Raw genomic sequence first — 60,948 nt, 5'->3', positions numbered from 1 at the left:
GTGGATGCTAGTAGGAAGATGGTATAGGTTTATGCAGACAGTCAAGAGTGAGTTTAATTTAATTTTTTGTATGTTTCTCTGAATTCATAAAGTCCCCAAAAGGAAATATTGTGCGCACAAGATAATTTACTATAAATTCATGCATTTCTAACGGCTTCAGATGCACACAGTTGTCATATAATGGAGAGAACTCAGCTTTATAAGTTTTATTTTCACCTCTGAATGTCATACCATGAAATTCTTGCTGCTCTTGCCGAAATCTGAATGTCTGCCAGATTCTGTTTAGAGCATGGACACTTTGGTAAAACGGGCGAATAACAGAAAGCTATCTTTCTCAACTATCTTATCAACCAGCTCACCCACCAATAACATAGCAAATTAACTGCTTAAATAAAGCAATGAACATAGCAATGTTAAAACATAGTGGAGAAATCAGCAAACATATGACTATAAACCCATAAGATAATAACTTGTGCCCACAAAATAAGTAACTTGTGCCCATAAGATAATAACTTAGCACAAGATAAAAATGTTTTACCTTTTGGGACTTTAGGGGCTAGTCACAATGTATTTTCTACGGTCAGCGACCATATTTCTACCAGTTTGTGTCATTAATTTGACATAGACATGCAGGTTAAAAATAGAATAGTTCCCCTGTCTGACAAACAGATCCATTTAAGATTGTGAGCTATAGAGTAGTTATCAAATTAACATACTTTTCTGCAGTGAATTTGTCTTAGGTAAAAATCAATTTAGCTAATGGTAGTTGGTATTTCTACTAGCTGTGATTTAGTATTGCACTTCCAGAAAGTGCAACATAACTGTCTTTTTCACTAGCCAGCCTCCAAAATATCCACTTCTTTCAAACCCCACACCACCAGTGATTGGCTTTCTCTTAAACAGTTTTAGTTTTATGCCAAAATAAACTGATCTTTATGTGTTAGAACAGTGGAGAGGCCCATTAATAGATTAATATTTCTCAAACATATCTAGTATCAGCAATTTATGGACTATGGACTACTTAATAAATATCAGTGGTCCTTCAAGTACTGAAGGGTTCAAAGGTTTCATGCAAAGAGGTCAAATCTTTTAGGAACATCTATCTGAGACTAAACATTAAGGGTATAACTCCATTACTAGTTGCTTGTTAAACATCTTCAGTTGAATGTGTTGATAATCACATTTATCATACCGCAGTCAATAGATAATGATTATTTGAAATATGTAAGATCAACATTTGGTTTGTGTGGGCGAGTGTTCGTTGTAAATTAGTGTTTTTTTAATGTACTACTGTGCACATTAGGTGAAACATTTGAGTAAGTCTTTCCAAAAGGCAAGATAATGGAAGGAACACCTACAGCACTGAAAGAGAAACAAGAACACACTCTTCTGCAAATGCAAAGGCGTTGTGGAGAGGAATGAGTAGGATTTCTGGCTATGGGACTGCCAGTCCGAATGTTGGAGTCCACATTTTTCATTAAACTGTTTTATTAAAGCTGTAAATGCTTATCTCTCATGGGTTCAAAACACAGTGCATGAAGAACTTTTGCTTTAACACACAAAACAAAGTACATAAGTAACTGCATAGTCTAGCATGCCTGCTCCCAGAATGCATCATAGTGATGTGAAAGTATGGACGAGGAGGGCAGTAGTAGTATGAGGGTTCTAACACGGATGAAATGTTAAAGGTGTAATCACAGCAGTTTCAGTGTGGGATCAAAACAAGTATTTCATGTTGAGGCAATCAAATGACAGCATCAGACAACAAACAGTATTCCTCTGATCTCTGCCCATGGAAGTTCATTATTAACCTCTGAGGACAGTAAGGAACAGTTGGAGGTCCATCCCACTGTGCCTAGTGCCTCTAGCTGTCACATGACCTTACCCTACAGCGGCATTCACATTATCGTAGACCCTTGTCTTTGCAGTTGCTGGTGACCACTGCTTGAACTACAAGATGGCCAAAAAAACAAAAAAGCTTGTATGGTAACTGTGAATGTGTGTTTCTGAATATCCAGAATTGTGCAATAACAAATTGGCCTCATATCCAAACCAGATAAAAAAATATATTTGCTTGGCGAAATATCATTGCATGCAGGTGCAGCTACCAGGTTTGTCACCAAAACACTGTTACTAAAGGGTATGAATGTTCTGAATGGCACCTGGACTTCCTGAGTGGTAAATAGTAATGGTGTGTTCAGATTTAACTGACAGTGCAGCCAACATTTGTCAATCAACAACTGTCATCATTTTGGATTAAACTCAGCTGAATTCTGGTTGGTGCACAGATGAATCAACTTTTAACTGAGATAAACAGAAATAAAGAGATCTCCAGCTTAATAACACATCTGTGCCCATTGGTCTCAGTAAGATGCTGATTAAGAAAATATGTTTTCAGGGCCTTCAGTAAGAAAGATTATTGATAAGTGCAGCAAAGTTAAACCACTTGAGGTCAGAAAAAGTGAGATTTTTTTAGATTATACACAGTTAAACAGGATTCATTAATTTCACCAAAGTAAAGGTAGACTGAGGTCTGTGTGAAGAAGTGGTAAACAAATGCATGTAAGCTATTAAGCATCTAATGGAAGAGGACTTCGTCTGAAGTACTGAAGCATTCCGGCTAATAATAAGGTGGGACAGCTGGGTTTCCCATTGGACTGTACAAGCCCCATTAAGTCTGGAGTTATTTTTTGAATGGAGGCTTTATTATTGTTATTATTATCATTTTTATACATTTTATTATTCACCAATGTCTGTTGTTACGTTTCTTTATCTTGTTTACGCTTATCATGACCACTAAGATTATGACTTATAATACTCTCAGAAAAGAATATTTGTTTTTCTCTCTATTCAAAAATCTATAATTACGAAAACAAACATCAAACCTAACACAAAATATACAGTATGCTGTTAATTAATGTACCTGGCAAGCTGCCAAAATGTGGATATTGAATGTGTCGTTAAAATGTTTACTGACAATGTATTTCATTTGTTTTCTACCAAAACAGGCATTTACAGTGACTAAAGGGTTATTCTATTTTTTCATGGTTATTAAGGGAAAGATTGTGATGTGTTTTAACACAGAAAAAGTCAGAAGTGACTTAGGACAACTACCCTCCACCCACAAATACCACAAAGGTTGTGGCAGATGACATTGTTCCTAGAAAGACAACACAGGTCATTATCGATAATTCTACTATCTCTAGCTTTAGGTGTAGTGTCAAAATGACTTGAGCATATTGACGAACTCTGTGAGTGTGATTCATTACACTAGTAGTACAAGGTGAATTTTTTTATTTTAATATGTGTGTTTACATGAATGAATACATAAAAGGTGTATATGAGAACATAAAATATCATTTAATTTGTCAATTGAAATAGTTAAAGCACTGATTGAATGGTTGTTAATACATAATGAATAATGCATAATACGTATATTAATGTTAGCCAGTTCAACCTTAACCCAGATGCTCACTAGCTCAGCAGGAACTGAATAATAGGTACAACTCTTGGGAAATGCTTAATTAATTAATCCCAGTAGCAAATGAATTAACATAATCATCAAGTGTCTTTCTTTAGAAAAATCTTAATTGTTTCTACAGTATGTACAGATAGCTATGGAAAGCTTGGTCCTCTTTGAGCCAAACTGGTTCCATAATACAGAGTTTGCTCCACGCAACCTACATTAATGTACCTGCCCCAGCACATAATGGGCTATCTGCTAAAGTTGATTTCATAATGCATTACTTATCACAACAATACATTTCAGGTTTTAGCTGTTAGCAATGCTGTGTGCCATTGAGTGTAAAGTGCTCACATAATATGGATTGAAGCAAACTGATTTATCTGTTACTTCCAATCCACTGACCACAGTCCCTAATGTGCATTTATTTTTTTGTATACACTGATATTACATGATGGCCATCAGTAGCCAGAGCTAGCCAGAGGAAAACTACTTCTCACAGATCCAGTTTTGTTCTATGGCACAGTTCTCATCATTCCAGTCTCCAGTCCCTGACGCACGGTGCCAGAACTCCACACAGTCCTGGTTCCTCCCCATGTGGCTGTTGGGCTGGTCTTTACCCCAGAACCTGCAAGACAAGGACAGCCATCCAAATTGAGAACAGACATTTTGCGTTTTTTGTTTGGAAATAAAGTGTATTTATTTTCTTACGCTTTGGTCATTGGTGTCCCATCTACCCATTTCCATTGCCCTTCCACTCCTTCATCAGATAATCCAATCCAGACTTCTTTCTCACTTCCATACAAGGCATTGATGAAGGTCTATGAGAGAAGACATTTTTGCAGAGGTTTAGTATACATAAATTACTTGTTGCACTAATTATACTAACTAATGAATGAAATGATTCTATGAATGAAGTTAGCAAATGTCTGGTGAATATAGTAGAACATTAAGCAGCTAGACCAAAAAGAGAGCTAAACAGGAGTGAACATTGGACTTAAGGACCCTAACCCTAACCCTAACCTTTAAGTAGATTAATATCTCAATTTCATTATACAATCCTACATCGTAAATGACAATAAAATAACCTTGAATCCATGATTTTTAATTAATGGTCAAACCCTGCAAAACAAGCACAGGCCTTAAATACAAATGCATCTAATTCTCTTTTGTTGCAGTTTGTTACATTGTAACAAGCATGGGCCAAAAACTAATTTTAAGCTTTTAAGTCTTTCCATTGTGTTTGCTGTATTTTTAGAGGTAGCTATAGCTTAGCTTTGCCTCATTTGTCTATTATTTATTTTTCTTTTTTTATTTCCAGTAGAGGGCTCCATATGTTCAGCGTAGAAAGCACTGTGTCTTGCCAAAACTTCCTTTTGGTTAAGGAGAACTGAAACAAAACAGTAAAGTTGCAGATTGCAGCTAGAAAGCTTTGTGGCATTAAGGGGAACTGCAGAGTTAGGTGATAACCACATTACTCAAACATTGTTCCATTGTTAGTGTGAAAATATTTATTAGTGCAGCTTTAACAAACTAAAACGCCCTCAAGAAGCTGATTTGTTGCATTTTCATGAAAATGAATGAGGACACCTGCAGGTACAGTCATGCAGATACAGACAAATGCATAACGATAAACAAACCATTTCTTCTTGGCTTGTTATGATTGCCAGGTCTGCTTCTTTGGTCTGACAGTATTCTCTGCTCCGATTCCAGGTCCTCTTGCTAGAAGAAGTGAAGTAACAGCTGTACTCGAATTTCTTCCAACCAGAGGGGCATTTCTTATCTGAAAATGCAATATATGTATTGATCGATAACAAAAACACTATGACAAAAGTGTTTACACGCATTAAGGTGGAAAACATGTTTAGAGTGATGTTGTTTTTTTGTGTGGTTAAGAAAGGTTTTGTTTTTTGCACAGTGGCCCTTTTAGCTTTTCCCTGCACAATTTTAACAAGAAGGCCACATGCAGTATCCCAGTTGAGAAGACATTTTGCAATATGAAATCTGCTTCAAGTGTCCTTTTTGTGATTTTTTTTTCCTTACCTTGAATCGTTGCGTTCAGTCTCTCCACTTCCATCTGAAGCTGGTCTCTCTCAGTAGTCAGGTTGTCATTGTTTGTCTTCAGCCAGTCTCTCTCCACAGTTACGTTTTTGCAACTCTTTTCTAGCTCTTTTTTTTCCTGAATCAAGGACGAGTAAGACGCCCGCAACTCATCTGTTGCCTTTACAAGTACGTTGAAATTGGCCTGCAGAGTCTCTTTTGTTATCGTCAGGTTTTGGTGACTGCTTTCTAGCTTGTCTTTCTCCCTGGAAGAGAAGTTGTATCTGTCCTGCAAATGCTCTACATCCTTGATCAGGGCATTGTAATCCTTTTGCAACTGCTCTTTGGATCTGGTTACATTATTGTATTTGTTCTGTAAATTGTCTCTGTCTCTAGTCACTGAGTCATATCTGGTCTGTAACTCACTTTTGCGTTGGATCACTAAATCATAATTTTTTTGTAACAGGTCTTTGGCTGTAGACAAGGCATTGTTGCTAAGCTTCAATTGGTCTTTGCTTGCTTCTAGCTCTTCTTTCGCTTTCTTCAAAGCATCGTTGCTGGTCTTTAACTCGCTTTGACTATTTTTAAGTTGGTTTGTTTGCTCAGTCAGTAAATTGTTATTGATCTGTATCTGTTCTTTCCTTTTAGTTAATAAATCATTTTGCTGCTGTAACTGATTACTTTTGGCCTGAAGATCCCTTTTGTCTTTTTGCACTGTCTTCAGGTCCACCTGTAGTTTCTCTTTCTCTTCACTCAAGGCTTTTAGGTTGCTCTCACGGTCTTGCTCTGCTTTTTGGTCTGCCAGAGATGAGAGGTATCGTTAAATTAGTGATTTTCACCTTGACAGGCAACTTTCTAAAACATGTGGATTTTTGACAGAGAAAACAAAGAGGTAGACTCACAGTGGACACTCTGACCTATGACCCCAGCCAACAGGATGACACACAGCAGACCAAGGCAGAGTGTAGCAACCCGGAAAGGGCTGTTTCTCAATGCATAAACTGGAAGCAAAACAGGAATTCAAAATGTAGTGTTTTAAGGAAGTTGTGGTTATGTTATATGTGATTTATCTGCATTACAATAGTGTGTAAAACATTAATCATAGTTCATATACCAATATATATCACATAAAACGATGCAGTGGACCTATCAAAATTATTATAATGGCAGCTGTATCATTTTTAAACTGGGTTGTGTAATACGGATACAATCTTATATTAGTAATAATAATAATAATATATAATTTATATAAATAAAATATAAAATAAATTTGAAGTTAAACTGAGACAATGTCTATATATAAGATCATTAGACAGGAATTGTGTTTTTGGATAACCCTTCTATACAATATATGATATATACAGTATATATAATATATATATATAGACACAAAGGAACTTATCTGAAGTTGTGTTTTTGGTGACCTGCTGCTGCTGACTGTTGTACAAACATGACTCAAAATGGATGCTAATGTTGCTGCTGGCAGTTTCTTATTTTCTTATTCTGCCTCCAGGTGTGCAAAAAAAATTTATTATTTCACTTTTCAATAAATTGATTCAATAAAAGTTATTTTTCTCAATTTTTCAATAAGTGGGGGATAAAGTGCATACTGTTGTCAGCAGTAACCTTAAGAATTTCTGATTTCTGTTGATGAGAGGAGAGAGACTGAACTAAAAAGCTGTGGGCTATGAAAACAAATCAGTGAGCGGAAAAACAAAAAGCTCTGTAGAGCTAAGGGGAACTGGCAGTTCACCGTTTTTTATACTCTCATGGTATCACATCACCGAACCCTTTTTGGAATTAAGCTTATTACCTGAATACCGGAGCTTGCTGCCATCCGTAAAGAGTTGCTTGTATCCAATTTTAGTGTTTTCAATGTCCATGTTTGTCACTGTAGAGGCATGGTACTCAACAGCCATCTTTGCATCTGCTTCATGAGCTGTAGTCTTGCCAGTAGAAAACAGTAGCATTAGCTTCTGAAATATTTTTTTCAGTAATGTTGCTATAGAAAATGTAGAACATTTAAGTGCCCTCCAGTAAGTTCTCCTATCTTCACATAAAGAATAAATCTTTAGACCTTGTGTCACCTTTACTAGGACTGAAACATCTGTGTCATGGTGCTGAAACTACTACTTCTCGGATGCTGATTGCTTTTTTAGGCTTTGTACCACTGGGTGATAATGCCAGATTTAAATACCATGAATGTAAGATATAAAGCAAGTAAACCTTACCTCTGTCTGTAGAGTCTTGAAATATGCAGGAATGATGTTTTGAGCAATCTCGGAGAGTAAATGCTAACCTACTGATTTCCAGACACTTCAACCTGCAAAAACAGTGCAGATATGCTTCAATACATGCAACACTCACTTTAAATCCTTGTGTGGTGGTCTTTACACTCGTGGCCAGTGGGAAAGAAATTGAGGGTTGGTCAGTAGGCGGAGCAAGAGACTCCCCTCTAACTAGTTGCTACCGAGTTAGTCAGAGAAAAAGGTTTGATTTGCATTTTGAGAATAATATACTAAATAAAGCTCCTTGTTTGTAGTTTTTATGAAGTATTTATGCTAGTTTGCCATAAAGAGGACAGGAGGAAGGACTGATACTCAGGGGTGTTTCCAGACTTTTTTTGACAGGGGAAGCACACGAGGGCCTCTGACTTACGCCGGGATGGCCTGAACTATGTGTTATCTAGGGACCCCGGTATGCAAAAATATTTAAATACACTAGGTGAAAATAACACATTTATCCCACATTCAAAAAACTGCATGGTTGTTACCCAAAAACTGCTTTGGATTAGCATAAAGTGGGCATGTGTACAATGGGGAGGCTTTATAAGTAACCCATTTTAATCCAGATATTTTGAGGTCAAAGGTCAAGGGATCCTTTTGAAAATGGCAATGCCAGTTTTTCCATTGACAAAATTTTGCCTAACTTTGGAGCATTACTTAGCCCCCTTAACATTTCACTCTAGCTTTAAAACACAGCCTGCTACATGCTCTGAAGTGGAAGAGGTAAGGATAATGGGGTGGCACATGGAGTGGGCTATTAATTATATTTTTTATTAATTTTTAATTAAGCCCCCCCTCTGGCGGTGCCTTTGCTGATACTGATTGATGTCTGTGTGTATGATGTCAGGAATATGATTCATTTGATTTCATTTTAGATTTGTTTCCAGTGAGATAGTATTGAGTTTGTATAGTTACCCTTTTCTGATGTTACTGTTGCTTCTCTAGAAACTTTATTCTCGGAATTGTATTTCACCTTTAATTTCAAAATGTAAAATCTCCCTCCTATCATTTTTATTTACTTATGCAGGGCACTAATATTCTTGTATAAGCAGACAAGATGAACTCATTAGTGAATTCAGTTTGTGTTTGTAGTTAAAATAAACCATCTCTGCCATCTCCGAGATTATGAGGGCGTATGACCACTGTTTGAGATCTGTTTCGGTTGGTTCTTGCCAATTTCACAACATGAACCGCATGTTCAGATGAGGAAGAAAAGATTTCACAAAACACAAAAAGGCTGAACATGCAGTTTTAACATGGAAAGAGAAGGCTGGTTACTCAAGTTTTGTTCCAACATATTCTCTGACTCAGCAAACCATGCACTGGTCTTGTAAACAATTTTTGTGTAGACTATATTTAATCTTATTGTGATCATAATGAAAACAGTATCTGTACTAGGGTGACAAGTTGGTAACAAAATTAGTTTTATTTTTTCATATTTCATCTGAACAATGCAAACTGGAGCTAACATTTCACAAACTCTAATGGGGGCCTAGCTTGTCAACAATTCAATAACTTATCCAGACTTGTTTCATTTGTTCGATTGTAATGTTTTTGTTTAGTCTGAGCAGCACGTGTGCGTAATGGGACGTCTTGCTTTTTATTTCAGCGCCCATATTAACAGATTAAAGCAGCCACACTGCCCTTGAGTCAATGCCTATTTTTTCCACAAGCAGTTCCCAGCAGAAAGCAGTGAAAAGTGTCGACATTATTCCAGCACCATATACACCTTCTCACTGCAGTTTCAATTTCTGTATCTGTGTTTCTGTATATGTATTTTATTGTACTGTATTTATCAAAGGCAAACTCAGTATAGACAGATAAGGCTGGCAGCAAAATGACAGCAAAAATCTTCAAATGGTTTGAAATGCAGCATCTTGACTAAAACCAGAAAATAGTCTTACCACTGAGTAAGCTGGAGTGAAGCTAAGAGGAAGTGAGTCTTGACAGAGCTGGGATCAGCTTCTGTCCTATTATCTTGTCTGAGCAGTTGTATTTTCAAGATCGGCTGATATCTCAAAAAGAACGCACACAAATGACCACTCCTTAGAGTACACAGAAAGCATTGTTGTTGACTCACAGATAAAAAATGTTCATTTGAATGTTACACTGAATAATAAAATAAAAAGAGTTAAAGCTTTAATTAGAATGCCTGCAGGGAATTATGAATATGAGCTGGGCACCGCTACGTGAGATAAACAACAATGGCGGCTGCCAAGGACGTTAGCACAGATGCTGCTAACATCAGTTATATCAGGAGTAAGAGTTCGACTGTATGATAGTTTGTTGATCTGATTGGTTGAAGTTTGCCAGGTGGTGACAGATGGTTCAAAAATAAAGTCCCTTTTCCAAACAGTTTCCAACAATCTCATTGAGGTCAATTTGAAGAAAAACTACAGCAGACAGAAATAAAAACTAACATAACCAGACAAACAAAAGCACATACAGCACCAGGGCCAATCATACACATCAACCTTAATAGCACCATAGACATCTGTATATTTATTGTAAATGGACCTGTACTTGTATAGCGCCTTTCTAGTCTTCCGACCACTCAAAGCGCTCTTACACTACGTGCCACACTCACCCTTTCACACACATTCACACAGCCCATCGAACAGAAACTAACTCATTCATACACATTCACACACGGTATCGGGAGCAATTCGGGGTTCAGTATCTTGCTCAAGGATACTTCAACATGTGGCACCAGGAGCTGGGGATCAGCCAACAACCTTCCAATTAGGGGACAACCCGCTCTGCCTCTGCGCCAAAGCTGGCCCTACACATACACACTATTGTGTATATAGTGGTGGGATAACAACACTCTACTCTGTCTTTGACAAAGGTCAGGCATCAGGGTTTTGCATGACAGGAAAACATAAGCATTCAAACATACAACAAGACTGTAATTTTTCTGGTGCAGACCGTCTTGAAAATTCACCTCACTTTAGTCGTCTGCACTGCCACTACAGTCAGTGTTGTCCATTTGAAGTGATCTTGCCATTTTGCACATGGAGGCTGTAGTGATGATGGCGGACCCTGTAGAAAATTCCTTCTAGTAAGGACGATGTCGCACCAGGTGTGACATACCCGTTGGTGACCCCCACACAGCGGAAGCCCAGACGCTGGTAGAGCTTGTGGGCAGCGTGTGTATATGCTGTGGTTCCCAGGACAACAAAGGAGTATCTGTGAGTGACTGCAAACTCCAGAACCTTTCGTCCCAGTGCCACGCCAACTCCATACCGCCGACGGCTCCGGTCCACAGACATCCGCTTCAACTCAACAGCACCTCCCGACTTCTGCTGGCCGACTGCTGCTACGACACCCACCACTTTGCCTTCCAGCACTGCTACCCACAAACAGGAGTCTGAAGTGGAGGGCAAGGACAAAACATGAAAATGATGAACAAAGGAAGGAAAAAATTAAGTGAAAAAAGGAAAAATGTTTTTAAAATGTCTTTTTTGCCACAGCAGCAAGAGATAGTTGGCCTTATCAACCAACCTAATCGAATTACAACTGCAATAGTCACTCTAAGAAGATGCACAATATCCTTTTCAGTCCAGGTTGCCAAGTGTCAAGGAAAATATATGTATGGCAATGTGATTTGCAGGCACAGACAGGTTACAAATTACCACTGAGTGAATGACAAGGCTAGAAGACTCTGAACTGCTTCATATTTTTAGACAATGAACAGTAAAACTTGTAGGTCCATCATCAGACACTGCTTTGTAGCCTCTGGACAGAAAAAACTTCCCAACTAGCTTGTGAATTTTATCTCCCTGTGATGCAATATTTGAATGTCTTTAACCATGTAATTCATATCCTCCAGTATTCTAGTTTTTTGTTTTCTTTTATTTGACATTCAATTATTGTCTCCATCTTGTCTGTGAAACACTTCAGTAAATTATGGAAATGTTGTCAAACCATAGAAAAAAACAGTCCTATTTATGAACCCAAAACCTTTCTTGTCCAAGGCTGCTTAGTTTTAAATTGAATTAATTATCTTGTGCTTTCCAGCACTTTTGTAGATTACTTTTGGCTGACAAAAATGTTTGTTTTTATTGCAAAAAAAATATTTTCCCTCTTGAATGAACTTCAAGGCCCTACATTTTTGATAAAATAACAACACCAAGAAACAAGAGATGGTTAGATTAAGATCCTAGTGATAAAGATTCAGTAAAAGTTTTTTCAATTCTACCATGCACCGTCACTGTAAGTCAGAAATAGGAGACAATCATTCAGTACATACTGCACTTGAAACTTGTACAAAATATACCTGATGGTTTCATATAAAAGCCTTCAATGTCTCCCATGTCTTGGCTCAAGGCGCGCTCCAGATAACCATGGATCACACGTCTGCTGTAGAAGTAGCGCCCACACAGCACAATTGCAGGGAGGAGTCCTATCACCCACCAACACATGGTGATGACAAAACATATAACTGCCAGAGGAGAGATATGAGAGATGACTGAATGTAAAGAACATTCTTCACAGTGGCAGCAAGAGAACAATACAACAAACACAACGCAAAACTATTTTGAGCATTGCATTATGAATAACAATAACGTGAGCAAGACTCAAGAATTAGTAAAAGAATGAAAATGATAAAATAAAATCATAATCAAGAAACTGTGAAAAAATAAAGATGTGTTTATAAAAAATCAAAAAGAGATATGTCTTAAAAAGAAAATACAGTTTGTCCTGATACTCTCAGTGGTCCCATGTATAATGCTTCTATCAGTGTGCTTGCAATTACCACCTCACATATATCTTTCTCCAAGCTGCAGAGGCAATCACAGAAATATGTAAAATATAAATAATCTTACCAGTCATAGCAGTATAGAGCAGGAGACTCTCAGGGTGGTGTCTCAAGCCTCTGAAGGCAGTGTCTGGTACCATCTCTATCAGCCCTTCATAAAAGATCTGCTGGACCTCCGGTTTGTCCGCCGGCTCAAACTCACGCACAACTATAGTTGGAAGTTCATTTTGAGCTTTTAGTCCTTGTTTTTGGACATCCTTAAGTGCATTTTCCTCCATATCAAACTTTAAAAAAATAAGGGATTCGGATGCAAGTATAGAGCTAGCTGAGGTCCAAATGCTGACGACTTCTTTCAGCAACAATGCTTGCAATGTTTATCTATTCCATCTCTGCTTTGAGATAGTATGTTTCCTCAGTGGCTTTGCAGTTGTTTTTAAGCATTTGTCCCAACAGATAAGATTCCCAACACATGTTTGGAGGCCACACCTCCTAATCGTCCATTTTTAAACGTATGTAACTCTAACTGTAAGTTGTAAATATAGAGGCATAAAGACTGTATCACCAGAAAAGCATTTCTTGATGAATAACAAGAAAAAATAGAGAACTATAACATTTAAATCACCTTTAAATACAGACTGAAATTGATTGAACATATGGTTCAGGGAAACCCTTAATCCACCATTAAACTGCAAATTAATAAAGTATTGCAAATGCAAATGATAGAAAGCTTTGAGTACTGTAAGTAAAGAACGTACTCAAACACCAACTGTTTCTCTGTTGGTCCGTGGCTTAAGATCAAGCCTCAAAAGATACAGTTTATCCTTGAGCACTACAAAGGGATGTAGCAGTAATTTCTTAATAATTTACACAGAATGAAAATAGACGGCGGCGGTGACGGCAGAAGGTGAGGGGCTGGGAGGAGGCAGGGAAACTGGTGGGGAGTGACTCACTTCTTAGTTATAACTCTCAAAAGGTCTGTTGAGATCAAAAAGAATCAGTCTACATCAGACAAGACCAAGCATGCCAAATGTGACATGAGGGTGGGATCAGTTAGATTCTATATTTAACTGCGATGACGCCTGTTGGTTGTGATGCCTGTGAAATGATAGTGATACAAATGTTGGAGTGGAGAAAGCCTGGAATGATGGGCTAAAAGGAGAGTGAAAGATAGATACTGGGAGGACTGTCAAACAAAAGCACTTTTCAAGGATCATTAGCTTTAATCTCAGTGTGATCTAAATGATGGATCTCATTCCTCTCAGTCTGGCAGGCACTTCACGAAAAAGTTAGCAGACACTTTACTGTCTCCTTTACATGCAAATGAGTCCCAGCACCGTCTGCATAGAAAGACTTTATGAGTGCATCTTAAACTCTTTCCTACACAGGGGAAGCCGAAACATAATTTTATAATAACACAAGCAAAAATAATAAACGGGAAGCTACATCTGTAATGAGTCATGTCAAAACAGAATTCACTAATGAGTCAATCCTTGAATAGTTTTTAAAATGTTCGCTCAATAATACAGAACCACAAAAACAAATACACCTACACACACTCGCTTCATTTTCATCTCTCATTCTCTCGCAATATACATACTACGAGCACCTTCTGCCTCCCACTCACTAACACTCACTTTCCTATGATATGATTAGTATCATCTCTATCAGTTATTCTAATTTATTTAACACTCTTGCTCTGTACTGTAATCTCCTTACCATTTATGAAAATTAAATATTATAAAATATATTTAAAATCTATAGATATGACAGTCTTTCTCAGTTTTGAAGTAACAAAAATATTGTCCTATGTTAATTATCTTGTACTATAAATTAGCTAATTATTTATCATCTGCTGTATATATTGATCAAAGGCTAGAAGTTTTGAGTGCTAGCTAACTGGCCTCAGGATAGCATTGTTAAAGGTCAATCGTTTGATATTTGGGGAAATGCGCTTATACACTTTCTTGTCCAGAATTTAATAATGGGGGGACACTGTGGTCGTCCTCTAATTGGAAGGTTGTTGGTTCGATCCCTGGCTCCTCCTACCACATGTTGAAGTATCCTTGAGCAAAATACTGAACCCCAAATTGCTCCGGATGTCCATCAGTGTGTGAATGAGTACGTTTCTGTTCGATGTTTGCCATCGCTATGTGAGGGCGAACATCGAACATGTAGTGTAAAATCGGTTAGAATGGTCGGAAGACTAGAAAGGCGCTTTACCAGATACTGGAAATTAGCTTAGATTAGTTGTTACTGGGACTGGAAGCAGCTGGGAAGGCATGCGGCTAGACTATCTCTCTTCAACTTTCTCTTTAATTTTTATTGGTTACATTTCTGTTTGAGTTGAATTAAAAAAAAGAGATACAATGTGTTTATCATTACGCTTTACGAGACAATTTTTTTTTGAAGTTTGAAGAAAGCATTTGCTAAATGCCTCGAGGCTGTAGCTGCATATTTAATGCTCAGCCATTGCAGTGGTGTCAATCTTCTAACGTAACTCTCTGCAAGAAAGTGAATACACGTATTTTGCAAAATGATACCTGATTCTTTTGAAGCCCAGCTAAAATGTCTTTTTCAGCTGGGCATACTGCGGACTGCCCTTTTGATAGCTGAGGTCATTCAAGCCTTGGCTGTTTCATGACGCAGCCACAAAATCTCAGTCTAAACTTTGATATTACTGGTAGCACCTGGGATTCAGATTCAGACAGAGTTTCCTGTCAGTTAGTCGTTACATCATCAAGTAGTCCTTGCCAGAAAAAATATTTGCTGCTTTTCATCTTCTGCTTATTGATTCCAAAGTCAGACTGATTCTCAGAACCACGAGAGTTTCACATAAGTCTGTTATGTCATTTAAGCCTCTGCCTGATTAGCCACACTTTCATCCATATCTGGTGATCCCCCAGACACATTTAGATATTTTTTCTTGTTTGTTTATCCTAGTGTTGCAGTGGCATGAGTGATAGCTTGTTTTTAACCTAATTTAGCTGGTGACTCAGGAAACTCAAAAGGCACCCACAGCTAAAGCCATTATACGAGACACATTTTCTTTATGCATTAAAATTTGAACCATGCAAACTGTGAACTGCCATCTATAAAACCTTCCCACAGAGAATGTAAATACACCATAATTTATATGGGCAACCCACACCTTTGAAAGAGGACATTAAACAATTTTGGAGCAGTTTGTCAAAACTCATAAAAAGGTGCAGTACCCTGCAGGTCCAGACCATCCCAGACGTGTTTGGCCATTTAAGGGATATTGGAGGCTTTTCAGCAGAGACCACACTGCTGGAATTATACAGTTATGTGGGAAAATGCTATTGTTTAAGTGTCTGTATGATCAAACTCCCAAAAAAATTCTAAAAGCAGCCGTATTCCAGAGGGATTCAGGAGGTAGTGAACTCCGCTGTCGTTTATTCTAATTCCTCTGCTCTGACTGGAAAGGAGAAGAGAGAACTGGACGAGAGCCAGGAACACAGCTTCTTCAGAGTAGCAGCAGATCTCTCACTTACTCTGTAGGGAAACAACTGTCCTTGTTAATGTTTGTTAGTGAGCGCTGCACTGAGTCAAATCCCAGGCAGCTCAGGCTGTTCAGTTAGTGCTGAGTGGGCTACAGTGTGGAGGCCTCTGTCCTGGTCCGTCATTTCCCTGTTCCCCCACCATGCCTCGGGTCAAGTTGTGTTTGCTGATGCTACTCCTGCTTCCTGGTGAGCATTAGTCACCCTCAAACAGTCTACAGTGATCAGAAAGTAATACACAGTGCTATCTTTTGATTGTTTTAACCCTAGCACATTGGATTAGACAATATCAATGAGGTTAAAGGGGTTACTTTAACCTTGAAGGATGTTTGAATTGCTTCAGAAACCCTCTTCCCCCACACCTTTCTGACGTCAGACTAGGGGGGCCATAGCTGACCATTTCTGTAACTTTCCTTAACCAGCAAATTCTCATCCACTTCTTGCCAGCATTGGTCAGGTGTGAAGTGATGAGAAATGAGCGAGGGTTTGAACTTCTCTCTCTTGTCTATTTCTTTCTCTTTTCATGTGACAATCAAGTGCAACACTGTGAATGATTTTGTCTGATAACGTGCGCCATTATCCCCGTATTTAAAAGATATTGCGTCTCCTCCTTTATGATGGCTAGCTTTTCACCCTTCCAGTGTGGCAACCAACATGGTCAGAAAACACGTTTTACAAATCTACCCTGATCAAGCATAAACTGAGTAAAAGTGAAAAGCCAGTCATCATAACAGGGGGTGGAGGTGTTTGAGCATGTTGTTTATATTCAGGAACACAGGAATGGTCAGACACAGCCCTACCAATCTGATTTCAGAAAGGTGTGGGAGTGGGGTTTTACTCTTCGTCAAGCCAACAAAGATTTCTGAAGAAGCATACTGACGCCTTAAAGGACCAGTGTGTAGGATTTAGTTGCATCTGGTGGTAGAGCCACCTTGATTTGTCCATTCTGGGCTACTGTAGAAATGGTTCAACATGGCAGAATCTATATAAGAGGACCCACTCCCATTGTCAATAAAAAAAAACTAATTCTAAGGTAATAGAAACACAATGATTCCTGACACACTAATTAGTAGACTGAATATAATAACCCATAGATTCTTCTAAATGATACATACTGGACCTTTGTCGTCTATTACTTATACTGTATGCTCAGACTAACTTACCTTGGTTGGCCCCACTGGCTTCATAGACAGCCCAGTCTAACCTGACCGTGCCAGATGGTTTGTACATTTTACACAGAACCATCTGGGAAGTCGTTGTTGGAAACTGTTAGGAAAAGGACAGGCACATTAAAAAAATACTCAAGAGGTGAATACATCTTTTCCACTGAGAAAAGCCTTTCAATGAAGAAATACTCTTTTGGATATTACTGATTCTAGAAGCATTGTATTTTAACAAACAGCTGCCAGGACTTCCTCAAAGGATGCTGATTGGTTACGAAATCCTCTGATTTCCTTTATCCTTTTCTCCAGATAATGCGGTCCATTAGCACCTCCAGTTGACGTTGTTGACACCTGGCCAAGTTCATGTAGCTAACATCAATCGATGTGGGATAAAGATTTATCAAATAACCTTTTCAAGAGACCCGTCTTCCTTATTCTGTTGCAATGCAGGATTTAAAAAAATACTTTAAGAATGGCTTTGCATATGTTTTATGAGGAAGGAGATACAAAACAATGAAAAATGTATTGCCTCTGATATATTCTGACTGAACTCAGTGCCATGCACATTTTGGGGTGCAGGGAACCTGCCAGTGCCATGCCCAGTATCACTGATGGTGAGTGTGGTTGGTTGTGAAAAATTTTCTTTGTTGCACATGTAGGGGACCATGATGTCACAGGGTCCTGGAGTGTCCTACTACATCACTGCAGCAAGGTTGAACCATTGAAGTCAGCAAAAACAAGATTTCCAAAGGGGGTTAATTTATTCTTTAAGACAAGAAATAAAGAAAGAAAAACAATATAGACATATAAATAGGATTCTTTTTAAATAATTTAAAAAGAAACACTAATACGCTATAATAAAATATAATAGGATAAAATGCTCCATGGTGAGAACCATATTAAGAATGTATCAAGTTTAAATTTTGTGGTAAAGTGTCCTTCTGATTTTAAGTCGTTGGAAATGTATTTGGTTATTTGGAGAGAAAAGGCCTACAAATTACTGTATGAGCACCACAAATTGTTTGTAATCACAAATCATTTGATGGACCTCAACAGTTTAAAGCACCTCTTGCGATTTTTTTAGAAATACAACCTGTCCATTCAGTAGAATCAAGAAAAAATTAATTAAAAAATGAGTGTAAATGACTGTTGACTGAGGTGCCACCTCAGAGACACAGCTAGTCATCACCGGTAGAACAGAACGTACTCGAGGATGACAGAGAGGAGGCAGAGAAGAAGAAAAGACGAGAGAGAACAGGGTGAGAAAGATGAGAGAGTTGGAAAGAGAAAGAGACAAAGAGGTGGGAAGATATTGGGATGAACACAAAGTTTCATTCTGTGCTGCAGGAAAGATGAGAGAGAGGAGTGATTAGGAGAAAACAGGTGGAGAGGCTCCATGTGAGTCCAAAAAACTTGGACTTGAAAACAGTAAGAAAGAAGGGGGCAGCGATGCGCAGAGGGCCGGCTTCACAGAGTCATTTTGCTTAAAGCTTGTGACAGTTTTAATCAGCGAGGCAAGGAGGGAAACTAGGACACCGAGGAGTGGGAACTGTGGGTAGGAGGACTAATTTATTGGTGCTGTATCATGATTATATGAGATAGAGAGATCAGACATGCCCACCCCCTTAGTTTCCAGAAATATTTTCTCTGAGCTTTTTAGCCTGTGGCAGTTATTAACATTAGCCAAAAGAATTTACTGTGGGACCAACCACTGCTTCCTCAAGACCATAAAATATATGCACAGTTCAAATTATTTATCGTTCAGAAGTTTTTAAGTTTTTCATATGACAGGCAACCTCAGGTGTGCCCATGACGTCAGCTGCTAGTTATATTACCTTATGCCGTACCTGCGAAGGCATTGTGCATAGGCTCTGTAGTTGCACCGTAGGCTTGTGCGCATCTCATCAAAAATTTAACCACACACAGTGCCAGAAATGGGCCTGTACTCACCCGTACTAAGTACCGGAACTTCAGATTTTTGTCCACGAGTACCCTTACTTCTTGTTGCGTACAGTCACTTCTTATGTGCATGGCCGTACCCACCACTGAAGTTTTTTTTCATTAAAAAAAATGCTTCAAAGATATTGTATATTGTCAATATATATTACGTACATGCTCATCTGATCACCGTCATCACTTGTGTGTGTATTGTGGGTGGTGAAGTGCAAGGTCTTTCTTTATGTTATGTCACCAACTTGAAGAGACGGACTGGACAGGAAACTGAATCATTGAAAAGCTTGAACAAGTAACATACGTAACAATGTATTTTACCAATGGACTACTTGTAGTTTCACACATTTCATATTTCTATAATTTAAATCCAAAATGATGCAAACTCAAACATAAAGAAAATGTGATTTCAATTCAATTCAATTTTATTTGTATAGCGCCAATTCATAACAGAAGTTACCTCAGGACACTTTTCAAATAGAGCAGGTCTAGACCGAACTCTTTAAAACATTAATTACAGAGACCCAACTGTACCACCATGAGCAAGCACTTGGCGACAAGGGCAAGGAAAAACTGCCTGTTAAAAGGCAGAAGCCTAGGACAGATCCTCCGGCTCTAGGTGGGTGGTCGTCTGTCTCGACCAGTTGGGGTGAGAGAGAGAGAGAGAGAGAGGCAGAGAGAGAGAGAGAGACAGACAGACAGACAGACAGGTGCACAGCAACAACAGTATTGGCAATGGCAATCTAGCAGGACCATGGCAGGAGGCTCCACCAGGATCGATAAGAACCTGCAAGACTTGATTTATCTGCACTGTATTCCTATACTACATTCAAGTGCCAAATGGCGGCTTGGTAAAATCCCCAAACAATGAATATAAGACAGAGCAATAAATTCATATTCATCCGTCCTTTTACCTACGTGTTTGAACTATTAGGAATGTAAAGTATGTCAATATTAGACCAATAATGAACACTGATACATTTATTGCATGTACATAATTATTATATACCTACAAACTGGAAAAAAATGGGAAGTGAAAAAAGGGAAAGAAAAAAAGAAACAGTAAAAATGTTCCACAAGATTGCTCAGACTATGGTCACTTCCTAAATAAAAGAGGAAGAGTTACCAGATTTCATCCTTAAACAGAATAAAGTTTTTCTGTAAGCATTTCTAATTTTTTCCATTAATGTGACATTTCAGATTTGTTATTTGTTGCGTTTTGCCGTCCCCAGTTGTAATACTACTGTCGTAAAAATGGCCAGCTGTACATGTGCATTTGATTATGATTACATTACTAATTATCAAAAAATTTCGAGTCTGCAACTTTTCTAACACAGCCAAACATGAAGCGGGTGAAAAAACACAAGACATAGCAAGCCAGCTAATATTACTGAGAAAGCCAGCTCACAGTCTGTCTGCTGCCTTTTATTTCACAAACTAAAAGACAGTCCGAGAATTACCAACAGCTTCTCTCTCCTTTTCTCTACTCAGCTTCATCCGTTGTCCTCCTAGGTCTCTCGCCCAGCTCCAGTTCTGGAGGTCCAGATCAGGAAACTATGTAAAGAGTTAAGGCGGAGGAGCCGATGGTCATCAGAGGGAAAACCAGAAAACCCTTTCTCCATAAAATATGATCCAGTTTCACCAAAATTAGTGACATAGTTGGTGGTGTGTGACTTAGTGCTGTAAAACATTACGCACTTGCTCCAGAGCATAATGGTACATAGTGCTGGAATAGGCGTAATACTCAGAGACCTGAACAACCTGTAGGGCTTGAAACTGGCTTACAACTTGTTTATGAAGACTTGTGAGTTGACATGGACTGCAGTTTTCTTGGAGATTAACCATGTAGTCAGTATACTCTAACCATATCCCACTTAATGTGAGTTCAGCGACTTTCATTTGAGGTGATAATTGAAAAGGGTTGGAAAGAATTCAGCAAAGTGTGAAAAGAGTTTTGCGATGAAAAACGGGAGAGGAGGAGGAAAGGGCAGACACAGCAGGTGCTAACTACATTGTTGTCATGACCCACAATGACAGCAAAGTGTTCTCTCTGTTCTCTCTTCTGTTCTCATCCTCCTCCTTGTTACCCTTTGCGTTCAGCCCTTCTGTTCCCCCCCCTTTGCGTCCAGCCCTTCTGTTCCCCCCCATTCTCTATTATCTCACTTTAAATGACAACCTGACAGATGATGTCAGAGTCCATCTGAGACATCTGTATGCGAGGGTCTCCGTCTGTTTACTGTGTGTTTGTGCTGGTACATATTTGCATATGCGTGTGTTTGGTACACTCAATGTTTTACTTGCGTACATCAATATTTCTGTGAAAGGGTAAAATTTTTTTAAAATACATCTGCAAGGGGAACAGGATCACAGCACAGTTCATGACGCACTTGTCTCCTGAGAAACATTAAAATACACACTGAAATGCAAACGCCTATGTCTCAAAAACATGCAGATATTTTGAGGCCACCTGGGTGCGAAAATGCTGTTTATGCACGTAAGAGTGTACCTTTTGTCTGCATCTTTGTGGGTGTGCGTGTGTGCAGGCATGCATTTGCGTGGTTCCCGCTTGTGTGATGCGATGAGGAACGTCTGTCTCCCAGTGGGCCTCTCTCAAGGCGTACCAGCATGCCGAGAGCTGCCAACGAGGGTGCGTTCGCACGTGTGTGCGTGCACACTTAAGCCTTCCAAATGTTCTCGGCTGTGAAGGGATCCAAGTACATGACTCAAGCATCACACCTCTTCTGTTGCTATCTTTCTGTCTCACTCTCTTTCACACAAATTCTCATTTTCATCTCATTCTGTCAACAGCAAGGTCCGTTTTCCACCCCATATTGGCGTCAGTGACTTTTCACCTTTTTCTGTCTTTTTGTTGCGCATAAACACACACACACACACACACACACACACATTGAGCAGGCTGTGCTCAATATCTATTTGCACAGGAGGTCTGTTTTGTATTGTCTGAGCATCTATAGTAGGTGGCATAACGTCACTCACCTCTGACTCAGATATTACCATAGAGATGTAAAAAGTGTTGCCTTTAATGTAAGCACATTTCCAAGCATAACTTAGAGATGAAATAACATACATTGCACCAACAACAGCAGCGTTACATGGCTGCACACAACATCAAAAGTCTCTGACTTCTGTTCTCATGTCTTTGATATGGAAAATATTCAGATACCCACTGGCTCTGAGGAAGAACAAAAGGACAAAAATGACATAAACAACAGAATAATGTGAATAATTTAAAGAGGAAAACATAAAAGTGAACAGTAAACAGTATTTCAGAGCATAGACCAAATATAGTCACAGCTCCAGATTGAACAGACTCACCGACAATGGGAGGATAGAAGTGACACACTTCTAGTTAACCCTGTGAATGAGTGTGAGAAAATCCATGAATCAGAGGAGCTTTTCTGCTCAAGCTGGAGGTCACATGTTAGAAAGAAAAGGGGAATGACAAAGTGTAGCGATATAAGGAGCAGAGGATATGACGTCAAGGGCACATGGGGGACATGAAAGTGCAGAGACCTGGCGACAAAAAGTGAAAGAGATATCAGATTTGTTATATAGGAGTCTGAAAGGATGAACAACATGCAAATTGCGTATGTGCATGAGAAAGTGAGAAATTGTTTGCATCTTTGTGAATATGTGTTTGTGTATGTTGGGGGGGAGTAAGCGAGAGGGATGGGGGCCCAGCAGGTAGATGCAAGTTGTGACAAAGTAGTGACGCACTTGAAGAAGCTCACAGCAACCCTCCCCATCTCGGTTTTGCTCCCTCTCTTCTCATGAATAAACTGGGAGTCATTAATATTCATCTATTCAACATACTGTAGCTTCCACAGACACATTCCCGCCTCCAACTGTGTCTTATGGTTGAGTGACATGGCCGTCCTCCAATCGAACCCACGCAGTTTGTATGTGCTCTGCGAAGAAGGTGCGTCATGGAATTTTTCTGCCACACAAAAGCTTGGAGACCAATGGGAAAGAGAAGTATGTCTGATGTGCATGTTGCATCCTTATATAGGCATGACGAGCTGTGATTCCAGCAGGAGAGCTCCATGCCACACTGTGTGATCTGTGTGTGTGTGTGTGTTTGCAGTGTGAGTCTGTGACTTTTGTATGTAACAGCTTTCTGTTTGCTCAGGATAAAGTCTGGTACAGTTGAAATGTGCGTATAAGAAATGATTTGGTCCCATAATGGTTCATTTGGATCACAAAACATTTTCTTTTTCTCGATTTGTGCATTGCCTGCTGAACTGTGTATTGACAAAAAGTTTTAATCTTCTTTGCCTACCAAATAATTGTTTTTGTATATTTACCTGCGCGGCCAATAACTGATGCAAAGTTCCCATGACAACAACCAATCTAAAATGCTAACTGCTGCAAATGCACTTATAAATATCAGAAGTATTTCTAAAGAGGCAAAAGCAAACCATTTAGCTGCAGAACAGCTGGTAGTGCTGTTAAAGAGCTGTGGTAAATATGGACAGCTGTACATGTGCATTTGTTATGATTACATTACTTATGATCAAAAACTAGCGAGTCTGCCACTTTTCTAACAAACATCAAGCAAGTGCAACGATACAAGACATTGCAAGCCAGCTAATATCAGTAGTTTGCAAGCTGTCTGCAATTTACAAACCTCTCCAACGACTAAAAGTTACCGACAGCTTCTCCCTCCTTTTCACTCTACTTAGCTTCCTTTGTCGTCCTGTTAGGTCTCCTCGCCTCTGCCATTAGCTGTGTTCATTGAACCTGCCGAGCCCGGTTACATTGCCTGCTCACCCAGCTCCAGTTCTGGCATAACGCCAGCATCAGCAACCCCCCGATCCCATCCAAGGCCTGATAAGTTCTTTCACGCTTTGGATCCTGCGAGCAGTCTAAACACCAACACTCCCCTGATGGTCTGAGCACCTAGTCCTGGAAAGTACGGCTGAGCTAACTAGCTAACAGCAGCTACATTTTGCAGCAGTTACTTTACTGTACATCAGTAAACTCTGGTGGACATTAGAGTGAAAACCAGAAAACATTTCTTCCATAAAATATCAGTTTCACCAAAAATCAGTGACATGGTTGGAGGTTTGTAGCTACTCCTGTAAAGCTCTTTCTATTATTACTGTTCTTACAATGCAGTTCAACTGTAACTTTAGAAAATACCCACTTGACCTGACAACCCCAGACTGCTGAAGCATTACATTAACTACAGCTGAACTTCTGAATGAATTTCTGAATGAAGACAGAAGATTTTTGTCCTTCATGACTTAAATTGGAATCACATTCAGAAGGGCTCTCTTGATTGCCAGTATCAACAGGAGAAATGATCACAGCAACCAATAACCACTGCAATGTACAAATGAGCATATGAATACGTAACAAATGTGAACCTAACCTTTATAGGTTTAGGTTTAGTTAGAACAGATAACCACATGTCCACAACAGGTTGGGGTATATATGATGTGTTAATATGTGATAATATCACCACATCAAAATAATTGTTTTAATTTAAAAATTGAAAAATCATCCTAACAGTAATTGTATATCCACTGGTGATCAACAATGCTAATAATTATTATTGAGTACTATTATTGTTTGTCTTGTCTCTTTTTTGATTCATGCTGTCAGAATAGTGCAAGAGCATGTGTTGTCAATGATGTCATTTGAGCATTGTAGTGCATAGAGTAGTAATGAAGTTCTTAGTAATGAGGTTTACACTGCTGTGTTTTTATGTCCATGCTTCCTGTTCTCTGTCTGTCTCTGCTGAATGGTTGCACAGTTGAGGGAGCTGGACAACTGCCTGGAGGACTTACACAATGGCAAGTGTGTCTGTGTTCACGTGTGTATCTGGAGGTGTGTGTGTGTACGTTCGCTTTGATAGCTTTGGGTGTTTGACTGGACAATAGCCAAGACATAGAATGAAACGCCCACACAGAAACATTTTGTTAAAACAAGTATGAATTTATTCTTTCTTTATGCTGCATCTTTCAACAACATCTTTTTTTCTTTTACAGTAAAAATAAATAACAAATAAGCCAATCTGTCATATAGAATTATTATTTCATTCTCAGATACAAAACACAGAATGTGCACACTGACAAACAGGACAAGGAAACTGGGGGAAATGGTATAACTGGCACTTTGGTCGTCTGACAGTGACCTCACTGTCATGGCCACTGAAGAGCACCCAGGCTCAGTTTGACCTCCTCCAGGAGACTCAATAAGAGACTAAACAGCGACACACCGAATATTTCACAAAATCATTCTTCTTATAATCAAGAGCTCCATTCACAAAAAAATTGGAAGAGGCAGTCGTTTTTCTGTAACTCTCACAACCAGATGAAACGAAGATTGTGTGAGGTTTTTCTCCTTTGAAGGCTGACTGGCTTTGTGAGTGCATCTCTGTGCATGTGTGTGCGTACCTTTCTAACATTACCTCCTACTCTTTCACTCCCACAACATCTTGGCCTTGCCCTCGTCACCTCTATTGAAGCTACTAGGACCATCACCTTCCGGTCTTCCTCTGCCCTTGAGGGATGGAGAGAGCTTTAGGAAAACAGTGGGCAAATTAAATTAAAGAAGAAAAGGAGTTGCTATACATCCGCACACCTACAGACTTGTTTTGAAGAGGGAGGAATGAAAAAATACTGCTGAAGGAGAAGTGGATGCCTATATATGGTAACTTCCTTCCTTCTCCCTTTTTTTCGCACTACTTCTGCTGCTCCCTCAGAACATTTCTTCTCTGTACTTTTGCAGTCTCAGCATTACCAATTCTCACAGACATCCAAGCCCACTCCTCTATCACCCTACATCATCTTCATTAGTCTGTCTGCACGTCAGTGTGTCAGTCTTAATTTGTCTCCGGCTCCATCAGTCACCAGACTCCCTCATTGCTCTCTTGGTGTATTTACAAATCAGCCAATTTGCACCTCGTCCGTCCATCTGGCATCGCCCACCGATGATTCAGTGGAGTGACAAACCTACTGACGTATTTGCCTTTTGCAGCAGTGCCAGCTTGTGAATCCATTCATTCCTCATTTATCCACACACACACACGGACAGATGCCCATCACAGCCAGAGCCATTTTGAGCCGCCTATAGCTGTGACATCAGGCCCATGTGGTCAGTCCCTTTGGTCCACTTTAGTCAGATTAAGTCAAACAGCAGCAATCTGCTACTCTTTGGATTTTTGTTTTTAGTTGTTTTGTTCCATATTTGTTGTTTCTTTTTCTTTTTCTTTCAACACAAAAATTTGTGCATCTTAGATCCCTTAGAAATTATGCAAATATTGCCCCAAAGAAAAGTATGATAGACAGAATGATTCAGGAAATATTCGGTATATCTTTTTTATATAAGATCTTCATTTGCATCCAAGTCAACAATCTTTATACATTATATCAATATGTCACAGAAAGACATCCAAAAACCAAAATCTCTGGCTTCCTGACAGGAAGCATTCTTTCCCTGTGTGGTTGTCGCAAACGACACCATATCTACAGAGAATGATGGATGAGCTGGATGGATGGAACAACTACTGATGAGTGGATTTATTACTTTTCTCCTGCATGTTTCTGCTTCTACCGCCAGCACTGTCTCGCATAGTGTCTCACCGCTTCTCCTCCTATTGCTGCATGAACACTGTCCCCGTCCTCCCTCCTTTCTTCTCTTCCTCTTTCTAATCCTGCGTCTTTAAAACGTTCCCCGCCCCTCCTCTCCCTGCCATTTTTCTTGTCACCCTTCCTTCTTGGCTAACGTGCTTGCATTCCCTTCTCTGTCTTTTCCCTTCCTCCCACCTTCACAGTATATTTCTCTCTCTTAACTCTCTCTTAGTAAACTCTCAGTCTCACTGTGCATTGTGCTCTGTTCCATAGAAGCACTAGCCTGCAAATTATTTCCATGATCGAGATGAAAGTGATTGTGCTGGAACACAGAGAAGAGTTTGAACACTCACAAAAATACATACCTATTTACATGACACTTTAAGTGGTTACAGTATTATCATTACTGTGCACTGATTCTAACAGTAACTGTAGTATCCGTAGCAGCCAGTTAATTGGATGCACAAATAGCACTAGTAGTTTTAACTAAGTTGAGGTGACAAAATTGACAACATCATTCACAACTGCTATCAAATCGCACTGATATTGATGATGGCCTCAGCCCTCGTAGCCCTGATTGCAGGGAATCATGACATCATACAGGTGAGACACAGAAAGCCACACCTGTAGAGTATTGTAGATATATATTACCTTAGCTAAAGAACTCTTAGCAGCCCTGAAAGGTGTTAAGCCCTGTGGTGGTAGATTCAGAATCTAACCGTCCCCCTATCTCCCTCGCTGTGCCTTGAGGATTGGCTTACAGCAAAGCGGGCAAAGGGGGTGTAGAAAGTCTAACAGGGAGCCTCACAGCCTATAAAACAGGCTGGAAGGGGAAAGGGATATGGTACTAAGAGTCAGATTCAGCCAAATAGCAGGTGAAGGTTGAGGCAGAGGCTGAAAACAGAAAGGGCTAGTAGTGAGAGGAAGGAGGGTGAGGAGGATGAGGGAGAGGAGGAAGATGGTGGCATGTCGAACTCAGGCGGACATTCAAGCTCGAAGCATCGCAGGGTGACACCTGAGTCCTCGTTGCCGTAGTTTGCCCAGTACTCTTCTGCATCGAGTTTAGGCAGTGCCAGCTCTTCCTCCCCCAGCTCATACTTGACTACTGATGTGGTTGTGGATGGGCCTTTCCCGTACAAACCAGCCTTCACAGTTTCTGAAGCCTTCTCAAAGACACCTTTCGTGGACGATTGGGGCTTGTTCTTGTGGAACCACCAGCGGGTTTTGGTACTGAAGGTGGTGGTGGTGGAGCCAGCGATGGAGCCAGGGTCGGGCAGGGGGCAGAGGGCGAAGTCCATCTCACGAAGGAAGCGGAGGTCCTGGCCACGTCGGGTGGAAGGGGAGGCACAGATCACCTCGGATGAAGACACACGGGCCTCACGGAACCACTCCCACAGGGCGCGGGCCTCGCAGCCGCAGGACCAGGGGTTGGCGTTGAGGCGGAGGAACTCAATCCCCTGCGTGTCTCTCAGGGTCTGGCTGGGCAGCTCAGCCAGGGAGTTGTTGAAGAGGAAGAGCATGGTCAGGCGGCCGAGGTCACGAAAGGCCCGGCGGTTCACCTGCCTGATACGATTGTCGTGGAGGAGAAGACGGTCGAGGTTGACCAGGCCACGGAATACGTTCTCTGAAAGGGTGCGAATACGGTTGCCATGCAGGAAAAGCTGGCTCAGGTTGATGAGGTCAGAAAAGATGTCGTCCTGCAGGAAGTGAAGATTATTGTCCTGTGGAAGAAAAGAAAATAAGGGAAGAGGGTTTAGCATGATAAGAACAGACACACTGGGACTGGTAATAACTGGACATTTGTGATGCTGTGTGGGTGGTTGCATGGGTGTATGTGTGTGTGTATATCTGTGTGTCAGTTATCTGCATGTGTTTATATGTCTCCCCCTACCTGCAAATAGAGGAACTGCAGGCTGTAAAGCTTGTGGAAGATGTCATGGGGCAGGGCAGTGAGCCGGCAGCGGTGCATGTGGAGGCTCTGGAGCTTCTCTAGGCCGCGGAAGGCTCCCCCCTCCAGCCTGTGGAGGCTGGGGTTGTCTCCCAGGTCCAACTCCTCCAAGTCCCTCAGCTCACTGAAGGCCCCTGCCTCAATCCACGTGATGTTGTTGGAGAACAGCCACAGAACCTAATGCAAGAAAACCCAGGATTTGAACGGTGATTATTCTTCTTCACAATGGATATTACTTATCTTTAGATGTGAGAAACATGATAAAATAGAAGATTTCTATGGCGTTTTCTTCTTACCTGAGTCCCGAAGCCAAAAGAGCCAACTCTAAGCTCCGTGATCCGGTTGTTCTGGAGGAACACGCGCTGCGACTCATAGGGCACTCCGACGGGGACGGCGGTGAAGTTCTGCGCCTGGCAGCTCACAGTCATGGGCGTCGGGTAGCACACGCAAAGGTGCGGGCACGCCGATGCCGGACTTGGCTTGCCGAGGACCAGCCACACCACCAGCCAGAGGGAGAGGCCGCCTGGAAGAGAGGAGGGAGAGAGAGAGAGAGAGAGAGAGGTGAGCGGGAGCTGTCCGAGGTGCTGAAATCACCAGTTACCATACAGTACATTACATCAGCCTGCTGAGTCCTAACGGGTCAATATAATCTACAATATGCGCTGATTTTGTATTGCATGTTAAAACAGTATGTTTCTTTTGCTGTTTGCACGTTTGTAATCATATTTTATCAGGAAATACATCTAGAATAACTGGATAAACACCTCACAGCTATGTTTCAGTTGAAAGGGAAGTTTGCGCTCAGCACTACACTTTCAGCCAACCTTTACGCATTGCATGTTCACAAATGTGTTCAGTCAAAAGCAACTATTTCTTAGAGTTAATAAAAAGTTCTCATTATATTCCTTTACAAATTCTCAAATTTGACTATTACAAATCATAAAATAAGTTAATATCTGACAGAAAATATGAGTTTCCATTCCATCTTCTATCATCCATCCAAACATGTATGCATTTTTTCGATGTTACATTAAATATATCAAAGTAAATCAAGCGTTCTTAGAATAAAAACTTAGAAACTGTTGCACAAGTAATGAAAAGCAGCATTAGCTCTGTGTCTGCAGTGTCCACGGCGTATCCAAAACCAAAGAAGACAGAGAGAAACTTACTTTTGCAGTTGTGCATGATGGAGCATCGTCGGCTCCGAAAAATCGAAGAGGTTTCCATCCTGAACCAAAGCCCAAAGCGAGTTAGCCTAAGAAGTAAAGCCTGCTATCTCCGCTGATGCTCTGGTTCCCGAGTCGGAGCGACTGAGAGTGTGCCGGTTGATGGCTACCAGTGTCCCATATATACTCAACCATCCTGTATTGCCTACGGCAGTGGGCACCGTGGAATCTCCTACGTCACCGATCCCGGGTCATGAATGAGTGAGGGCGGCAAGAAACGGAAAGGGGAGGGGCCGACCGCAAGGGATTCTCTTGGAGAGTTTGTACGCGCGTAAAGACTGGTTGGAGACGTGCGCTCAGGCTCTGTGAGAGGAGGAGACTTCTTCGACGCACATTGGAAAGGGAGGGAGGGAGGGCGATAGAGTGAAAGTAGAAACAGTAAAGGGAGGGGGGGCGGGCAAGGCACGCTGCCCGGTAACGATGACTGGGCTTTGTGGAGGAGCGGAGGACGGGTAGGAGAAGAGCGCGCACAGCTCGTTTCCTGGCTGGCTCCTTCAGAGACCGTTATGGTCTGTTTCCGGCGCGCTGCGGGCCAGACAGAGAGACACAGAGAAAAGCTTGGATGGTTCTGTCTTAGGAAAGGAGGATGCCCCCGAATTATGATTCAGCCACATGAGAGAATTCTGTGCCAGAAGAGAGTCACTCAAAACAACCGTGATTGAGTAGTATTTGTTGTGGAGGTTAACTACGACATGCTCCAGTCATGCTGTTTGTACTTTAATTATAGCTCCTGACATAATTCTTTTGATGATGGAGATATGAAATGGCACTAAGTGGCTAAAAAAGGGAAGAGTGGTCAGATAGAAGTGTGTGTTTTTTGTCACTATTTATGGACATTTGGATCACTTTAAACTAAATCTGTGAAGTGAATTGGACTTTACTTTACATTACATTTATTTAGCTTATCCAAAGCAACATGTAATGTAATCCCTCTGAGGCCTTATTTCTCTGTTTCTATTGCACTAGTTCAAATATTGATAATTATGTTCATAAATTGGGGAAACGGGCTAGTAATGAGGCCAGAAAGCAGAAAGACAGCAAAACACAGCAGATGCCTTAATATGCATGCCACTTCAAGTCTGTTTTGCTGTGTGTCTGTGCCTCAAGCTGTCACTGCTTGTGTTGTAAGATAGCAAGATAGCATAAATTGTGACAATGATACAGTGTGATAAATAAAACTGTCACTTGCCTTCTCATTGATCAAATCAAATGTAACTTAAAGATGCAGTTTGCTGCTTTAATAAACCCCTTAATGCAATCCAACACAACATCCCTGTAATGTTAGCACTTTTGTGAAGCCTTTAATAGACTCTGAATGTTTATTCAATTAAAGGTTTAGTTTGTGCTTGGTGCTTGTAGAGGGTATTTGCTCTTCCATCAATATAAATGAGAATAGTAATTTCAGCTAACTCCATATTATTTGCAGGGCTGTTGCTCTGTATTGCATTACATCACCGGTGTTTCTATCTTAATGGTCGCAATGTTTTCTTCAATCATCCACCGACCATTTAGAAAATAAATGTCTCTGGCAGTAGTAGAGGAGGAAGGTATTGCTCTGCATAAACACACAAAAAAAAAAAAAACATCAGCTGCAACCAGAGATTACAGTTTAGCAAGGTAGAGGACCAGCATACCACAAAGAACCACACCACAGCCACAGTATACTGAAAATATGGAAAAGTGTAGAATGAGCTCTGAAACTAAGAGGCTGCAGTTATTTCAAGAGTCTTATGCAGGCTTTCAAGATAACATCGGTATTTAAGGTAGTCTTTGTTTTGTACTTGTTTGCTTTCTTGTTTCCTTTTCCTTAAGGTATGACTCAGTTTTACTTTAACTGATCAATGATTAGTTTGATCTAGTACTGTGTCTCTGTTATGTCCTTGCTTATGTTAAAGGAGCTGTATATTTAAATTAACTTAAGGGCATTTAGTTTGCGTGACTGACAGGAAATAATCTTCACAGTATCCACTGTGAGGTTCCAGCCATGTGAGCAGCACTAGAACAGGTCAGAGTCGGCCTTGGAGAATAAAATTATTTTCCATTTTTTTGTGTATCTGACATTGAAAATAAATGTAGATTTCTGCTCAGGCTGAGCGCCATGAGGAGGCAGACAACAGAAGCGCACCCAATCATAGTAACACACAGGTGGCACAACAGAGGAGTGTATGAGGGAAGAAACAGTCACACATAAGGGCGTATGCATGGCCACACACACGTACACACACATCGACACGCATACAGTACAGTACACACACACAGTTTGTATACAGAAGCTTCATTCTGCACAAAGCCAACTGAGCCACAGGCAATGATAAACAAATGAGTAATTGAGGGGATCCATTACACGGTGTGTGTGTTGTTGTTCCCTCACACCTCCTGATTTGTCCTTATCTGGACTTGTGGATGAGCTTCAGTGCCCACTGGCCATCCGGGACCAGCACCTCACAGGCCTCCCCTTCAAACACACCCACAATGTCAGCTGTGCAAGTGTGTGTGTGTCTGTAGATGTGTATTTGCATGCCTGCCTGCCGAGGCACAACTTTGTCTAAATGCCACCAGTCAGTGTCAGTCAATCCGTGTTGTGCCAGTCACCCACACAGCAGGTTTGTGGTACTGCGTAGGCACCATCTCCTCAATGAATGTGACGATTCCTACGTCGTGTTTGTGTAATCCCCGCACAGAAACAAACCGAGGCTTCCCTGGCCCACACCCACTCCGGCACATCTGCCAACCCGTCTCTCTGTCCATCTGTATGTCTGTCTTTATCTGTCCCTCTGCGTCCTGCTGTATCTCACTTTATCCACTCTCTGGCCGGCTTGGATCCACTGTTCATTTCCAACTGAGGAGTGCGTCACTGCACCTACCAGCTACAGTGTTGTTATTTTGCTCTCTGTGGTGGACACCCTGAAATAAACTGATTTCAATCGGCTGATTTGGATCAGCTAATTGAAAGTGCAATCAGTTTATTTCAGGGTGTCTCCCACCACATAGAGCAAGATAGCAGCATTTGCGCAGCCACAGACCGGAGGTGTAGCTACGCAATTCTGTCCTGCGTGACGTCAGCACCGTCACATTGATAGCAGGTCAGAGTGGATATTAGTAAGGCTGATCTTGTAGTAGAGGTGTGTCTGTTGCCAAGGTAACAACACATATTTCTCTCTTCTCTGGCTTGTGAAAATATTAAATATAAGTAATAATTTCCTGTTATTGAACTGCAGCCCTCTTTTGTACAATTCATGCTGGCCTTAAATACACTTAATTTGCTTCTCTTTATTAACATCCTGGAGTGTTATTGATTTAAAGGGGACCTTCTGATTTATGCTGTCATTTATTTTAGAGTTGAGGCAAAACAGCTGGAGGACATCAGAGGGAAAACCAGAAAATAATTTCTCCATAAAATATGAGCCAGTTTCACCAAAATCAGGAAGTTGTGTGTTTTTGTACATTAATCAGTCACCAGAAACTCTCCACTCCAGTGGCATTTTTCCAATGTAATTCTTGCCTCATTTGTGGTCTGATGGACAGTAAATTCATCAAATTCAGTGCCTGATAAAGTAAGGAAGTTGTCATGCACATCGAGCACAAGACAAGAGGATGAGGTGGTGCTCACATGTACTGGCCCTCAGCAGGCGTACGGAAGTTGACCAATTAGAAGAAAGCAAGCTTTTAGGGAGGGGGCCTTAAAAAGACAGGAGCTAAAACAGTTTGTTTCAGACAGAGGATGAACTGGACTGCATAAAAGGCAAGTGTAAGATAAATAAGGATTGTTTCCGAAATGTGAATCATGCAAAGCTACTCTAGTGGAGTCCCAGAATAAAAATATAGAGCTGGAAATCACAAAAACATAATAGATGCCCTTTAACTAGGACACTTAGTAAGGGATGATGACTTTTACACAGTTCATCTCATTAGTGAGCACAAAGGACTGTTTGCATGCACATCTTGTACACTCAGTATATTTGCGCCCCATTGGGCAACAGTGACAGGAGCACACACGCCCCCTGATGGTTACAACAGACAGTGTGATGAGCATGAAGTAAAAGACTGATGCAGACACAGAAACAAACAGCTGGCAGTCACGCACATCAACAGTGAGACAAAAAAAAAAACAGGACATGTACTTCTGGAAGGTGACTCAACATGTCATATTGTTTTGTAGAAAACTATCTAACACATTGCTCACTGGCACGGTCCGTCTACCTCTCACACACGCATTCACAGAGGCAGCAGCATCTGAAACTGTCAGTGACAAAGACGGTTGTGTTATTCTTCAGTGTCTTGCTCACCTCCCCTCTCCTACATCGCTTTTCTCTTTGTCTTCCAATGCACCCTCCCTTTTTTGCTAGTCATTCATTTGTTCGGTCCTTTGGCGTCACCACTTCCTCTTAACCATATACTGCTGTTTTCTTTCCACACACTGGCACACAGTCTGCAGCACAATGGTTACTGGAGTGATATGTAATTAGTTTCTTCTTCTTGTAAGGCAACAAGTTATTGAGTTTCAGAAAAGCCAGACAGCTATTTCAGGGAGGACATCATCAATTTTATGTTATTATTTTCATAATTTTTAAATCAAACACAAAGTTAATAATTTTGTGTTTATTAAAAATAAATGAAACACATTATATTATTAAGCTGTTTTGTATTTGGTGTTTCCTTAGAATGTCCTGTATGGAGTACTGTGCAGGGCTGCTTTAACCTGCTAGGAGGCCCAGGGGCAAAGATGATCTGTGGGCTCCCTTAATGACATCCTGTTGTTCTCACTTTTTGTGCATTGTGTATGTACTTTAAAGGGGCACATTTTATACAGGAAGCTCAGTTTATGAGGAGTTCTACTCTGTCCGTGAAAACAGCTGTGTAACTTCTGAAAGAATATTCCTGATGATGAAATCTGGGTTTTTCGTTTTGCAGTATATTATAAATGTATATATGCTGGGATCCTACACGCTACACATTTTATGGAATAGAATTGAATAAACTTTATTAAAATGTATATTTATAAATTTGTCATGGGCACAGTGCTACAGTTTGTTGCTTCACAGAAACAAGCATACCTCAAAAAAAAAAGACACACATCAAAAAACAATAACAAAATCAACATACAAACATCTCAAAACATGAAGACACTACAATTTAATAATGACAATGTGGCAGCTTAAAAAGAGACTGTAAGAGATAAGAATTAAAGTGCTACGGTGCTAGTTTGTGTTTAATCAAATTACAACAAACTAACTGACACAGTTTGTTATGTACAAAATATGCATTTCCTTGGAAACATGTACTATGTACTGTATATCAACTGAAATAATAAAGGTATTACATTGTTAAAATACAGCCCCTCTGCAAAACAAGGTGCTTACTTTAGCTTACTCAGTCTGTATTGTGATTTAGCATAACATACAGTACAGTACAACCAAACAAATTTGCAATAATTACAAACTAATTAACACACTTGGAGCCCAGAGCCTATGGGCCCCCTGACGTTGAAGGGGCAGCTCCCACTTTAGCCAGTTGGTAATCCAGCCTTGCTGTGTCTAACAGGTGTATTATTCACTACTTATCTCGCAACACTGGACAATGAGAGATCTCGGCATCTTCCTATCATCTAGGGGTTTTTAAATTCCAGATACAGTAGTTGCTTGAATGGCGGGGAGAACGACCCCTAACAAACACACATGGCTTCTGCATGTTGCTGCCATGTCACAGCCCTAAAGATTTTGGATTGGTTCGGCAATGCAGGTTTTTTTAAACTCTCTGTTTCCACCCACTTTTAGCAACAAAAGGTGAGAGAAAGTCCTCGATGTCCATTGAGCGTAGCATTTAGAGACTAGCTTGGGAGCCTAAATCTGTACCTACAGATTTTAAATGTCTAATTTTCTTTTTCTTTTTGTGCAGTTGGTTCAAAAATATAATCTCATTGTACTGGGACACATACAGTGTGCAAAGTGATAGTGTTTATATAATGGTACTTTCTTCTATAAAGGCTGAACTCATTCTGCTTTCTTTGGTCATTGCAACTTCCTCTCCTCCTCTGTTATCACCAGGAGAGCAATTGTATAACACTGAGCCATATGTGTTTGCATGTATTCAGATCAATATCATCCACTGACTCCCTCCTCCTCCTCCATACTTCCATACCTCCCTCCCTTCCTCTCTCCCTCACTCACTCACTCACTCACTCACTGGCTCACTCTCTCTTTACAGCTAGGCGGCAGTTTCCTCTCGCCATATTTTCCACTCTCTCCTGAATTTAATTGAATTTTAATGGAAAGCATAGGAAAATAAATAAAAGTAATATATGCAAACCTATATACAGCATTGCAGAATGAATTATGAATAAAAGTATTGAATACAATGTCACTGGCAGATTTACTACATAGCCATGGGCTGACAAGGCCATATACAACACGTGTAGTAAAGCCTCCCAGAATGCACTGGGGCAAAGGAATTAAAGATGATTTCCTTGTTTTTCTGCATTGTTATTGTACTGTGTTCTACATTGTTTTTACTGTTCCCACACTTACACCATTGTTAAAATGCTACGAGTATATGTGGTTAGACAGTGAGTGATGTTGTGTGGCGATGTTTTGAGTGCATAGATGGGTCTGTTGCAGTGCTGATTGTATGTCTGTTGCTATGTAACTGTAGCAACAACAATATCACAGTGTCCCTGGTTTGATTATAGCCGGAGATCTTTGTTGCGTGTCGTATCTACCTTCCTATCCCTCTCCTGTATCTCTATAGTCAGCGACTGTTGAGGACAAACGCTTATATTCAAGGCCATATCTGCTCTCTGCCAACTTTTTCCTACCTTCAAACCTTTCCTTCCTGTGGACTTTTTGACCACTAGTTGTGCTTTTCTGAGCCCCCGCTTTGTTTGTATCATGAACACTTGTACGCACGATACAGAGCATCTGACTCAATACACATTTCTGCCACTACTCTGCTGACAGCTGCTGACAGTGGCATGCAAAGAAACATAGCAATGTCAAATAAGGAAACAAAGGAGACTCACCAGTTTGTAGGATTTAGTGGCATCTAGTGGTGAAGTTTCAGATTGCAGATCATCCTAAATGTTACACACTGGACCTTTAACGACTCTTGCAAACATGGAGAAAAAACAACAGGTTTTTTTTAAAATCAGCTTTGCAAATGTTGCATGAGGAAGGAAAAGCACAGATCACAGTGAGTGACACTAAATTAGAGCACAACCTTTGTTTTTTTCACAAGTAAATTACGCAGGGCATCTCTTCTCCATAAAGCTGGGCAGACAGTTTTATTGATCCTGTGTAGAGAACTGCTTAAACAAGCCAGCCAATATAACTACTATGTGTGTATATATACAGTTACAAATACAGGATTGGTATAAAATGAAAAAGGAAAGCAACAAAAAACAAGAGACAAATATACCCATTACATTTTTATTTTCCATACCTATAAAATGTGTCATACAGCTATGTAAAGCTGATAATGTTTGCTTGCAGTATACATACAGGAAAAGTTGCCAAGTTACAAAGGCACCGTGGCTTTGTCTGAGGGCACTGTATTTCACAACAGTTGGTCCTTCAGCCATGAAGCTCACAAACTGTTCTGGCATCAGAGAGGAAATGCAGGAAATACATAATAATAATCATAATATTATCTTGGAACAATTCCCACTGCGAGAAATATTTTTCACCACAGAGGTTATATTACATTTCTTGTCATGCACATACGCACTCCCCGCTCTGTAGTCTTGCGGTTGTAAATTGGGCTGCACCTGCAGGGAGACGGTGATCACTTATCCTGGGTTTGATCAGAATGTTGCACAGAGGACAGATAGTCAGCCAGGTCATATTTTCTGTGTCCAGTCAATGAGCGTTATGTTTTTTTCTCTGATCTGTAACAGTGTTTTATTTCCTCCACCATCCTCTCTGTCTCCATCTGTCTCTCATGTTTGTTCGATCTCTCTGAAGCTTTACTGGCCCACATTATAGCACACTGTAACAGGATCAACTTAAGTTCACAGGTTTAGTCTTTTTCCCAAGTTCTTTTCTCACATTTCTCACATCAACTTGCTTCGCGTCATCATCCCTTCCAAATGTTGTCTGTGCTTGTTGTGTGTGCGTATGTGTCTACGTCTGTACATACATTTTCTTATTAACACTTCACTCCAGGTGTAAGGTCTTGCTTTTGGGCTTGTGAAAATGTTCCCTCACCTACTTTACTATGCTGTGTGCTTTCACTCCATCTCTTCACTTACATTTCATTTAGACAACCTTTTAACATTACTGTTCTGTAATGATATTGTGTAATTAATGATGTACCTCATAGCGAACAAAAGCTCACAGTTAGACAGTACAATGAAAGTAAAGACCCTGGTTTAATACGCCTGCAGTAGCCACTTTGGAGCCGAATGACTGAGTGTGAGTGAATGAATGAATGAATGTGTGAGTGGATTAATGGAGCCAACAGGCCAGTGATATTGAGAAAAATTCCAATGAGAAAATCCATGAAAAAGAAAGAAAAATCTTTCACCAGCACAATGGTGCCAGGATAAGTCAATAGAATGGACAATGTGGCAAGAAATCAGACAAGCCACCAAGAAATGATAGGAAAGACCAACAGACAGCACACACACACACACACACACACACACACACACACACACACACACACATAAAATACTAACCTCAATAGGTGAGGAGCAGGTAATGTATGTTGAGTCAAATACAGACAGACGTCAGTGATGTGACGCACAGAGACCAAGACAAATCCTCAACTGTAGGGAGGTCGTAATACTATGTGGGGAAACAGGACATTTCATCAAGTCTCGATAAATTCAATTCATATAGTCACATGCACTCTTGTAACAAATTTGCACGGTTGAAAAGGTGAAATAATTTCATATTTGATGTGCAGGAGATAAATAAGAGTTGAATCAAGTTTCTGCAGGCTTTGAATGATTCTCAGTAATCCATCTATGTTTTCTTCAGCATCAGGAAATGTTGATAACCTTCATTTTATTCTGGGGATAAAGTCATTTTTCCTGTCTATATGTAGTCTATTTCTTATAGTTTAAATATTTTAGCTGAGAAGTGCTAAAAACACAGAACAGTGTGGCATGTTACACATTACTCATTTCTTTACTAATAAAACAACAGCAAAAGTAATTAATTAGTTTACTCATTAGTTTTATTTCAGCACTCAGCCCAGTTCTGTTAAACTGGCTTAAACAACTTTCCATCCTCCACACACACACACACACACACACACACACACACACACACACACACACACACACACACACACACACACACACACACACACACACACACACACACACACATTAATCCCCGAAGGGAAATTGGGTCGTCATAGCAGCCAGGTACATTTAAATACAATAAAAATACAACAGAATAAAATACTATACAATAGAATAAAATGCAGATAAGGTGCAAGGAACAATATGAATAGTTCCAGTATTGTGGAGTGGAGTGTTAGGGTGCAAAAGGTGACTAGATTTAGTCCAGTTCTGTGATTGTGGCTCTAACAGAGGAAGATGAGTTATGCAGTCTTATGACAGTGGGGAGGAACGATTTTCTGTATCGTTCCTTAGAGCCGCATGGTTGAATGAGTCTGTTGCTGAAGCTGCTCTTTAGCCTGTCCAGTATTTTGTGAAGGGGGTGGGGTGTCCATGATTGCCAGCAGTTTTGACAGCATCCTCTCCTCCACCACCTCCTCCAGGGTGACAAACTTAGAGCCAACAGCAGACTCTGCCTGCTTAATGAGTTTATTCAGTCTGTTGGCGTCCTTTGCCTTGATGCCCACACCCCAGGACACCGCAGCAATGAAGATGGTGCTCGCCACAACAGACTGATAAAACATCTGCAACATCCTGTGGCAGACATTAAAGGACCTGAGCCTCCTCAGGAAGTAAAGCCGGCTCAGGCCCTTCTTGTAAATGGCCTCTGTGTTAGTGGACCAGTCCAGTTTGTTGTCCAGTGTGACACCAAAGTACTTGTATGCCGACACCATATCCACATCTGTCCCACCGATGCTGACAAGTTAGCTTTGTATCTTAATTTGTATGCAAACTAAGTATGTATTTTATGTATCATGGCTACACACAATGATTATGTAATCATGGCCATAGCTGTGCTATGACTGTTGTCTTTGTTGTATTTGTCTTATTTGTCCACTGCACAAATTAAGTTCCTGAAAGTGTAGTAGTTTGAATTGAATTGCATTGTATTCATTACGTGTAGAAAAAGAGAAAACACAACATTTTGGTTTGTCAGTTGGCGGGGTTTTGACTATCAACAGGTAACCTAACATTATGTGGAAAAACCTACGTGGAAACCAAGTGAAAAAAGCCGGTGAATCAATAACTGTAACATTGCGAATGAAAACAAAACCTATTTATGACAACATACGTCATGATGTACTTGAAGCATGTGACTCAAGCATCCATTGAAGCTCCTGCTCCATGGAGAGATAAAAAATTAGCAGCATTATGAAAAAAACACAGCAATGAGGAGATCTAACCTTCATCAAATTAATACATGAAACAAGCATAGGCTATGTCATATTTCAATCAGGTTTTTTATCAATGCATACTAAGAAATACATTACCACCCAATACTGCTCAACAGATACTTCGCAGCAATTTTAACAGTTTCCCCACATAAACTTTACATGCCAAGGATACATTTTATTCTTTTGTTTACATTAACATATTTTAAAGGCACAGAACATAAGTACGAGATACAACACTTATGTTTTGGCATGTTACACCTACAGTAAGAGTGCAGGTAGAAGTGCTGCCACCTCCAAATGCGGCAGCTGCCAAAGACTGTAGACACACAGCAGCAACTTGCAAGTTCTTCAGCTTTTGTCTATGACAGCACTGTCATCTGAAAACTCAACCCCAACCTTGTACATTACCCAGGCTGCCAAATATAAATACAGGCATCCGTATTCAAGCTGTGAGACAGCATACGCCAGAGGCTGGTACCTTTACTGAGGAAACAACAAACTCCACAGCTTCAAACTCTGAAGTTAAGCTTTAAGAAAACTAGTTTAAACACGAGGAAGGTTGGATTACCAACGAGGCAAACTACGCGGCCCCTGAATTGATGATGAGATTTCCTGTGTGTCTACTGGTTTGTGTTAATTTAACAAATTGGCAAACAGCATGGCAATGATCTTGAAGTCAGTGGTTCTGCTGTATTATCTGATCTTGTGGTCCTGTATTGAAGGCCTCCTTGTGTCAAAATATAGCTTCAGTACCATCATTATGTCAAAGTTGTGCCTACATGTTGCATACTATAATTTAATTTGTGTTTAATCAAACGCACACAGCAATATTCCAGCACAGAAAAGCTGTGCACATTGCACAAAAAGTGTTGTTTGTATGAAGTGTTGTCTGATCATGTCTAAAGGCAAAAGTGTGTGAAGCTGTTCCCAACAGCCACATTCACATGCAGGGTGAAGGTGACCAGGTGGCCAATCAGATTTGTGAAGAGAACTACATGACAAGCAGACACACACTTTTCCAGGATTCAAATCTCAGATGATTATTGTGGGCACTGGCCATTATCTTCTATCACTCAGGATTCAGACACTCTCATTAGGATCTGTGTCAGCCACTGACACTAAGCATTCAGTCCCTCTGACGCCTCAGTGGCACCACATTCACAGGTGATAGACCGGTGAATAACTACATGAACAAACATCTATTAATGGATGGATGTATTACTTTTCCTGCAGGCTGATGCTTCTAAGGCCAGTCCTCCCTCGTCTCCCCTCCATATCCTCACCCCTAGTCATCAGTCCCCCTCTCCTCTCTCCTTGCATCCGTCTGTTCCCCTTTCATCTTTTATTTTTAACCCTCAGGCATGCCTCATACGTGACGCAGATGGGCACGTTATACGGACACAGTAAACTGAAGAGGGAAAGGGCTGCAGACAGAGACAGTGTCTGATATGAGGAAAACAGGCAGACTCAGGGGGTCTTGTTATAGGAGGGAGAAAGATTGAGCTGGGGGAGGAGATAGGTGGTAAGGCAGACAGAGAGAGAAACAGAAATGTTATTATCCATAATTTTATAAAACTCGGCGCAAAACAGGTAGCCTTCCTAAAACCTGTCACCTGTCGTGCAACGCCGAAATACCCGCCAGCAACATCTTTATCCCCTGCTGTGGTGTAAACCGTGTCAAAAAACTAAAAAACATAATCAGCGTTGTATTATTCCCACTTCTTCCCTCTCCCTCGCTACCCCATCTATCTTCCTGAAAGCTCAGCACACCCACTCATTTGTCTGAGCAGAAAGAAGAGGAGTTACATATCAATCTTACATCACTCAACAGTCAGCCCGAGACTTTTCATAGAGGCACTGAATGAGAATCAACACTGAATGACGCACACCAACTGTCAGGTTGAAGTGTTTGTGCGCTTGTGTGTGTTTCCATATGTGTGTGCGTGCAAATATGTGCAAATGAATTTGTGCATAGTTAAGTTATGTGGCTGCAGAACAGATCTAGACAGAAAGTAGATATGATACAGCACAGAGGAAAGACAAAGTTTTTCCTCCATATGGTCCGACACCTTCCCCTCTTCCTTTCAATTTATAGTAATGAGTTAATATTACTCATAATTGGACAATGAGACTAAAATTGTGAGTCCACTCCTACTCAACATACGTGTGCAAGCTGTTTCCAAATTAATATATGACAATCCCTGTACGTAACAATGGCAGCATCCTAATCACTGCCAGTTATAATGATTAATAAGGATTCATGTAGGACTATATTATTCAAATATCAGGGTAAATTTAGTACTGATGACACACTCGATTGCTGGCAAAAGATTGGTGACTTTGATAGCATTACAGAGAATCATCTGCTTGATGATTTTATATTATCTGTCCGTATCAGACTAAACTCATTAAGCTTGCTGGGAAACTGTTACAGTGCAGTTGGTGGGAAGCAAGATGATGACTTCAGAGTAAATACGGAGGACAAAAGGTGACTAATAACTAAGAAATCAATCAAACATAAGTACACAAAATGGTCAAATAAACAATTCAAACAAATTGTAAAGAAAAAAAACCTGACAAATAAATCCAAAACACAATTAAATCAAATGGACCAATAAATGAATAAAATGCAATGCAACAATGCAAAATAAATGTGTACATGTGGAATTATTTCCTGTCATATTATGTTTCATTGTCATCTTTGGTTTAAATTTTTCCTCAGCTGAATATCTGTATTTCATTTAGCATTTGATTTTCCAAATGGGTGTGGCTTGATCAGTTGTATAGGTTTGGTCTCAGGAAAAGAAGGGGGACACAGTGAGATAAAATTGATGAAAGTGGTTATTCAGCTTTCCATAACATCAATCGAAATTGCTTTATTATAAATACTCTCTCTCTCTCTCTCTCTCTCTCTCTCTCTCTCTCTCTCTCTCTCTCTCTCCTGCTTTCCTATCTTCAAATGTCCTATCCAATAAAGGCAAAAATAAAATATATCTAAAAGAAAAAGCTATTGTTTACCATAGAGGAGCATGAGGAGTTCCGCCTAGGCTTCTCCCACCAATCAGAGGTTTAGGGCAGCTTGTATGTAGCCTGGGAGGAAAGATCCAGGGCATAAAACTGACTGTTGTTGCCGCTTATCGCTGTGAGCACACATGATAAATACATGAGGCTTGAATGACTGTAACAACATTTTCAACTCAGCTCAATGCTTAACTAATATATGTACACAAAGAGTGGTTTTCTTGACTAATTCAAACTTAAATTGTAAAACTCCCAACCATTACACCTGATTGATTTTTTAATTTGTTTGATGATTGATGATTTTTTTTCCATTTTGTTTTTATTTCACTTTTGCTCAGTCAAGTTTGCTCCTCCATGAAGCAGCTCTCATGATTCAATTCCACTTGATGACAGCTTAATTTTTTTTTTTCCAATATGCAACATATGAGGGTGTAATCTTGTTTAAGGAAATTACACTGAATGTTAGATATGAGAAATAATACATGTATGGATTTTTTTGTTTCTTTATTTGTTTCTTTATTAATTTACTTTTACTGAATTCACATTTTTTTTATTTATTTGATTATTGAAGAGGTTTGGTCCTCCATAAAGCAGCTCTCAGGAGACTCAGACGGGACTGTAGCGCCGATGATCCTTTTAAATTCCAATTAAACTACAGGCTTCCATTGTGATTCAGCTGTGCATCCTCTCCTCTACAGAGATTGAAAATCAAAGTCTTCAACCCTCGAGGCTGGTACCTGAGTAACCTTACCCCCCAGGGACGAGCAGGATAAGTTGACAAAGAAAGTGTGAGCACGCACTTCATTATCTTTAACAGGTTATGAGTCTTTATCGGCTGTGGTGAATTACCTCCTGCCTAAGCAGCCAGGCAGCTGGATAGAGCTGCTAAATCACCAGATGGAGTGAGAAGTGTAACGCTGGAATTGGAAAAGAGAAGGTGAAGATCGGATGGACATGCATGTGTGTGTGAGGGTGTGTGTTTTCATCCCTCTCACTCACTCTCTACCCATTATTTAGTAGTGTTGTACCTAGAGGAGTCATTAAGCTCTTATAAGCTATCCCATAATGCCCTGCTGCTGAAACAGTCCCAATTCACAGAATGACATCAGAAGCAGGGCTGGAAATAAGTGTAGAGCGCCTGTATGCGTGTGTATATGTGTGTATGAGTGTGCCAGCTTGTGCTCGGGTCTACTCGCATATGAGCGTCCATATGTGTGTGTGTGTGTGTGTGTGTGTGTGTGTGTGTGTGTGTGTGTGTGTGTGTGTGTGTGTGTTAACTTGTGTGTATTTGCATGTGTGTGTGCGTGCGTGTCAGTCTGACGTCAATACTCCTCCAATCCATATTTAACTACATAGTGAGGAAGGCTCATAGCACCTTGTAGGTGTCTTATCTCAATGTATTTATAGACTGAACTAAACTGGGTGCCTGTGTGACAGGTGAAGTGTGCCTTTCCTTCTCTAGTCTGAAGGGAGGAGGAGGGCCAGGCTGAATTGAGGGAGTTTATTTCTGGAGTAGGACTACATGGGAATGTGTTCTAATTGAATTTGGTTTTTTTGATTCAGAAGTATTTCAGAGAGGAGGGACGAAAAAATAATGAGGGATGCGCTGAAATGGGTGCATCATCACATGTTAAAATAAACCTCTAAAACCTTTTGCCCCGGTTACAAGAGCAACTATAACAAAGTAGCTTGGATTTTTTTATTAAATTTTTTTCAAACTAACGTGACGTCATGAAGAGATGTTCCCTGTGCATCTATAATTTAATTTAACAGCACAAAAAAGAGTAAGTAGTCTAAAACACAAACAACTCAGAAACATCAGGGGTGAATGCAATGAGGCCAGAAGTTATGTGTCTTTAAGTGTCATAATGTTTTTTTCTCAGCTCAAACACCTCTTCCCATTGGTTTTGCTATTTCTGTTGCTCACTCCACCCACGTCTGTGTGGTGACGACTGCCTGCTACAGCTGTATCCACTCTATCTGGGAAGTCTCCTTTTATTGTACAATATTCATTCATGTAATAACTGAGAATTTCAATTTGTTCTCGTAATTGAATGACCCACGCCTGCCAATCAATTAGCCGCCCCAGGAGAAAAACACAGGAGGTGGACCCACATCTGAATCTTCATGTCCCTCGTCATGGCAGCAAGGATTCATTTATTGATACTATAATTATAGGCGTTATATATATATAAAATATTATTTTATTATCATTATTTCTGTTTGGTTTCACCAGTTACTTTAAATTCTACTGTACCCATAAGCCTCTGCTGCTGGAAGAAACCAGCCAGAATGACAGGCACCTATTTCAAATTCAGAGGGCTTCGTCTTTGCAACTGGGACAAAAACACTGCATCAGTGTTGAATTCTTCCAACACTAACCCAGAATCCAAGAGTGAATTGATCTAAAATGCAAAATCTATCAATTATTAACAGGAGTCTACAAAACATAAACTCAAGCTTCAACTTGCCATTAGAGGCGCAGGCAACATCATTTTAAGTTAGTAGTTGTAGTCATCTTACCTCATATTTTTCATGTATACAGACCTTCACCTTTCACTTTTCAACCAGTAAGTCTGATTATTATCTTATATCTTATTATAATTTTCATATTTTTCACAGTCAATTTAGTCAGGAAAGCTTAATTATCATGCTCCAGCTGTGCCTGTGCAGAAAATGATCTACAGGTTTGTTTACAGAACCCTGAAAACCAAAAATATCTTCCCCCTCTGATGCTCCATTGGCTAACACTGCTCTGTTTGCCTTCAAAATGTTATGACCTTAAAGATAAAAATGGAGCTGCCAGTAATTACACTTACATAATCAGGAGTTTAGTGAGGTGATACAAGGACAAAATATTTATACAAAGATGTTTCATGCATTAGCACTTGCCATTGGGATACTGCTTTTTAAAGAATAACTGTGTATGAACTTTAACCCCCTTTGCTGAGCTGACACACATTTGAAACAGTTGGAATAAACATTGTTATTGTGTTGCATTAGATAATTTCTTGTTGGAGTGTGTACATCTTTGGTTGTATTGAAATAGAAAGTGTATAGATTGGTCAGCAGGTTGGTGAGGCAGAACAAAAAGCAAATAAAAGGACATAGTGAATCGTATTTATGCATCATGAATGATTGAATGATACTCTAATGCAGTTTAATGAAATTTGCCTCATTGTATTTGTATGGTTTGAAGCACTGACGTCACACCGTGGATACACCACACCACACAGAGAGAATGTGCAGATTACGTCGTGAATGATGTAGATTCGTATTTTTGAATATTTGATAAGCCTTGGGGAAGAAGCAAGCACTGCATAATTGATTTTATATTATAAAAAGAAAGTCTAAACGCTAAAATGTGGTAAAGTCCATTTCTGTGCTGACGTGTACAGACCACACCGGACATCAATATTCTCTTTGAGAAAGTAAATAATGCATGAAATTGTTCATCATAGAAAGACAGTTTCAGAGAGAGTGCAGTGGTAGAGGAGTGCTTTCTTCTTTTACACATCAATGATGTTGGTTCAAATTATTTTCCATCAGTGCAAATCAAATATCAGCCTCTGCAGCAGGCATTATGTTGAGTGATCACACTGTGAGTGGACTGGGGATAGAAATGGCAAATTACCTCAAGGCGTGCTCTAACAATAACAAATCCAGAGAGCCGGTCGATTGAAAGTTATTTGAAGTCTGTGAAGTAAGTCAATAAAAGTGTGTGTTTGTGTCTTAGAGAGATAACAAAAGGTTTCTGACAGGAAATCGAACTCCTTTACATTTTTCTATAATAACACAAATGAACTGAGCAATTCCAGTTTAGAGTCAGAGTGACAAGACACTGAAACCATAACTGCTAATATGAGCATTGATGGATTGCTAAACCCAGCAATTGTAGCTGTTATTAAAGTCCCAAGAACTGTGCCTGTTATGAAATTGGAAAGTTTCTCTGTGCTCAGTGGGGCCTATGAGCATGATTTGTGACATTGCAAATAGTTTGGAAGTCAGTCCTGGTCCAGTATGCAACTTGTACAGTGTGATGTAGAAACCTGAAGCCACTGAGAATGGACTTTACAGTAAGGTAGGAGACACCTTGTGTCCAGCAGGAAAACTTAAAATTGATTAAATTTGCTTCAAATTTTTCTTCCTTGCCAACAGCTAGGTCAAAAATCTGGGATGTGTTAGCAGCTAATGTAGCGTTGAGCTACCCCCAAATTTACCCCAAAAACTTAAAAATTTTCACTTGGGTACCACCCCCAAAATTTTTTTGTTAAAAGAAATAAATTTAAAATTTCTGACACTAGGGGGCAGCAGATACATGCCATAAACACACCAATGACATATTATCTCCTTTTAAGTTTAGAATACGAACTGGTTAGCAAAAAGGTGCCTATTTAGTATTTACACATCCATAAGATACAGAGCCACATTAGCATTCATTTGGAGTTGTATTGCTGGCCATCTGGGTCCTATATTGAAACTCCTTTAGTTCTGATTTTGCTCCTCAAGGAAATATCTGGCTCTTAAGCTGTTACTTTGTTCACTAGCTAGATGCCATTATTTTGTATTTGTTTTTTGGTCCTGGGCAGGTCGTGCACAGTTGGTTTATCAGAGCTTTTTTTTTGGTGTAAATGGCGGGTGATGATTCTATTGGTTTGTCACTGTGAGCAACTTTTGTAATACAAAACACATATTGATTGTAGCAGCTTTAAGTTCAGGATCCTTTTTCAACCAAAAGCTCACATTTAGAGAGCAAAATAATGTGCAGGGTGGTGGGGGCTGTTTGGGTAGGTAGGAAGAGGTTATGTGTCTATGCCCAGGGGTCCATTGTTTCATAATCAGTCCATGCATTTGGGAGATATATATCACAACCATATCTGTTAAATAAGACGTCATTGAAAGTGGAACAGGGTGTGAGATACTTTATTGGGGTTTAGGGTTGATGTGACTGCAGGATCTGAGCTCAGAGAATTGACCACCACTTCCTTTGCTGTTTTCCTCTGTCTCAGTTCCCCCCACCACACAAACACACACAAATCCACACTGGTACTGCCGTCATTCAGGCTCTAATGGGCTGAGTGAGGGCTGACGTTGGTGTTATGTGGAAGAGAAGTTTGAGGGGGAGAGAGGCGGGGAGGGGAGGAGAGAGAGGAAAGTGGGGAGAAGGGAGCTGACAAACAGAGACGGTGCGAAAGGGAGAACAAAAATTGTTTATTATCAGATATTGTCTGTGTAATTATCTCCTCCTTCCCTTTGAATAACTTTTCATTGGTCGCTAGATTACAACTAAAAATAACAACCTACTGTATTCCCTTCATGCTGCACTCAAACCACTAAGAGACTTTGGGACAGAGGAGGAAATATTACATCCTCTCCCTCCTCCTCTCCTTCTTCGCTCTCACTCCCTCGCCTCCTACGCCATCTCTGTGCCCGCCCTCCAACTCCAGCTCTCCTCTGATCCCTCTCTTCCTCGCCCTCGCTGGGTTTCACTTGGAGGACATGGTGTAGCAGCCGTGTGGGTGCCACTGCATGTCACGGATGCGCCTCATGGACTGCATCTGGGGGCAGCGGGCACCATACTCATTGAAATGCCTGTATTCGCCCTTCTCCAGCAGGTACTGGCTGCCACGGTAGCCGGGGAACTGGTAGCCCACCCAGCTGGGGAGACGGGGGAAGAGCAGAGGGGGAGGAAATTTACATTTACATACACCAAAGTGGGCATGTATTGCAAGGTTGTAGCAGTACAGAAAGTGATGGGTGGGTAGGAACATGATTGATCAGAAAAAACTGATTCAAGAACACAAGGTTGAAAGATGAGTAACAGACATAAAATGTGAGAGAAAGATGCTAGAAACACAGATGGAGACAAATCAGGGAGGATAAACATCTAATAAAGACATCGATCTGTTTGTCATGCTGTCAGGTAACAAAACCACTGTGCAGCCTGCCTCCCAGCTGTTTCTTTCAGGCAGCGAGGAGCAGTACAAATGAAGTAATCACAGCATTTCAAAAACAGCCTCTGTTTCCTGCCACACCTCTGACACAGACACTGAGCTGCTGACGTCTGTTGGCTCAATTTAATGTACAGACATGACAGTGCTATAGTGCTATTAATCTTCTCATCTAAGTCTTGGCTAGAGAACGAATACGTGTATTTCCCACAAACTGCAAGCAACTCTTTCATAAAAGATGAGAAAGTGCTAGTAATGTGTCGCCATACTCACGTTCCACAGCTGACCATGATGCTGCCAACTCTGTCGGTGAAACCGTAGGAGAACAGGCTGGGGACATCATCGTCCATGATCTCCATCTTACGACCCTTGAACTCTCCAACCTCATACAGGCAGATCTTGTGCTTCTCGGGGTCCTAAAAGTTGGCGGAGAAAGTGGTTGAAATGAGAAGAAAAGCCGAGCAAACTAGGTGTATGGATACAAGCTGCCAAAGTCAGGAGAGTATTTTGTTGACGGGTTTACCATGCGGACGGGCCTGAAGGACAGCAGGTAGTCATTCTTCTGGCAGTTGCTCCAGGAGTCCCAGCGGGGGTACTCGCCCTTCTCCAGGATGAACATCTCACCACAGAAGTTCATCTGCTCCCAGCCCACGAAGCTGGGGAGGGGAGGAAAGGTCACGAGGACGAGAGGGGAGAGAGGTGATGAGCTTTAAGCGTGATGTACGGTTGTTGTATTGCCTTCTAAGGGAGCACTGATTTTATGCATGAAGATAAATTTAGTCATCATGAAGAGCACTACTCAGCTTCCGAAAACAAAAGTTGTACGAGCTTTCCAAAGTTTGAGAAACAAGCCTGATGACGCTGTCAGTGTAAGTCAGGAAATCTCAGCCTCTGCTGCTCCGATTTTGAGTATGGGGACATCCAGTGATTTAGTGTTGCACAGTGGCAATACAAAATCACTGGGTGTCCCCTTTAGGTGCTGTATAATGGACATGCTTTGAGGAATAATTTTTCTGTTCTATTTGCTCTTACTTTTGAAAAAAACATTCTCCTCATCTCCTTCTTTTTATTTTCTTCGATTATATTATTGCTCCACATCGTTCACGTGATCATTTATTCCAGTCACTGCTGTTTGTTGCTATGTTATGTTACTAGTTTAGACACTGAAGTTCAATCTACTGCTGCACTCTCTGCAAATCACTCGGGATAAAAGCATTATCCAAATGCCCAAAATGTGAAGTGTGAAATGTCACATAATGGTGGGGTACAATTCTGAAATCACCGGCTCTGCGCTCAGAGGAGTGTGGGTGCTGGGTACATTATAGGCACTTGCATGTGTGTGTGGGTGGGTGTGTGCGTGCGTGCAGCTGTACATGCACAAGCTACTTACGGGCCACAGTCGACGCGCAGGGAGCGCACCCTATCCATTCCCATGTCACACACATTCATACACTCGGCGTTGATCTCAATACAGCGGCCCTGGAAGTTCTCCTGGTCATACACACACATCTGGATATTTGGGGTAAAGGAGAGAGAAAGAGAATGGGAGTGAGAGAGGAGGTCACAGAGGTGGTTTCAAAGTCAAGGGTAACATCTGTGGAAAGTCAAAATACGAGGGAAAGACTGTGGTAGAAGATTGTAAGTGGCCAAACAAGAGAGAGGCAGAGTAAAATGATGTTGCTGTGTTGTTATGATTATCCCCAGTGACTTAACGCACACTAGCCTCACATGGTATTTTTGGGCCAGTTGTAGTAGTTGACCGCCCACTCACTGAGCTGTAACCAGCAGGTTGTGATAATAAACATCAGCTCAGAAGGTAAACTGTTACAGAGGCCAGCTGCTTCACACAGTGTAATAAAACACTGTATGATATATTTGCAGATGTGTGATCATCTGGTGTGTGTGGTGTGGTGTGTGTGTGTGTGTGTGTGTGTGTGTGTGTGTGTGTGTGTGTGTGACTGTACCTTGTAGGACATCATGCCCATCTCAGACATCTTGTTCTGAGCCGCCTTCCCATCAGTCTGGGAAGCAGACTTGGATTTATCTCCAGACATGATGACTGAGAAGAGAAGAAAAGATGCTTTGAATCGCTGTTTATCAGCTGTCTTTTACTGTCCTATTAAGAGACTGTTTGAAAAGGATTGGGGTGAGGGGGGTAAACATTAAACAACTTTTTTTTTAAAGCAAATCCCTCTATAGTTACACACAAATTACTATCTTGTCAATATTTTGCATCAAAACCCATCAACATTACCTAAGTCCTCGGTACAAAACAAAATGAAGTAAATATTACTTACAGGCGTTCATTCTTTGCAAATCACCAAAACAAACATTTTTAAATTTAAACATATTAACTTTTTTTTTTTTTTGGTAGCCTGAAATCTTTTTGAGGTTTGAACCTGAAATTAAAAACAGAACACTCTGGCAATTTAAGTGCTGTATTTGTGGAACCAACCTGACTAGATTCAAGCATTATATTTAGCACAGTTTATACTGACATAAACAGGCCACGGTGCATTTATTGTCCACTATTATTGATTTGCGCGAAAGACACATATCTTGAGCTCAAACTATGATAACATTTTCTTATTTTTAGGTATTACATCAGGTTATTCTTGCTCTCTACCTCCCGCCTTTCTTTTCTTTTCTCGTTCTGTAAGATGTTTGTCCACTGTCTTACCTGTGGCAGTGTGTGCGTAAAGGAGTAGACTCGGGGGTGAGACTGGTGGTCTGTGTGAGAGTGCGGCAGGCCCCTCGACGCTTTTATATGCTGGCGCCCAGAGAGAGGGGATTATAGACACAGAAACAAACTCGCTGAGCTCACAGCCCCCACAGAATAGAAATACCCCCATCATCAAAGAGAGAGAGAGAGGCAGAGAGAGAGAGAGAGAGAGAGGGACAGAGGGTCAAAAAGAGAGGCAGTGAAATATAGGTTGAAACAAGAGACAAACTGACAATCAATGTATATTTGGCCTCAGGGGAGGCAAATTAACATAATAACTTGATGTTGACATAAATTAAGGATCTAACAAGAGAGTGCAGTCAGTTTAAAGTGAGACTTTTACTTGTACATGTTACATGCAAAGTCTTTTTCTAAGGCCATAGCCCCAATAAGAGATTCATAATATTAATACCCAGGCTGACCAGGCTCACATTTAACGGCCTGTCACAGAATTCTTCGCTCCCATTCCCTCCACTGCTGTAATCAAGAGGCACTGGGACAAATAATAACAGGAAAAAGCAATAAGCTGTAAGAAGCAATAACCTGGCTGTTCCACCTCTGGGCGAACAAAGTGGTTCAGAGTGTGCATGGACAATAATCTGAATCTCCCTCCTCACAGTGGGAGTCGGAGAAAGCTATTAAATTAAAGCCCTTCGTCTTTTTCCTTGTGTGGGAGGGTGAAATATTGTTGTGGGCGTTGGCTGCAAGAGGGAAGTCTGTGAGATGCGAAAAGTGCTCACGAGGGAACAAGCAAACTGGTCGATTGTGGCTGCGCAGGCCCGGTCACGTGTCCTGATAAGGACAGGAAGGGCCGCAGCTGTTCACCAGATGAGGTGAAACTGATCATATCGTGGATTCAGTGGCCGGCCTCATAGAAATCCTGCAGATTTGAATATCCTCAAATGCTCACACCAGTGAATGGTCACATGGAGCGCGGTGTGAAGGGGTGAATCACACACTTACCCCACTCAGTGACTGCTGAGAGTCACATGAATGTAGAAAAAAAAGGGGAAGTGTCCGACAGCGAGGGGAAATTAAGTGAGCACCCTGGGGCAGGTCTCTAATTTATGCATCCTCGTCTGCCTGTTCTCCGTCCTGTAGTGGAGACTGGAGGACAGACTCAGGTCCTACACCTTGGACTGGATTCAGTGACTGGATCAGTCGGGGTCCACCATCCAAAAAGACATTCAAGCTGACAAAACACTTCTCAGAGCAGATGAGGAGAAATGAGTGAGGCTACACATCACAGATCAAAGCATAAGCAAAGGGGATTTGTAAAAGAAAATATAATTTTACCCAACAATAAAGAATGCATTGTGTTGTCAGAGAACTTGATTTTATTTGATTTAAAAGGACCAGTGTGTAACAAACTGAAACCCCTACAGTGGCCGCTCTGGCCTTAAACATGGCAGTTCAATATGGCCAGCTCCATAGAAGAGGACCCGCTCCCTTTGTAGATAAAAAAGGAAAAATTCTTATTTGCAGGTATACATTTTCACATCTGGCACAGCTGGAAACATGACGGGAACATGACATCGTCATTTTACTTTGTGGCCCACCTGTATTTGTGATTTTTAGGGCAATCTAAGCCACAAAATCTGTATGTTGTCTGAAACGTCTGATGTAACTCAGAAATACACCTTCAGTTCAATAAAGCGTGATGGATGTTCCTTCACACAGTCCAGAAAGATATAGCAGTTCATTGTTCCTGTGTTGACATTTTATGTTTTGCCTTTCATATACAGGCATATAGCAGAACATCTGTTTATCCGGCAATACATTAACCCATAACACTAAGAATATGTAATACAACAAAGTGCAGCATCCTGATGGTGCCCTTGCTATTATGTATATCACTATTAGATTTATTAAGTCAAAGGCTGTCTTCTGTGGAGTAGTTCATATTCAGTTCAGTTACACAGGAGAGAGGGATTACCTGAAAAATTCAGAGAGGACAACAGCTCACCACGTACATAAATGTTTCATTCTAAACTAATGAAGAGAGGAAGCAGGACGTTCACTTCTGAGATTTTGTTGTGAAAATGGTGGCGTTGGTGCCTTTGTGTGTCTGTCATTGAGAGGAACTTGGTGCCTCTTCTTGTGCTCTCTAGATGAAATTTCAAGGGCCAAAGACCAGATGAGGTGATGTGAGGTGGGGGCATGGGGGTTGGGGTTGCTGTGGCAACTGTGGCCCATTGCCGATTAAAGTGATGGACTGGGTAGGGGGATTGAATTAAAACATCAGAGCAAAAATGTTCTGAGGACAGGACACTGGTGCAGCTTCATCATGGAAGCATTTCAAATGTTATTGTTTCATTGTTCAGTGTTTCTGTGTGTTTAAGACAAACTCTCTTAAACCATTTTTCTAGATATGTTTTTAATTTTAAGAGAATGCTATTACTATACTGTTACTATGAATTATTATCCTCATTAATTGAATTCCTCTGTCCCAATTTCCTCGACTTTTGGGAGTCATCATTGAAACGTGCTCCCGGATGGCTCTCCAAATCCTTCTCATTCTCTGCCTATAGCCCCGGCCATTGTTGCTCTATACGATGGCACTGCTGACCTATACGAATAGGCCAACAACAGCCCCGCATTCCCCACCCTCACCTCTGTGCCTGCCTCTATATGATCTGCTGAGTCGACAGGCCGCATAGGGTTACAAAGACAGAGAGAGAGAGAGAGAGACAGTGGGAGAGAAAGAGAGAGAGAGTTTGGGGGCGCGCGCCGAGCGGCCGGCTAACCGGCACGCGCTCACAAACCGCTTTTTACGCACAAACATGAGCACAGAGGAGCGCACGTGAGGGTCACGCTCACTCTCACCTGCGTCACGTTAATCACAATTAGACAGGGGAACACCGGAACTCTTCTTCCCTCTGCCTTCAAAATAAGAGTCTTAATAGTTCAGAAGTGAGTTTCCATGTAGAGCTGCAACTAATTATTATTGTCATTATTGATTAAGTGCAAGGCCTAACATTATGTAACATGAATATTGGACTTCCATAGGAATGATCACTCAAACTCAAACAATTTCACTATTGATAAGAATCTGTCCACTTTAGGCCCTTCATTAATCAGTTAATTGTTTAGTTTATAAAATGAGTTCACACATACTTTATGAGTTATAAATCTACTTAAAGCAACAAATTCTCACATTGAAGAAGTTGGCATCATTGATATTTACACTACTCACAAAAAGTTAGGGATATTTCGGCTTTCGGATGAAATTTCAGAATGTACATAAAATGCACTATAACCTTTCCAGGTGATCTTAATTTGACCTTCTACTTAAATGCCCTACTTTCATGATATAATATCACTGTAGCATCAACTTTTTACATTTTCCATAAATTTCACCCGGAAGTGGAATATCCCTAACTTTTTGTGAGAAGTGTAATTAATTCATTATCAATTAGTCTAATTGACTAAGCTAATCTTTTTAGCTGTAGTTACATTTTTATGAATCCTTGCTCGTGGAACAGTTCATTTGAGGCCAAAAGAAAAATCTGATAACTTAACAATCATATATTTGTGTGATTGTGTTTTCCATTTTCAATTTCTTACTGTGCATTACTTCGAAATATCACTGTACAAAACAGAGTTCAATAGACTGCTGAAGTCTCTGACCGGAAGTAAGACCCTAAATCCGCGCGAGCGTGGCACTTGACAAACTCGCCTCGTTCACATCATCAGAATGGAGGGGCATCACGCGCACACGCGCAAGCACGAGGTCCTCGCGTGGACGCCGGTATAAAACAGAAGCGCCAGGTTCAGACAAAAGTCTACGTAAAGAGGATTTGGTTGGTGAGGAGCGCGAGGAGAGCATCCAGGTAAGCAGGAGCGGGAAAGTGACTGACAGAAGTTTCCCACGGGATGGACTTAACGGATTAAATGTGTTTGCTCGTTGTTTCTGAAGAACATGTTGGCTGTATGATGAAAGTTCAATTCTTAATTGATATGGAGGAAACAATATGAGTTAAATTAAAAAAAAAGTTCACTTAAAGGAACCGTTTTTTCCTCGTTATCCAGTGAATCAGAATGTGCTCATACTAACACCATTACTGTGTGTACTCCTCTGATACATCTGCTAATGTTTTTCTTGTTTTCTATTTTGCTTTAGAAATGAATAGATACGCTAGAACCCACATGACCTCACCCATGTACTTCCCTGGCATGGGTACAGCCCCTTGCTTCAAGGTGAACACACACACACACACACACACACACACACACACACACACACATAAACACATGTATACAGTACACATGTATAATGCCTCCCCCCTGTCTCCCCCTGTGTGCAGGTGACTGTGTTTGAGCGGGAGTATTTCCAGGGCAAGTGTATGGAGTTCACCTCCGAGTGCTGCAACATCCACGAATGTGGCATGGACAACATCCGCTCCATCCGAGTGGAGAGTGGAGCGTGAGTCACACAGCCTGTACGCCTGCAAGTCTCTGTGGACAGTTGACTGACTGACTGTGTGTGTGTGTGTGTGTGTGTGTGTGTGTGTGTTTATCTAAGTGTTTGTCTGTGAGACCGAGGTAGAGAGATAATGAGAGAGGAAGTAACATCCAGGCTCCCACTAAAGCATGTCACCTCTGAGGTAACTGTGTCCCACCAATAGGGCGCACCCAGTATGAGCAGTAGTCAGGAGATCGTCTTCTTTTTGTCACAGTTTTCTTTTTCAGATGAAATGCTGGGAAAAGAGTTTTTATCTCCATCTTTTTTTTAGCCAATCTGAAAGCTATTTATACTGCAGAGTTTCACTTTGTGGAGGCTGGCACCTGTGCTCAGCAGTTATCATTGGTCAGCAGTGGATAATTTCAGGTCACATGAGTGGTTTTATCCCTTTGATAAAATGGTGTGAGACAGTGTATGAGACAAAAAAAAGCCACAATCCCTGTGATGGATGCAATACTGTGTCAGTACTGTTATATTTCTGTGGTCCAGTTTTCTCACTGCTAGCTAACTTCCCATCTCTGAAATGTTTTTCTTGAAATCATTAAATATTCCTGTATGAATAAGCAAGAATCAAAGGTAAAGTTTTGAAGAAACATCCTGGGGTGTTATTTATTAAGAGTGTAACCCCCTGTGTGAGTGTGGTTTGACCAGATCTGAGTGACACAATCATTACATTTTGATTCAAATGTTGTCACACTCTCATTGGTACATGGAAGTGTGTGACGACACTGCCAAAGAACATGAATACAGAAAACTAAAACTATTTGAACTCTGGCAGATTGTCCCTCCAACAGCCGTCTCATTAACCAACCTTACACCTTCAGCATGCATCAGGGCAATATAATAAGATATTTACCCAAGACAATAATTATGTTGACACAATATCCGATATACTGCCTGGAGTTCTATTTAATAACAAAAAAAACTCTAAATAAAAAATAGTTTCTTTTAGTTTTAGAAGTGATAAATATCAACCTCAAATAGATGGTTATGTACTTATTGTTTTATGACTCTCTACGGTTCTTAATTCTACTAAAAGTACAACAGATTGTGAGAACTTTACTATTATCACAAATTACCATTACCACTGTATACTAAGGAGGAAAATACAATCCCTGAATACCAAGTCAAGGTATTTGGAAGAAACTAAGTGGACAGATAGCAAGCCACGAATGTTACAGGCTACAGCCTGTTATCAGCCAAATGAGCAGCAAGGACAGTTTGGAAGTTGCCTGTGTACACTCTGTCCTCTTCAGTTCAGCTGACACACCTGGTTGTGTTTTTTTTGTGAACATTTTTTAAATGGTGGATACAATGCGGGAATGTTAAATGTAACTAATTAAAACAACTTCATGCACCCGCCCATCATCCTCCTAATGAGGTGCACTGTTTCCTGGGACCACTAGAAGGACAAGACTGGTTTCATGTTCCAGCTGCTGACTCTCTCCTTTTACTCCTCACCCCGTCTAATGTCACCTGTTTTATGTTCACACTGATTTTCAAACATTAATATTTTTACTCACCTGTTTGACTACTTCACCTTGTTCTTCCACTCGTGTGTCCAGTTGGGTGGGTTACGAGCACCATGACTTCCAGGGCCAGCAGTTCATCCTGGAGAGAGGCGAGTACCCCAACTGGGACGCCTACAGCGGCTCCCTGTCCTACCACACCGAGCGCTTCATGTCCTTCCGCCCCATCTACTGCGCCGTGAGTACCTGCAGAGCATGACGACCGACAGTGGCAGTGATAGTGAGGGGAGGGAGGGAGTGATCAGAAGAGCGAGTGAAACAGAAATGAGACAACTCTGTGCTTCTGTCTTACATCTGTCTGACAGGCCTAACGCTAACTTTAACACCTATCCCCTCCACAGTCTCACCAAAGCAGCCGTATGATGATCTTCGAGAGGGAGAACTTCATGGGCCGCTGCAGCGAGCTGTGCGACGACTACCCCTCCCTGCAGGCCATGGGCTGGTTCAGGCCTGAGGTGGGCTCCATGCACGTGCAGTGCGGAGCGTAAGTCAGTGCTTCATCCCAACACATAAAGAACTTCCAGAGGGCTTTAAAGAGGAAAAATGAAGCAAGGAGTAGAAAAAACACATTCAGTACCAAAGAATTAAACAGACATTTTATACAGCAGACTTTAAGTGTGGGGGGGGGCAAATGAAGATATTTGAACTAAAACACATTATTGTGGCACATTGGTAAAGTAAGAAGAATTTCAGCCTATCATGTTGTCTGAAACATTAGCAGAACAGATCATTAAGTATGTGTTAAAGTGTTATTTTTGACCAACTATCAAATTAATATAAATTAATGTTACATTTGACAGTTTTTGACACCAAACTGGGGTGGCACTTGGGGTGGCCAGGCATCTTTAGCAACCCATCTAGATTTACCCCTGGCTCTTTTCACTTTTCTCTTTTTTCGTTCCAGCAGTTTCCCACTCTTTCCACCACTGTCCTAACAGCTGGATCACCCTTCTGTTCAGTGAAATATTAAAAACCATGATGCAGTTATTCTCAGCCACCCCAGCAGCATGGCTCTAGGGATGCCAATGTGAATTGGTCCACTGTTTTGGTCCTGACTGAAATATCTCCACAACTACTAAATACTAGATTGCCATGATTATTTAAATGTCTCACTTTTCAAATATTGCTATTGGTCTCAGAAATACAGTGTCACTCTAATTTGAATGCTTTCCCCAATGGTGGTTAAATCGAATACCACCTGGAGAATTTCTTCACTTAAAGCAAGACACAGAAATGTAACTGTAGCTCTTCTCACTTACTCACTTTCCATCCTCCTCCTGCCTCTGTCTTTCTTCAGCTTTGTGTGCTACGAGTACCCGGGCTACAGAGGCCAGCAGTACATCATGGAGTGTGAAAGACACAGCGGAGACTACCAGCACTGGAAGAACTGGGGCTCCCACTGCCAGACCCCAAAGATCCAGTCCATCAGACGCATCAGGCACTGAGAAGAAACGGATGAGGACGGGCAACAGTGTCGGCTCAGGCTAACACCTGGGCGCTGTGCTTTAGGGGCCTGACTATGAGCCAAAGAGCCTGAACTTTGGTTTGGTTCTGAGTTTAAGGCTTCATTTACAACACAAACCATCAGTGACGTAGCAGCTACCTCTTTATCCCAGCTCATATTCCTATTTCTGTTCATACTCATTTTGTCTTAGTACAAGTGAAATAAAGTTCAGATTGAGAAGCGGACCAGTTCTTTCTCTAATTTCCTGTGTTGAGTGGATGTATGCAGAGAGGATGTTTGGCATTGTTTCATCTGGGCAAACAGCACTAATCATATGTGAACATTTACATTACATACATTTACAAAGTTCATTTACTGCAGTGCAGAAGTTCAAATGTAATGTTCTGTCATAATGTTTAGAGTATTTATTATTTGGGGACACGTTTAGTGCAGGGCCCATATTTATTGAGCATCTGATAATCCCTGCAGAAGCATGGAAAACACAAAGACCCAAAAATGATGCAGTTTAAATACCAGTACCATTATTATAACTTGTGTTCAAGTGTTCATAATAACCTGATGTTATAATGCATCATTAATATACCATTTGAAAGTGAAGGCTGTTATCTAAATTAGTTATGTAAAATTTGTGACACTTTTACATTGAAATGTGTTTTCTTTTTCAAGATAATTATAATATTTCTACTCTTACACAAGCAAAGTACCTACTTTAAAGTTTCCATGGTGATAAGTGCCTGGCTGTCACAATGGCCATAATATAAAGTCAGTGACATTAGCATCATACCACCCACCAGTCAAGACAAACACAATAACAGAGAGCAGCAGGTAAGTTCAGCACAATCTTTAGTTGAATGTAGAGGTGTAATTAAGAGAGAAGTACAAAGTTTTTTCCTCAACACAACAACAAAGAGGTTCACACTGCACTGTTTAAGTCAGTAACATGACATTACATAAATTAACACCATAGAGATCAGTGCAACATTGCGTACCACTGGCATCAGCTATTTGATTTAATGAGTTATTTTTCATTACAAAAGAGAACTGTTGGGGGCGCTCACCTGGTAGTCTGACATGTGGGCTTTTGCTGCGTGTCACTTTCCCACTCTTTCTCCCCCTTTCCTGTTATTCCTGTCCTGTCCAGTAAAGGCAAAAAAGCCCCCCAAAAATAAACTATACAAACTCTGGGTACCGAACCTACAACATACAGGAAGGTTTGACCATCAGTATGAAAACATGACTGCTTGCAGTCCTGACATTACTTAGCTACTTTTCTTTGAATGCTGCCTGGATCAAACCAACTCAAACAAAAAATATCGAAAGTGTG

General features: G+C 40.8%; 6 protein-coding genes and 1 long non-coding RNA gene across 9 annotated transcripts in view; 1 reads left to right on the top strand and 6 right to left on the bottom strand.

Moving 5' to 3' along the window:
- Positions 1–3,277: 3,277 nt before the first annotated feature.
- On the bottom strand, positions 3,278–7,903 carry LOC127355011 (CD209 antigen-like protein B). The gene is made up of 7 exons (XM_051385444.1): positions 7,735–7,903; positions 7,317–7,449; positions 6,406–6,504; positions 5,507–6,301; positions 5,104–5,246; positions 4,175–4,284; positions 3,278–4,091 (listed from the first exon to the last, which is right to left on the bottom strand). Exons 2-7 carry the CDS (start codon positions 7,420–7,422, stop codon positions 3,953–3,955), a joined length of 1,392 nt encoding a protein of 463 aa, XP_051241404.1. The 5' UTR covers positions 7,423–7,449; positions 7,735–7,903; the 3' UTR covers positions 3,278–3,952.
- A 1,296-nt stretch (positions 7,904–9,199) lies between these two features.
- Positions 9,200–12,955, bottom strand: LOC127355014 (N-acetylaspartate synthetase-like). 2 transcript variants are annotated; one of them, XM_051385450.1, is made up of 3 exons: positions 12,618–12,955; positions 12,068–12,232; positions 9,200–11,158 (listed from the first exon to the last, which is right to left on the bottom strand). In XM_051385450.1, the coding sequence occupies exons 1-3, from the start codon at positions 12,826–12,828 to the stop codon at positions 10,764–10,766; spliced, it is 771 nt and encodes a 256-aa protein (XP_051241410.1). In that variant the 5' UTR covers positions 12,829–12,955; the 3' UTR covers positions 9,200–10,763. The 2 variants fall into 2 exon arrangements, with proteins under 2 accessions (XP_051241410.1, XP_051241411.1); XM_051385451.1 differs by having other exon boundaries at positions 12,068–12,193.
- A 6,628-nt stretch (positions 12,956–19,583) lies between these two features.
- LOC127355015 (uncharacterized) lies at positions 19,584–22,621 on the bottom strand. Its single transcript, XR_007881657.1, has 3 exons — positions 22,518–22,621; positions 21,688–22,374; positions 19,584–20,735 (listed from the first exon to the last, which is right to left on the bottom strand). It is a non-coding gene; the product is annotated as an uncharacterized LOC127355015 (long non-coding RNA).
- Positions 22,622–25,962: 3,341 nt separating this feature from the next.
- On the bottom strand, positions 25,963–30,081 carry rtn4rl2a (reticulon 4 receptor-like 2 a). The gene is made up of 4 exons (XM_051385600.1): positions 29,897–30,081; positions 29,024–29,250; positions 28,671–28,904; positions 25,963–28,500 (listed from the first exon to the last, which is right to left on the bottom strand). The coding sequence occupies exons 1-4, from the start codon at positions 29,952–29,954 to the stop codon at positions 27,640–27,642; spliced, it is 1,380 nt and encodes a 459-aa protein (XP_051241560.1). The 5' UTR covers positions 29,955–30,081; the 3' UTR covers positions 25,963–27,639.
- Positions 30,082–48,399: 18,318 nt separating this feature from the next.
- crybb1l2 (crystallin, beta B1, like 2) lies at positions 48,400–52,769 on the bottom strand. 2 transcript variants are annotated; one of them, XM_051384037.1, is made up of 7 exons: positions 52,709–52,769; positions 52,124–52,213; positions 51,408–51,502; positions 50,834–50,952; positions 49,967–50,099; positions 49,717–49,859; positions 48,400–49,150 (listed from the first exon to the last, which is right to left on the bottom strand). In XM_051384037.1, exons 1-7 carry the CDS (start codon positions 52,752–52,754, stop codon positions 48,979–48,981), a joined length of 798 nt encoding a protein of 265 aa, XP_051239997.1. In that variant the 5' UTR covers positions 52,755–52,769; the 3' UTR covers positions 48,400–48,978. The 2 variants fall into 2 exon arrangements, with proteins under 2 accessions (XP_051239997.1, XP_051239996.1); XM_051384036.1 differs by lacking the exon at positions 52,709–52,769 and having other exon boundaries at positions 52,124–52,310.
- Positions 52,770–55,911: 3,142 nt separating this feature from the next.
- Positions 55,912–59,848, top strand: cryba1l2 (crystallin, beta A1, like 2). Its single transcript, XM_051384038.1, has 6 exons — positions 55,912–55,998; positions 56,289–56,365; positions 56,473–56,591; positions 58,196–58,337; positions 58,501–58,643; positions 59,457–59,848. The coding sequence occupies exons 2-6, from the start codon at positions 56,291–56,293 to the stop codon at positions 59,602–59,604; spliced, it is 627 nt and encodes a 208-aa protein (XP_051239998.1). The 5' UTR covers positions 55,912–55,998; positions 56,289–56,290; the 3' UTR covers positions 59,605–59,848.
- A 602-nt stretch (positions 59,849–60,450) lies between these two features.
- The window catches only part of unc93b1 (unc-93 homolog B1, TLR signaling regulator), a 12,365-nt gene continuing 11,867 nt past the window's right edge, over positions 60,451–60,948 (bottom strand). The window contains exon 13 of the mRNA XM_051384035.1: positions 60,451–60,948. This exon is cut by the window's right edge and continues 2,189 nt beyond it. The gene's annotated coding sequence lies outside the window, so the exon portion shown is untranslated.

The sequence above is a fragment of the Dicentrarchus labrax genome, unplaced genomic scaffold (genome assembly GCF_905237075.1).
Source record: "Dicentrarchus labrax unplaced genomic scaffold, dlabrax2021, whole genome shotgun sequence".
NCBI classification, from domain to species: domain Eukaryota; kingdom Metazoa; phylum Chordata; class Actinopteri; family Moronidae; genus Dicentrarchus; species Dicentrarchus labrax.
Note: the sequence above shows the minus strand (reverse complement) of the source record. Positions and strands in the feature narration are given on the sequence as shown.

Excerpts from the sequence above, each read along its gene's own strand:
- LOC127355011 (XM_051385444.1), bottom strand. The coding sequence starts at position 7,422 with ATGGCTGTTGAGTACCATGCCTCTACAGTGACAAACATGGACATTGAA. Across the intron at positions 5,247-5,506 it reads ACTGAACGCAACGATTCAAG|ATAAGAAATGCCCCTCTGGT; the intron begins GTAAGGAAAAAA and ends TTGCATTTTCAG. Across the intron at positions 4,092-4,174 it reads GGGACACCAATGACCAAAGC|GTTCTGGGGTAAAGACCAGC; the intron begins GTAAGAAAATAA and ends CTTGTCTTGCAG.
- LOC127355014 (XM_051385450.1), bottom strand. The coding sequence starts at position 12,828 with ATGGAGGAAAATGCACTTAAGGATGTCCAAAAACAAGGACTAAAAGCT. Across the intron at positions 12,233-12,617 it reads GCTCTATACTGCTATGACTG|TTATATGTTTTGTCATCACC; the intron begins GTAAGATTATTT and ends CTCCTCTGGCAG. Across the intron at positions 11,159-12,067 it reads CTTTTATATGAAACCATCAG|ACTCCTGTTTGTGGGTAGCA; the intron begins GTATATTTTGTA and ends CCTCCACTTCAG.
- rtn4rl2a (XM_051385600.1), bottom strand. The coding sequence starts at position 29,954 with ATGGAAACCTCTTCGATTTTTCGGAGCCGACGATGCTCCATCATGCAC. Across the intron at positions 29,251-29,896 it reads CATCATGCACAACTGCAAAA|GCGGCCTCTCCCTCTGGCTG; the intron begins GTAAGTTTCTCT and ends CCTCTCTTCCAG. Across the intron at positions 28,905-29,023 it reads CTTTTGGCTTCGGGACTCAG|GTTCTGTGGCTGTTCTCCAA; the intron begins GTAAGAAGAAAA and ends TTCTTGCATTAG.
- crybb1l2 (XM_051384036.1), bottom strand. The coding sequence starts at position 52,298 with ATGATGGGGGTATTTCTATTCTGTGGGGGCTGTGAGCTCAGCGAGTTT. Across the intron at positions 51,503-52,123 it reads TTACGCACACACTGCCACAG|TCATCATGTCTGGAGATAAA; the intron begins GTAAGACAGTGG and ends TTCTCTTCTCAG. Across the intron at positions 50,100-50,833 it reads CTGCGCGTCGACTGTGGCCC|CTTCGTGGGCTGGGAGCAGA; the intron begins GTAAGTAGCTTG and ends TCCCCTCCCCAG.
- cryba1l2 (XM_051384038.1), top strand. The coding sequence starts at position 56,291 with ATGAATAGATACGCTAGAACCCACATGACCTCACCCATGTACTTCCCT. Across the intron at positions 56,366-56,472 it reads GTACAGCCCCTTGCTTCAAG|GTGACTGTGTTTGAGCGGGA; the intron begins GTGAACACACAC and ends CCCTGTGTGCAG. Across the intron at positions 56,592-58,195 it reads ATCCGAGTGGAGAGTGGAGC|TTGGGTGGGTTACGAGCACC; the intron begins GTGAGTCACACA and ends TCGTGTGTCCAG.